General features: G+C 45.4%; 3 protein-coding genes and 1 pseudogene across 3 annotated transcripts; 2 read left to right on the top strand and 2 right to left on the bottom strand.

The window, feature by feature from the left end:
- Positions 1–11,794: 11,794 nt before the first annotated feature.
- LOC127330378 (putative disease resistance RPP13-like protein 1) lies at positions 11,795–13,536 on the top strand (annotated as a pseudogene).
- Positions 13,537–17,664: 4,128 nt separating this feature from the next.
- On the top strand, positions 17,665–24,448 carry LOC127334533 (protein disulfide isomerase-like 5-3). Its single transcript, XM_051361019.1, has 5 exons — positions 17,665–17,975; positions 18,437–18,540; positions 18,634–19,004; positions 22,986–23,293; positions 23,572–24,448. Exons 1-5 carry the CDS (start codon positions 17,727–17,729, stop codon positions 23,806–23,808), a joined length of 1,269 nt encoding a protein of 422 aa, XP_051216979.1. The 5' UTR covers positions 17,665–17,726; the 3' UTR covers positions 23,809–24,448.
- A 3,591-nt stretch (positions 24,449–28,039) lies between these two features.
- On the bottom strand, positions 28,040–29,362 carry LOC127334534 (uncharacterized). The gene has a single exon (XM_051361020.2). The coding sequence runs from the start codon at positions 29,286–29,288 to the stop codon at positions 28,311–28,313; it is 978 nt and encodes a 325-aa protein (XP_051216980.1). The 5' UTR covers positions 29,289–29,362; the 3' UTR covers positions 28,040–28,310.
- Positions 29,363–31,813: 2,451 nt separating this feature from the next.
- LOC127334536 (cytosolic invertase 1) lies at positions 31,814–36,265 on the bottom strand. Its single transcript, XM_051361021.2, has 4 exons — positions 35,721–36,265; positions 35,191–35,622; positions 32,790–33,348; positions 31,814–32,393 (listed from the first exon to the last, which is right to left on the bottom strand). Exons 1-4 carry the CDS (start codon positions 36,120–36,122, stop codon positions 32,098–32,100), a joined length of 1,689 nt encoding a protein of 562 aa, XP_051216981.1. The 5' UTR covers positions 36,123–36,265; the 3' UTR covers positions 31,814–32,097.
- Between the last annotated feature and the right edge of the window lie 35,824 nt (positions 36,266–72,089).

Genomic DNA, 72,089 nt, shown 5'->3' with positions numbered 1-72,089 from the left:
TAGCTAGGTGGAGTCCTGAAATTGGGCTTCACCTCGGCCTTCGTGCATGTATCATCCTCCCCCCTTCAAGAAGCGTCGTCCCCAACTCGTGAGGCTCTTCTCGAAAAGGTGACGTGATATGAACATCACACATCCGTGTCGTCTTCAAGTCTTGCCTGCCTACCACACCATATCCTCCCTCGCGACTTGCTTGGCTTGATACAACACTTGGCGCCTCCTTTCTTCTCCACATGAACTCGGGCTTCAGTGCCAACACCTTCTTCTTTTGAGGTCTTGATGGAACCCTGTGTTGCTGAATATGAACTTTCTTTGTGCAACCCTGCAAACGAGTAATGCCTAGACCACAAAGTTGTCGAGCACGACCATCATTGCCTCTATGCAGCCGCCGTGCTGCTGAAAACTGGGCGGCAGTGCTGCTGCTACGAGGCCGGCAGTGCTGGGGTGCACAGGCCAGCATTGCCGGGGTGCCCCTGGCGGCAGTGCCGTGGTGCTTCTAGCGGCAGTGCCGGGGTGCTTCTGGCGGCAGTGCTGTGGTACACAGGCCAGCAGTGCCGCTAGGGCGGCAGTGCAGCTGGTGTCTGTCTCCTCTGACGCGCTCGCCTCCCGCTCCCCCCTCGCGCATCTCCGCCTTATGCATTGAGACGTGATTAGCACAACCATCATCAGTTTGAATACTGGCATCAACACAAACTGGAAGTGTAGAATATGGTGCACTATCTTCATCAACAATAGGCTTGACTTCAACCGGCTTGTCACCAACAAGTACTGGCTTATCATCTACAGGCATGGCTGAAACATCACCAACATCGATGCTCGGAACATCATGCACCTCATGCTGCACTTTAGGCTTGTGCAACTTCTTCTTACGTACCACTAACTCCACATCGGACTTGATTTGATCATCACCATAGGCTTCAAAGTCCGTTGTTTTCCACCGTACAACAAATAATATATATTTGCTCTCCCAACATGTGTCACATTGCGATCATATTGCCATGGACGACCAAGTAACAATCCACATACCTCCAATGGCAACACATCGCACTCTATCTCATCAACAAAATCACCAACTGTAAATGGCACACACACCTTATGAGTAACCTTCAGCATACCGCATCTATTCAACCACGTCAAATGCTTAGGTTCAGAATGACACCATGTAGATAACCCCAATGCTACCACCATCGCCTTGCTAATGCCATTAGTACAGCTACCTCCATCAATCATCAACTTGCAAGCTTTGCCCTTTATAATGCACTGAGTCTAAAAAAACTCCACCGCAGACCCTTGTCAACTATCTTGCAAGCATCATCTTGTGCTTCTTGAGTTGCAAACTCAACCCACTCAATGGTGCAACCTCCTCCATGGTCACAGCATTGCACACAACAACCTCGTCAACCGCAAGTTTCTTCTCTTCAGAAAATATTGACACTGCCTTGGTTACTGTTTGTACTGGAACAACCTTCGGAACCTCCCTTGTAGGAGACGAAAAAGACACAGCTGTAGCTTCCTTAGAACATAGCTTCAACCTTTTGCCAACATGATCCGGCGGCGACATAACCCGAAGTGGCTGTTTGACTGCCTTCACATGCATACTAGCCTTATTACAAGACACAAACATGCATGTATGAATTTCTGAAAGTCATACCAATTTGCAGAAGTGATGCCCTTGACACCCATCTCCTTGTTCCACAAATTTGCTACTTCCCCATCCACATGTCTAACCGCAAGTGCCAAACGTGTAGAACCATTCATGCATTCATATGTATCACATCGATGGAAACCTTGAAGCATATGATTTTCCCACAGCTCATATTCTGAAACCGATGCAAAATTATGAAGCCTCCACTTGACCGTAGTTTCAGCGAACGCCACACCATTCAATATGTCAAGATAATCATTGAAGACATCACCAGACCTTGCTCCCGAAACACATCTCTTCCCATAGAAGTCACCTTCAAATGATGGCATGAAAGTTGACATGATTGGTACCTTCCACGGAAACAAACAACAGAAAATTGCAGCAGCAGAAAACAGCAAAAACAGCTTCACGGCAGAGAATTCCTGTCACAACAGAGAAACTGGCAGAATTCCTGCCGCGGCAAAGAAAACTATCAAAAATCTGGGAGGGCCGGCAGTGCCGGGGTGTCGAGGCCGGCAGTGCCAGTGTGGCCGGCAGTGCTGGGGTGTCAAGGCCGGTAGTGCCGGTCTCCTGACGGAAACTGCTTCTTCCTCGAGGTCGCACCGCAGGGCAAAACACGAAAATTCCTCTCGCGACAGCCGTAGATGATAGAGAAATTGCGTCCCAACAGCACAAAACCTTCCTCCCGTTCGATCTCTACGAACCCTAAGCAAATCTCCTCCGATGCAAACCGATCAAGATGAGATCGATCAACAAAACCTCATTGTGAGCAACCCAGAGCTCTGATACCACATGATAAGGGAATCCCACGTCATTCTCTCGGGGTTTGCCCGATCTTTCACAGCGAGAACCCGGGATAGAAAACCTTCCAACAACGATCGAAGAACGGGAATCCAACCTGATCTTCTTGGAGTTTGCCCGATCTTTCACAGCGCGAACCTGGGATAGAAAACCTTCCAGCAACGATCGAAGAACTTCACCTGAAGGCGAGGATAAATCCAGCAAGCAACATGATGGAGATCACTACGCCTCAAACCAATCTATGATAATCTTTGATGAACACAAGAAGCTCCGCAACAAATTTATTAGATAAACGGCATCGCCGTCCCCGGAGGGATGCTTCACCAAGCACACACACACGGTAGCGTTTAGACTAAACTCAAACTTCTTCTCCCCTAAACCCTAGCCGCACCATCTCCATATATGAGGGGGTGGTGGCTGGCCAGCCTTAATGGGCTTTCCTAACTTGGTTGGACAGGCCCAAACCAAAACTGACTCAACTTATTAAAAACTCTAATTAGCCCACATATGACCAGAAAAAATATAAAATACATAAAATAAGATAACTAGCTAGGTGGAGTCCTGAAATTGGGCTTCACCTCGGCCTTCATGCCCGTATCACCGTTCACTTTTGTTTGGAGCAAAATATTTATGTATTAGAGAACCGAGTGTTTTTGTAATGTTTTAAGTTTAATTTCCCAAACTTCGAATCAATCAAATCGTAAACATTGATCCAGTACAAAGTGCCAATTAGAGCAACTTACTAAAACTGTAGACATATCAGCAAATAGAATAAAAGAAAATGATATAAAACGTGAAATGTCTAGGTGTTCACCTCCAGAGTCCTAGACTGGTCGTGGTAGAAGTGAATGCAATGCCATGAGGTGGAGTAGGGAGAACCGTCGGAAGAATGCTAGGAGGAAGAGTGTACCATGTCGCGGTGCTATCCATCCATCCGTGAAGGGGGGCTCCTTCTTCCTTACGGTAGATCAAAAGGCATCGACCTATCGGGCGACAAAGTACTCACCCTATAACTTGGATGATAGTTGCAAACTAGACCAACCAATAGGAAGCGACTTCGAGATCGACCACCGCTGGAAGCCAATTCGTGTTGAGAACAACATCACCACCATCCACGAAGCTTATCCGCGATGACTAGATAAAAGGGACAAAATTTTAGTGATACCTCCAGGGAGGGAACGGCACCAGGGTGCTACCATCATTGGGTCCAGAAGACTGTACCAAGGTTTCACCCTACAAGGTAGACATGGAACGACCCTTGGTGCCTCCAAGGAGTAGAGCAACGTCTCTATCAATGCCACCAACGTCGGTCGGGCATGGCCTTAGCCTAGGTGTGTCTATCCCCTACCAACAAGAACCCCACATGCCACAACACCCCACCGTCACCAGAAGCATCCACCACAACCTGCGGATCCATCCATCATTCTACCATGGTTGCTAAGTGTGAGACCGTTAGAGCTAATGGAAGCGTTGGTCCATAGGCCAGAAGGTCCATATAGAGGCATTGTCAAAGAGAATTGAGAAGGCATTACCTAGATATTGGCGGGAGTAGTCGAGCTTTGAAGCACACCTACCTCTCACGCAAGTCGCCTCACGGGCCTCACGAAACATTGGATCCATATTTGACGTGATATGAATTCAATGATGCGAAAAGGGAAAGAAGTGCTTTTGTACCTACTAGGCTACTACGAGACCTTCCGTGCACGATTTTATTCAGTTTAGCAAAGTTATTTTCTGCATTTCTTTAACTGAAATTTACAGGAACTGACTGAAAACTTGATGAAATATTGTGACACAAATCTAAAATCATTAGATCGATGGCTCTGACATGCAAGATATCTCATGTGAACGGGAGAATTGCCACGTCCGAAAAGGGGATGATTTTTGGCCCACATCACCTAGCCAAAACATCTAGCATCTGCTCCTAGAAAATGCAATTTTTTTACGAAATTTCTACCGATCTATTAATAATAGTTAACACTAATACAAATAGTTAAAAGGTAATACAAATTATAAACAGGTACTTGGACCTAGCGACGACTACATACACTAGCACGAGCCGAAGGCGCGCCGTCATTCTCACCTCTCCATCACCGGAGCTGAGCAAAGCTTTTCACAGTAGAGCTTATTGTAGAAAAGTTGGTGTGCTAAGGCCCCAAAGGACTAGGCGACCAGCGCACTAGAGGAAAACCTATCGGTAATGATGACAACCGTAGATGAGAAGAGACTGACATAAAACCACACCAACGAACACGAAAACCTGCCGGATCCCAGGATATCCGCCGGTCACACTGCCCTCGCCAGCACTATACACACCACCAGAGAGAGGATAGGGAGAGAGAACCTTATCGTGACAGGATGTAGCCGCCGCCTCACCATACCGAAAAAGATACTAAAAACAATCTAAAAAGGAAAGGAAACTCCCCGCCCCGAGGGGTTGTAGTCCGCCACACCCCCAAGGCCCCAAGGCCACTGGAGGTGGAGCGAACCGCCTGCATCGCTGGCGAGAAGAACGGAACGAGAAAAATGCATCTTTGTATATGCTCGATTGTTATTCACTTCATGCAATTTGTTTCTGTCAGCTCTCAACCTACACACACACGATTTAGAGAGGGTGCGATAGAGGAAGACGTACGATGAAACACACAGAGATAATTTTGGTGCAGCGTTCAACTGACTGCTTTTCTTCTCTCTTTCCTTTTATTCATGCGGAAGGGAAACTTGCCGTGATTTGCTCCACGTTCCATACAGAATCGTGCCATCCCACGCTCGGAACGAGTCCCACGACGATCCTACAACTACGGGCGTGACCAGAAGGCTGAGTCAAACGTCCTAATCTAAAACCCTGGACTAAGTCATCTCTGACGAAACTGAACCTGAAACTGACACTAGGTTTATTCAACATTCTCCTCCAAAAATTAGTGTGCCTATTTGATGTCGATGATGCCGATCCGTGCACGCAGGGCTTGGAACTGAACATGCCCAAGAGCCTTCGTCAGGATGTCAGCGAGTTGGTCTGTGGTGCCAATGTGCTCGATGATGACCTTCCCATTCTCCACACATTCTCTGATGTAATGGAAACGGGTGTCGATGTGCTTGGTGCGATCATGGAACACTGGGTTCTTGCACAGCTCGATTGCACTCTTGTTGTCGATGAAGAGCTCGACCGCGGCCTCGTTCTGATTCAGCAAGTCGCAGAGCAGACGACGAAGCCAGACCGCTTGACAGGCCGCCTTGGAGGCAGCCATGTACTCCGCTTCACAGGAGGACAGCGCCACAACCTTCTGTTTTGCAGATTGCCGGGAGACTGGGCTGCCCCCGATGAAGAACACGTTCCCTGACGTGCTCCTCCTATCGTCGATGTCCCCTGCCATGTCCGCGTCGCTGTAGCCAGCGAGGTCTAGCTGCTCGCCGCTCTTGGTGAAGACACAACCATAGGTCTTGGTCCCTGAGATGTAGCGAAGCAGCAGCTTCACCTCGCTGAGGTGCTCCGTCGTCGGTTTCTCCATGAAGCGACTGACGTAGCCCACCGCGAACGCGATGTCCGGCCTGCTATGCACCAGATAGCGCAGGCCGCCGACGATGGACCGATACAGCGTCGCGTCCACCCGTGCGTTGCTGCTGTACTTGCTGAGCTTCAGACGCGCCTCCATGGGAACAGCTGCGGTGTTGCAGTCCGCCATCCCAGCCTTATCCAGGAGTTTGCTGGCGTATGCGGACTGACAGAGCGTGATCCTACCGCTGGCCTGCTTCACCTCCATGCCCAAGTAGTATGTGAGTAACCCAAGGTCACTCATTTTGAACTTTTCCTTCATTTCCTGCTTGAACTTGACGATCTCCTGCAGGTTGGTGCCGGTGACGACGAGGTCATCAACGTAGACACCAAGAAGAAGGCGTGAGGCAGCATCGCCGCGGGTGTAGACCGCGTGTTCTGAAGAGCTGCGCATGAAACCAAGTGACAGCAGAGTGTTGTCCAACTTGGCGTTCCACGCTCGGGGAGCTTGATGGAGGCCGTAGAGCGCCTTCCTCAAGCGCAGTACTTGGCCTTCCTTGTCGGCGATGATGAAACCCGGCGGCTGCGAGACGTACACCTTCTCGATCAAGTCACCGTTCAGAAACACACTCTTGACGTCGAGATGGTACACCTCCCAGCCCCTCTGTGCGGCGACAGCGAGCAGCACACGGACGGAGTCCAGGCGAGCCACCGGCACGAAGACCTCGTCGAAGTCCACGCCGGCACGTTGGGCGTAGCCTTTTACCACCAGCCGTGCCTTGTACCGTACAATTTCGCCAGCTAGGTTTTGCTTGAGCTTGTACATCCATTTGAGGCCGATGGCACGCTGAACAGCTGGCAAATTGCACAGCTCCCAGGTGCCGTTCTCCTCTATGGCGTGCATCTCCTCCGCCATAGCTTTGCGCCAATCTTCCTCGTGTTGCGCCTCAGTGAAGGTAGCTGGCTCGGCACCCTCAGCATGGTGCAGCTCCTGGTCCATGATGTCCATGATGTTGTCCACGGTCATGTACCTGCGCACAGGAGATCCACGATCTTCCGCTGTGGGAGTGTTAGCCGTGGCGGGCGAGACAAACTCGACAGCGGCTAGCTTTGACGTCGTGGGCGTCGCAGTGTCCTCGCCGTGCGCGCTCTGTTCGCGCTCTGGCGTGGGCGACTCCACGCCGTGTGCGTCCTAGGTGTGCTCTGTCGCAGCCGATGCCGCCCCATTAGCTTCCAGAGAGGGCGTTGCAGGTTCGGTGGACGGCGGTGTTGTAGCTGCTGTCGATCTCGATGCCGGTGTGTACTCCACGTGGAAGTCACTCCGCATTGTGGCAGTGGCATCCTCCTCCCACTCCCATGAGCCGGCCTCGTCGAAGACCACATCGCGGCTCACATGGCAGCGCTGCGTTATGGGGTCGAAAAGCTTGTAGGCCTTGGACCCCTGCTCATACCCGATCATCACCATGGGCCTGCTTCGATCCTCCAGCTTCTTGAGGTGTGGCCGTGCAGTTTTGACGTGAGCGACGCATCCAAAAACCCGCGGGTAGTGCAGATTCGGTGTCTTCCCATGCCACAGCTTGTAGGGCGTCTTGCCCTCGACAGCGCGAGTGAAGGAGAAGTTCAGCAGGAAGACTGCCGTCGTCACTGCCTCCCTCCAAAACGCATTGGGTGTGCCTCGCGCCTTGAGAATGCTGCGCGCCGTCGCCACCACTGTCTGGTTGCGACGTTCGACCACCCCATTCTGCTGGGGTGAGTACGGATCTGAGAGGTGGCGCCGCACCCCGTTGTCAGCGCAGAACTCCTCGAACGCACGCGAGGTGAACTCGCCTCCTCTGTCAGTGCGCAGGGTGCGCAGCTTGCAGCCGCTTTGCAGTTCAGCGGCAGCCATGACGCGGCGAATAGCAGCTTCTGCTTCGTCCTTGGTGGAGAGGAGCACGAGCCACATGAAACGACTCACGTCGTCCACCATCAGGAGGAAGTAGCGCTTGCCGCCTGGAGTCGCCGGCGTGATTGGCCCACAGAAATCCGCGTGGACGAGCTCAAGCCGCTCCGTCGCACGGAACCTTGCTGCCTGCAGGAATGGAGCACGTCGCTGTTTTCCCGCCAGGCATGCGTGATGACCCACAAGTATAGGGGATCGCAACAGTCTTCGCGGGAAGTAAAACTCAATTTATTGATTCGACACAAGGGGAGACAAAGAATACTTGAAAGCCTTAACAGCGGAGTTGTCAATTCAGCTGCACCTGGAAACAGACTTGCTCGCAAGAGTTTATCAGTAGTAACAGTTTTATAGAAGTAGCAGTGGTGAAATATCAGCAGCAGTGTAACAAAGACAGCAGTAGTGATTATAGTAAACAACAGGTTTAAAATATTGTAGGCACATGGATGGATGACGGGCGTTGCATGGATGGGAGAAACTCATGTAACAATCAAAGCAGGGCATTTGCAGATAGTAATAAAACGGTATCCAAGTACTAAGCAATCCATAGGCATGTGTTCCATATATAGTCGTACGTGCTCGCAATGAGAAACTTGCACAACATCTTTTATCCTACCAGCCGGTGGTAGCCGGGCCTCTAGGGAATCTACTGGAAATTAAGGTACTCCTTTTAATAGAGCACCGGAGCAAAGCATTAACACTCCGTGTACACATGTGATCCTCACATCACTGTCTTCCCCTCCGGTTGTCCCAATTTCTGTCACTTTGGGGCCTCGGGTTCCGGACAGCGACATGTGTATACAACTTGCAGGTAAGATCATAAAACAATGCATATCATCATGAAACAATAACATGTTCAGATCTGAGATCATGGCACTCGGGCCCTAGTGACAAGCATTAAGCATAACAAGTTGCAACAATATCATCAAAGTACCAATTACGGACACTAGGCACTATGCACTAACAATCTTATGTTATTACATGACCAATCTCATCCAATCCCTACCATCCCCTTCGGCCTACAGCGGGGGAATTACTCACACATGAATGGGGGAAACATGGCTGGTCGACGGAGAGGCGTCGGTGGTGATGATGGCGATGATCTCCTCCAATTCCCCGTCCCGGCAGAGTGCCAGAATGGAGTTTCTGGTCCCGAGACGGAGTTTCGCGATGGTGGCGGTGGCAACTTCGACTTCACGTCTCGCATTTTTAGATCGAAACCCTTAAATAGTCCAGAGGGGGGCGTCAGAGGCTGGCCGAGGCGGCCTCACACTAGGGCGGCGCGCCCCCCTCCTAGGCCGCGCCGGCCTAGTGTGTGGGGGCCCTGGGCCTCCCCCATGCCTGCCCTTCTGGCTCCGTGAATCTTCTGGAAAAATAAGCCCTTTGACATAAATTCCGGAGATTTTCCTGAAACTTGAATTTCTGCACAAAAACGAGACACCAGGGCAATTCTGCTGAAAACAGCGTTAGTCTGTGTTAGTTGTATCCAAAATACACAAATTAGAGGCAAAATAATAGCAAAAGTGTTCGGGAAAGTAGATACGTTTTGGACGTATCAATGCGTCACAGAGCTGGTCTGCGTGTCCAATCTCTGGCAGCCCTCGGACCATGACGCTGCGGGACATGGTGCGCAGAGCCCCAAAGTTCGTGCCAGGTCCAGGCGTCGTCGCCGCGGCGCACGGACAGGCACACCGGTTGAGCCACCTGCAATGTTACTTTGTACAAGCGGTTTGGCAGCCGTGGTACCTTGGCGAGGAGGCGATCGTTTGCGATCCCAGAGCGACATGAAGACCCCCCGATGGACAATGGGGAGCCGTTCTCGTCGAGCTGCCCCAAGCTGACGATGCTCGTTTTGAGGCGAGGGATGAAGTAGACATCGGTCAGCGCTCGGTGCTCGTCTCCACGCACGGAGATCACCACCGTCCCGCGTCCATGGATGTCGACGGTGGAGTTGTCGCCGAAGCGTACCGAGCCGGTGATGTTCTCGTCCAGATCGGCGAAAACCGAGCGGTTGCCCGTCATGTGGTTGGACGCGCCAGTGTCCAGGTACCACGCAACGTCAGCCGGCTCTAGTTCGTCGCCAAGGCGAACTCTGGCACGCTCCTCGTTGAGGAACACGCGCCCGCCCACCTGTTCTGGCTCGACGATGGAGGACAGTTGCGCCATCAGCAGCGCGGCTTGTGCGTCGTCCTCGTCATTGCCCTCACGCACGAGGTGGGCTTCCTCCCTCTTCTTCTTCCTGCAATCACGGGCCAGTGGCCCAGTTTGCCGCAGTAGCGACACTCGTCGTCCCTGGACGCGCCGCTGCCAGCACCGTTGCCGGCCTGGCCCTTGTTCCGTGCGCCGTCGCGGCCACGGTTTTTGTTGCGGTGGTTCTTGTTGGAGGAGCCGCTGCTACCAGAGGATCCGTCTCCGTTGCGCTGCTTCATGCGTGAGCGCCACTGCTCCTCAGTGAGCAGCAGCTTGCCGCTGCCGGCGTCACCCGCGGCGTCTCCCTCCTCATCGTCCTCGCACACCTTCAGGCGGCCGGTGAGCTCTTCAATCGACATTGTGTCGATATCCAGAAGACTCTTGATCGACCTGGCCATCTGTTTGTACATCTTGGGGACAGATTTGAGATACTCGCGGATTACCTTTTTGTCATCGACCGGATCTCCCAGTACTTCCATCTGGTGCACGATCTCCTGCAGCCGCATGGCGAAATCGACGACGGACTCGCCAGGCTTGAAGCTGAGAGCCTCGTACCTGTTGCGCAACATCTGCGCCTTGGAGACGCGGACGCGATCGGCCCCGACACGGATCGTCTTGATCGTGTCCCAGGCCTCTTTCGTTGTCAAGACGTCTTCTTGACAACGAGCGTGGGGATCATCTCCGGCGGTACCGCACGGAGAATCCCTTCCATGGCTGAACGGTCGTCGTCGTAATCGCCATCCCTGCTCTCGATCACGTCCCACAGGTGCCTAGCCTGTAGGATGACGCGCACAGGGACGAAGCTAGAAATTTTTGCCACTGGGGTCAGCTTTAATTCCTATCTTTTTCATTGGTGTCGTGCTCTATAATTACTAATATTTAACATCAATTGGTGAAGGGTTTGCTAACATCCATTGGTGTCACCTGACACCATTGCCTACCAGGGAGCTCCGTCCCTGGACGCGCATCAGCAGCGCCCAAGTGGTGTAGTTGGAGCGGGTCAGGATCCGCCACTGCGTGCTCGACACGCCGCTCGCGTCGCGCCCGGAGCGCGGGAGGGCGAGCGCGCGTTGCTGTGCCGATGAGGATGACTTCGCGGCGTCGGCGCCCTTGTCAGTATCCGACGTCTCGCCGGGCTTGCCGCCGTCCTTCGGCATTCCTCCCTTCGGCATGAGCGGCTAGCGTGCCTCTGATACCACTTGTCAGCTCTCAACCTACACACACACACGATCTAGAGAGGGTGCGGTAGAGGAAGACGATGAAACACACAGAGATAATTTTGGTGAAGCGTTCAAGTGACTGCTTTTCTTCTCTCTTTCCTTTTATTCATGCGGAAGGGAAACTTGCCGTGATTTGCTCCACGTTCCCTCCCTACAGAATAGTGCCATCCCACGATCGGAACGAGTCCCACGACGATCCTACAACTACGGACGTGACCAGAAGGCTGAGTCAAACGTCCTAATCTAAAACCCTGGACTAAGTCATCTCTGACGAAACTGAACCTGAAACTGGCACTAGGTTTATTCAACAGTTTCCAGTATCTAAGTATACAACTTGTTCATTATACTACTCTCTTCGTGCATCAGTGTAAGATGTTTTAGCTACTTTTAAAATAGATTAGATAAAAACAAAGTGAGTGAACCTATCCACAAAAATAAACGAGATATAAACTAAAGTGGATGAATCAAACAACATACTTCAACAACTTACATTTGTAAAGGGACTACTATATTAGGACGCTCTTGGCGATCAATCCATTCCAAGCATAGTAGGAGGGAAAAATGGAGGAGGTGTCCACCAAAATTACTGATGCAATCCTTTGTGCTATCATGGGCGAAGTAGCCAATCGAACCATCTCTTTCCTTGTGGGCAAATGGCGAAACAAGCAGATGTCGCCAACCGAGGAGGAGAGGCAGGCCAGCTTGCGACGGCTGCTATCCCGGGTCCGCGCCGTCGTGGAGGAGGCGGAGGGACGGCGCATCACAAGCCTGGTCATGCTGCAGCAACTGAACACGCTGCGAACGGAGATGCACAGAGGGTACTACGCCCTGGACAGGTTCAGCTGCGGAGTCCCGGATGATGAGGGCGGCAAGGTCAACGAGGTGAGCCGCTCTTCCGCTCTGCAGTCTAATTTCAGCTCCGCCAAACGTCTCCGTGTCCATGGCGGCGGCGGCGGCAGTGTGGGTGAAAGCGCGCACGAGCTGCAGAGAGCTCTGGCGAGGATGGAAGCCGCGCTCGAGGACGTGGGGCCGGAGTTTGCTAGGCTCTCCGACGGATACCCGCGTCTGTTTCGGCAGCCGTACAGCGTGTACCTGCTCATGGACAGGTGCATGTTCGGCCGCCAGATGGAGATGGAGCACGTAGTCAACTTTCTGCTGCAAGCGGATGATCAGGCTCGAGCTCGACTAGGCGTTCTGCCGATCGTCGGCCCGGGAAAAGTCGGGAAGAGCACCCTCGTCCACCACGCCTGCGCCGACGAGACAGGGTGCGCAGCCACTTCTCGCAAGTCGTCTTCTTCCGCGCGTCCGGTGATGATCTTACAGCCGTAGAGAGGGAAATCGCTCTCGCCTCGGACGGAGCTGCCGATCAAAGGGTACTGATCATCGTCGAGCTGGATGGGGATGTCGAGGAGGGTCCATGGACAAGGCTGTGCTCAGCTTCAGAAAGCCGCCGCGTCTCATGTGGCAGCAAGATGATAGTCACAAGTCGATCAGATAAGATCGTGAACATAGCGACAACTCTGCCGCTGAAATTGAACTTCTTTACTCCGGAAGCCTACTGGTACTTCTTCAAGGTTCGTACGTTCGGAAGCACGGACGCGACGGAGCACCCGAAGCTCGCATCAATAGCCATGGAGATAGCCAGGGATCTTAACGGGTGCTTCATATCCGCGAATATCTTCCGCGGGATACTGAAATCGAGCATGAACGCTCGATCCTGGAGCTTGGCTCTGGCAACCTTGAGAGAGTTCAGGAAGAATAACCTGTCCCTCTTCACTGCTGCACGCCCGGTGGTTGATTATTGGGACAGTTCAGAAAGACCAGTGAGAGTCCCGATAAACAGCAAATCGACATGTCCTGGCCGGCATGGTTTTGTGATTCTGGATAACTATGAAACGCCCTCCTTTCAGAGTGATGCTGAAGCTCCAGTCGTGACGGTGCAAGATGTCTTGTACGGAGGTGCTAGGCTTCAAGGGAAGTTCGATGTTATTGCATCCAGATCCCACTTACCACCTCACTACTACTACGTGTTCAATTGTGAGGTACACACGCTGCAGCGTGTGGTATCCAAGAAGAAGAAAAACCGCAAGACTGCCCGCAGTTGAACTTGCCATGGTTGCTCTCGACTTGCTCCGTGCATATATATAAAAATGTATCCGAACCTCTGAAAACTATGCATGTAATGTTTATCTGCCTAGTAGCTGTATAATGTACGTTATGTAAAACAATTCCTTACATCCACGGAGTATATATGAAATAAAAGGCTAAAGCCTACTGTTCACTTAAAGCAACGAGTGCAAGTTATATACAAGTTCGTGCTCCGTGGATGCTTTCCACCCGTAGTCTAAAATACCTAAAGCCTAATCACTAGTAGAAAAAGGGGCTTTAGTCCCGGTTTGCAAGGGCCATTAATCCCGGTTGCGCAATCGGGACTAATTATGCGCGACTAAAGGCCCTCCCCTTTAGTCCCGGTTGCTTACGAACCGGGACTAAAGGCCCCGCCATGTGGGCGGTTGGCATGCGCCCGGGCGAAGGACTTTTAGTCCCGGTTTGTAACACGAACCGGGACTAAAGGCTATTTCGAGTTAATTTTTTTAATTCATTTGGATTTCTAATTATTTTTCACTCCCTCTTTTTCTTTCTTTTTTTTCAGAATTTCTACTATTTCAGTTATTTGCATAGTTTAGTCTCTATCTCTAACTACACTTATCTCTAGTCAAATTACATACTTGTGGTCAAACTTCCCGCTCGTTCACCCATCCTCCCAATACTCTAGCACTAGCACGCTAAACTTTTGAGTTCCATCCCGTTCCGCATCCAAGTGCTTCGCGTGCATGTATGTGATACTAGTATCATATCAATCCTATTAACATGTTGATCGATGTCACATTTCTTTATTGTTTGAATTTCAAATAATTCTTTTAATAAACAAAAGTAATGATGTAATAATAATCTTGAATAAATAAATAAACATTAACTTTTTAATTTGTATTATTTTTAATTTTATTAATTAATTAATTTTTTTTGCCAAACCTAAAACCTAAAAATTTGAAAATCTAAAAATTGGGTAAAAATGATAGTAATCTTTATGCAGGATGCAGTTATTAATTTTAGGTTTAAAAAATAAAAAATATATAAAATCCGTAATTTATAGCAAAAACTAAAATCTTCATGCTTTTGTATTTCCATTTGGAATTTTGAGAATCTAAAAATTGGCTAACCGGGTAAACCCGGGTAAATTCGGATGTAACTTTTTCCCACGATCATTTTGATATATTATACGTTTTTTTCCGACGTCGTATGCAAAAGTTATTGCAGTTTTACCATTTTTTAAACTTTTTTTGCAAAAAAAAGTGAAAATTCAAATTTGTTAGTTTTCCCTAATACTAGGTTGCATAACATACAAGAATTTGAAAACATTTTATTTTTTTGAATTTTCTATCCTTTTATTTTCTATTTTACGGTGCTAAAAAAGGCGATCCACGGGGGTGGAGGTGCGTGGGGAGCCAAAAATCAGAAAAATCCTTTAATCCCGGTTGGGGACACCAACCGGCGGTTGGTGTCCCCAACCGGGATTAAAGGTTTTTTTCCTGATCGCAGCCCACCGTAGCCCTTTAGTCCCGGTTGCCCCGAGCATTAGTCTCGGTTGACCAGCAGAACCGGGACTAAAGACCCATTAGTCCCGGGTCAAAGTATTTGGGGACTAATGAGTTGGAATGGAAGGCCTTTTTTCTACTATTGAATGCAGAGGTTTCTCTTTGTTCAGAAAAAGAAAAGGTCCCAAACTATTTATGGAGGTATAGGACTATATGAGTGATCAAGTAGAATTGCGGTTTTTAAAAGCAGATTGATATTTTTTACGATTAAGATGGATTTCTCCCTATTTATTAAAATTACTAGAAATTTGAACGTATTGTGTTTTAAATGCAACCCTAAATTTTATGAGATCTAAATTCACATAAAAATATTAGTGAAAACAAGGGGATTTTGGAGAGTTACCGCGAAGAAGACTCCCCATTGTCCAGATTGCAGAAATGTTGAAGTTTTGAGTGGATTTGAAGAGTGTGGTGGACAATAAAGGGGGAGGGGGAGAAAGCTTAGGGCGGCGCTGGAGGGGAGAAAATAAGAAAGTGAGGTGAGAAGAAAACGAGGCAGGATTTTCACCCCCCTCCCCCCCCCCCGCGCCAAACCTGTAAGACTGAATTCATGTTCGACAATTGTCAACACCGATTGCATTGGCCTCGGACTATGCCATGTCGGATATTGAGGACCCACGCCCAACAGTTCGGCTCCAAAACTTTTTTACGCCGACATGTACACATTCGGCGTCTTCGCCGGTGGCACCAACCAGAGGGATCAAATTTCAAAATAGTTTCTGGGAGCAGTTGTGTCTGGGAGGTCATACGAGGGATTAGTTTCTAAAAAATCATATTTGTCAAATAAAAATACATAACTTATGGTGTAGTTCCACCCACTGAGTATTATTAATGTCACAGAAAACATGATCCAATAGACACACCATATATTTAAAAGTATCTAATGCAAATTCAAACGCAACTCAAAGATACGAAAACAGAAAATCTATATGTGAGTAACTAGCTTACTCACTTTATACCAATTTATTATGGTAACACGTAGTTCAAGAAAAAAAGTTAGCTATTAATTTTGTCAACAAAATATAAATTACTATGTCACAAAAAATATATCATTGCAAATATGTTTTGATTATGAATCCAATGGTATAATTATTGTGACGCATAGTTTATATTTTGTTGACTAAATTTATAAAAAAAATCTTAAACTACGCAACCCTGATAAACCTGTACGTATAGTTTATATTTGGCTCTTTTTCAGGTTTTCACAACATTTGTTTTTTTAACTCAGATGTTGTAAAATAATACAACAGTTGGTGCTCCAATAGTTGTTATATAATCTAGGTGTTGTATATTTCAAATTTGCAAACATATGGTGAAATATGATAAATTTATATATGAAACAAATGCCACATATATGATAAATAATATACAAATTAAAATCAATACCACACATATCATCAAGTTCATCACAAACATATCATCAAGTTCAAGCATTGCATAGTTCAACAAGTGGGACATGGTTAACGATACACACAAACATATGCGACAATCAAGCATAGACAAACAACATAGTTTCGGGTTGCCTAATAGGTATTGCCCGGCTGCTCGGTGCCAACGGCCACATCAAGCGCAACCTTCTTCCAACCCTTGCAAAGCAGCTTATCTTCCTCAACATTGTAGCTGCCGCTTCTTCCTTCTGGAGGCTGGGCCAAGAACCCCTCGTCCTCGACATCTAGCCCCTCATCAGCAGCGGCATCTTCATCCTCCTCCACATCATCGTTGGCATACTCATACTCTTGCGATGGCGTGTCTTGGACAATGTTGTTGGCTGCTCCAACTTCCGTTGTTTGCAAGAATGTATCATCATCAACGCTACAAACAAAAAAAATGCCGTCAAAATAACTATAACATTGCATTGGACACATTGCATTTGATCTTGCAAAATCGAAGAAAGGAAAACAAGAATTTTTTTACCAAGTGGCCAATTCATCGAGTAGGTTGCGACCGTCCCGTAGCGGCTGTGAGAACGCTGGCTCCTCCTAGGCTGACGAAAACAGCGATGGCGGCAGATGGACCACGAAGTTGATGATAGGGTTTTCGGTGTTCTTACCACAGCCGCCGATGGACTTCGTTGGTGCCGATGCAGACGTCGGCGGCGCTGGCCTCTTCGCGTCGGCCGCCTTGGGCTTCGTCGCGGCCTTCGACCCCTTCGTTTTTTATGGCGCGCCTGCGAGTGCGCTCGACGATGTGTGCGGCAGGGCGAATGTCGGCCGATGGAGGGCGCTAGGGTTTGCAACACCTGAGGTTGCGGCGGCGCTCGATTTTGTCGGCAAGTGGGCGACGATGACGGGAGGGCCAGAATGGGTGGGCGGGGGCTAGGAGTGGTCGGAGAAGGGATCGACCGGATTCGGCCGACGGCGGAGTGGAGCTCGCGCTGGTGGAAATGGTAGAGGACAACTAGCGGTTGGAGGATGCACATGACTGTTTTTGCCTTTTACAACACCTCTCCCAGGTGATAAATTTGCAGCACCAGTTTGCAATTGTTGTAAAATTTTGAAATCACTTTGTTACATCTACAACAATTGGTGAAGCTGTTTTTTTTTGTCTTAATTATTGTAGTAATTCCTTCATCTCATCAAAAGTGTCTTAACTTTGTCAAAATTAGACTTAATTTTGTCAAAATTCGATATAATAAAGTTAAGATAATTTTGGTGAGACGGAGGGGAGTATACTAGAGTTATTTTACAACTACATCATGTGATAGAGATGCTGATGTCCGTATACGGGCACGATCCAAACCAGAACATCACTGCCAGCAAAGCTCGAGATCGAATCGAGCTAACTCATGGCGCCGGTGGCGATGGAGAAACCGCAGCAGCTGCGACGGCTGCTTCCTCTCATCGCTCTCGCTCTAGTGCTGCCGGGCTGCTTGGCCAGCGGCGGAGGGGAGCCGGCGATCTTCCAGATCCCCCGGGACGGGAGCGTGGTGGAGCTGGACGAGGGCAACTTTGAGGCGGCGGTGGCCGCCGTTGATTACCTCTTCGTGGACTTCCACGCCCCCTGGTGCGGCCACTGCAAACGCCTCGCCCCGCAGGTACCCTAATCCCCCGCCCTTTTCTTTCCGTTGCGCGCGATCCACCACCACCGATGTTCGCTAGAAACCTCCTAGTCCGAAGAGTCTGCAAGGAGAAATGGGATTGGGTTAAACTAGTATGGTAGTGCGAAGTGCGGACTGGGAAAGAGAGATGCCGACCCACTGGGATCGAAGGAAATTTGGCCGGGATCCCAGCGGAGGTAGATTAACCGAACGGGCCCTCAATGATGCTTAGTGGTGGTGATCGTTTAAAGGCATTGATTGCATTGATTTGATTGAATTGTAGAACGAAAACGAAATTGGCGCTTGCGCGTCTAAGATCCACTCGGTCAACCACTTACTGCTTGTAACATGAATTTTCTGAATTCTCGGAAAAAAACATGAATTTTCTGTTATTCCCGTACCCGCGTGGCCTGCCTTATGTGAACTGATAAGCCACCTCTTGTGTTGCACATTCGCAGTTGGATGAAGCTGCTCCAGTGCTTGCTGCGCTGAGCCCGCCAATCGTAGTCGCAAAAGTAAATGCAGAGAAGTACAAGAAGCTTGGGTCCAAATACGGAGTAGAGTAAGCAACCTCTTCGAATATCTCCACTAATTAGTTACACCAGGCGGGAGTGTGTTTTATGAATGACAAGTTTGTTTGTTTTCCTGGATGCAGTGGCTTCCCTACTCTGATGCTTTTTGACCATGGAGTCCCCACGGAGTACACTGGTTCAAGAAAGGCCGGTCTGCTTATCGAGAGCCTGAAGAAGCTTGTCGCACCTCATGTTTCTGTTCTTGAGTCCGACTCAGCAATCAAAAGTTTTGTTCAGGAAGCCGGTGCAGATTTTCCATTATTTATTGGATTTGGGGTGGATGAGTCATCAATTGCTGAGTATGGAGCGAGATACAAGAAGAAGGCATGGTTTTCTATAGCAAAAGATTTCTCTGAGGATATGATGGCTGTATATGATTTTGACAAGATTCCAGCATTGGTTTCTCTCAACACAAAGTATAACGAGCAAAGTGTTTTCTATGGTCCCTTTGAAGGTATGCTTGGATAATTAATTTCTTTACATTTCTTGGTACATGTGCTATGGAGGGAAATCGTGGATTCGTAATTCTGTTCCTATTGATTGCTGTTCCTCGAATTACTTTTTTTAACTTGCGAACTTTATTCAAAGATTGATATATGAATTACAAATTTACAATCAGCCAGTAAGCTGTGCTCTAAGAAATCTGGAGGCTCGGCATCCCATAACACTGACTCGGCCTGTATACACATAAAATTTTGCGCAACAGTGAGCTGCCATATTAGCCTCGCAACGGACGTGAGCAATACTAAAAGACTGAAAAATAGTACTATGCTCGCTGATCTCTTCTAAGATAAGACCAATCAAAGATCGGTCTATGTTTCTATCCTGCCAATGTCTAACCAACACTGCGCAATCCACTTCAAACACTACCCTCTCAATACCCCTTGAAACCGCATACAGAACCGCATCACCCAATGCCAAAGCTTCAATGGTTTTTCGCACACCTTCATATGTTTTGCACGAAGTTTCTCGGAAAGAACTTCGTCTACGTGCAATTATTCTGGTTCCAGCGATTTCCGAAGAAATCTGAATTGCACCATCCAAATTAATTTTGATCACATCACCTGGCACCTCCTGCCATTTGCAAGCTGGTCTGGGACGCTTCACTTCAGTTCGGTCTCGAGGCAATTCCAGGGAGAGAAGAGTTTCCCTCATGAACTCCATGGTTTTTGATGGATCACAACCATTTTCTTCATTAGTGTCATTATTTTTAGATGTCCGGATTCCGTTTCAAAAAAAAAAAAAAAATAGATGTCCGGATTTGGTACATGGTAGTGATTATTATAGACCTTTCTCTTTCAGTAAAAAATTGCTCACGCAGGATATCCACTGCCCAGGTATCCGGGTGTAATCTTCGCAGTTTCACCAGGAGTGGTGTCTTGGCTGCCTCCCAGAACACACTTGCATGACTGCAACCAATAAGTGCATGCATTAGTGTTTCCGACTTTGTTTTCCAGATCCCATAAGTGTTGTTTACCATGACATGCCGCCGTGACAGGGTCCCGTAATCGGGAAGGATTCCACAAGAACCCACCACCAAAATACATGCACTTTAGGTACCACCCATGCTTCCAAAGTTTCTTCCATAGATCTCCACTCACAGCTGATGATTCAGAAATCTCATCCTGATTTGCCGCTGGCCAGTTAGAATCAGTGCTCTATAGGCCGAACCAACTGAATAAGAACCGGAGTTCTCTTTTAACCATGCTAGCCAGTCCTCTCCTCCTCCTTGCCTTAATGGAATCTTCAATATTGCTTCGGCACCAGGAGCAAAAAACAGACCTCGAATCAAAGGCACATTCCGTTGGTGATCACTAATTCACTAGTGATTAGTTCACTAACTGTCATTAATGTAGTGTCATGCTGTCACCCCATGGGCTTCATAGTAAAGGAATCAGGTATCCAACTATCATCCCAAATAGACAGTCTCACCTGATCCAATTCTTTGCCTTAATGGAATCTTCAATATTGCTTCGGCATCAGGAGCAAAAAACAGACCTCGAATCAAAGGCACATTCCGTTGGTGATCACTAATTCACTAGTGATTAGTTCACTAACTGTCATTAATGTATTGTCATGCTGTCACCCCATGGGCTTCATAGTAAAGGAATCAGGTATCCAACTATCATCCCAAATAGACAGTCTCACCTAATCCAATTCTTTGGATCAAGCCTGAGGTAAGAGCTTCTCTCCCTGCCAAAATTGCACGCCACGTTTTAGACGCAGCTCTCGGCACATGCCTCCAGAAAGCTTCTATCCCGGAAATATCTGTTCTTCAACACTTGGGCACATAAAGAGTTTAGGTACATCATCATTCTCCATGCTTGCTTTCCTAAGGCGCCGTCATCCGTCCAGCTTCCCGGCTCCGCTGCACCCGCTCTCTCCACTCAAGAGCAGCGCCCCCAGCACCTCACCGCGCCGCGCCCTGTTTCGTGGTCCTCTGCTGTTGATGACGATGACTTCGATGATGAGCAAGAGCTGTTGGCCCCCTGCACGCCGCTGGCTGCCACCAAGACCTTCGACGCTTCGTCTGACCCTGTCGTGTTGATAGAGGGCCTCGGGTTCTTGTCGCTACCGCCTGCTGCCTCGGGAGGCCCGATCTCTGCGGGGGTGTGCTCTGTCGAGGACCACGATGGTGAGGAGTTTGCTTCACCGTTGGCCTCTTCCAAAGGCACTGTTTCCGACTCAGAGCAGGTGATTGCGGAGCCATGCCGTGACCTCTATGCTGCTGTCGCCGCTTTTGATGATGAGGAAGGATGGACCCAGGTGGGTCGGGGCTGCCGTTCCAGCCGGGCGCCATTGTCTTCGCTTCGTGAAGGTCTCGACCGTAGCCTCGCCTTCAAGCGCTGGGCTCGAGGGAGGTGTTTTCGGTGCCTTGAGCGTGGACACCAGGTCAGCTCATGTCGTGGGTCATTCAGATGCATCCGATGTCGTCGTCCTGGTCACCGGGTGCGGTTCTGCCGTGCGCGCTCTCCTGCTGCTCGTTCTCGCTCTCCGGAGGCTCGGGCTCGTTCTCTGGTCGCTCGTGCTCCTTGCCAGCGGAGTCGCTCTCCGTCCGCTTAGCCTCGTCGCCCCTCGTCGCCTCTGAGTTGGGCTGGGGTTTTGGGCCACTCGTCGTTGCATCCTGTGGTGCAGTCGTGTTGCAAGGATTCAGTCTCTTCTGTGGAGTCCCAGTTTGCCCTGCTACGCATAGAGGTCCTTCAGAAGTTTGAGTTGCTTCGCTCTGAGGTTCAGGATGCTCTTGCCAAGCTTCAGGTTGCGTCGGTTGTGCCTCTACCACCTGAGATACAGACTGATTCTGTTGATGAGGGGTTCGAGTGCTGCTTTGGAGAATTTTCTCCCCGTGCTCTACATACGTCGTCGTCTGTCCTTACGACGGTTGTCGCCACCGAGGTTGTGGCTCCAGTTGTGGAGATCTTGCCTGAGTTGCAGGATCATTGTGGGAAATCATCTGTGGTGCTTCCAGTTGAGCTAGGCCATTTGGAGCCTTTGGCGGTGGACATCGCGCCATCCCCATCTCCGTCTGAGTCCTGCGAGTTGCCCTCCTCTGTGGATAGTGGAGGTCCGTCCATCCGGTTGCCCCTCTTCGACCGTGAAGCTATGTTGGCAAGTATTGATCAGGCGGTCTTCGTGAAAAAGCTTAGTGGCTTGCTCGCTTGCTTGGAGGCAGCTAGCCCTGGATGCAGCGAGCGATTGCTTGCCTCATAGCTGAGGAGGCTTCTACCGGCAAAATCAAAAAGGTGAAAAAGGCTCTTAGGCGCATAGGCAAGAAGGGTGGCGCCATTGGTAAGGCGCCTGCGACTGCTTAACGCAGCTGCGTGGTCCTAGGGTAGTCGTCAGTCTGCGGTTGCTTAGCTAGAGTGGGGTTGTCGCTTCGTGAGTTGCTGGTCTTAGGTGTTGCCCTTTGTGGTTGTGTTGCCTCATGTTGTTGGTGTTTGTTGTATGGTTTTCGCCCGGTTTCTTCCATTAATAAACCGGGCACTTCCTTCTTAATAAATGGTTGGGGCAAAGCTTTTGCCCCACAGTTCAAAAAAAAAAATATTAAAGGCTTCCAAATTCCTAAAACCCATGCCACCTTGGGATTTAGGAACCGAAAGTTTTTCCCAAGCCAACCAATGCATCGATCGCTTGTCCAAATAACCACTCCGCCAGAACTTTGCCCAAATTGAAGTAATTGTCTTGCAAGTTCCTTTAGAGAGCTGAAAACAACTCATGCTATATGTTGCTTGTGCTTGTAGAACAGATTTTCTGAGTGTTTCTTTAGCAGCATAAGACATATTCCTCTCGGCATATCCACCAACTTTGCTTCTTGACTTTGTAGCGATGGAACTATGTATGTAATTCACCTAGTTTATCAAAACATGAACGATCTGCTTTGTAATACATGTCTTTCCCAGATTGATGGTCCATTACAATATTACTGCTGTGGATGCAGGAACCTTCTTGGACGATTTTATACGACAATCTCTACTGCCTATAACTGTGCCCATCAATGCAGAGACTCTTAAGATGTTAAAAGATGATGATAGGAAAGTTGTTCTTACACTTCTTGAGGATGAATTTGATGAAACTTCCATGCAGTTGATAAAAGTTTTGAGGTCCGCAGCCAATGCAAACCATGATCTAGTGTTTGGATATGTGGGAGTCAAGCAATGGGAGGAATTCACCCAGCCTTTCCATGATTCCAAGACCTCACAGCTGCCAAAAATGATAGTCTGGGACAAAGATGAGGAGTATGAAGTGGTAAGTACGGCATTTTTGTTGCCCCTGTTAGTTGGTTTCGGATAATATATGGTGCCTTTTTTGGCAAAAAAAATCAAAGGGGTGATTTCTTTCACAGCTAAAAGTTCGTACGTGTTCTTAACTTCTTATACTGATAATTACGCATGTTTGGTGTTGTCATCAGATTTTGGCTAAAACTGATCCATTCATATCTGTTTGCTTAGTATCTTACACCACAACCTCAAATACTGACTGTTTAGTTATGCTATCTAATTGATTGAAATGATTACTGCTTGCAGGTTGAGGGTTCAGAGAATCTGCAAGAAGGTGACCATGGATCCCAAATCAGTCGTTTCCTCGAGGGATATAGAGCTGGAAGAACAGCAAAGAAATCAGTGGGCGGACGTACCCCGACACTGCTCGTCGTGAATGCGTTGTACATCCTCCTTTTCTTGGTTGTTGTTCTTATTGCCCTGATGTTCTTCGCTGGGCAAGGCGAGGAAGATCGACAACCAACACGAGCCCATCAAGAATGAATGTGTAGTAGTTTTGTGCACCAGAATTAAACTTACAAGGAATTCCTGAAGCAGGAGAATAGAAGCATGTTCTAGAGAGGGTAACTTAAAGATGGTGGATAAGTTTCTGATTTTTCGTTTGACATGCCTTAGGGCATGTACAATGATATACAGTCAGCTGTCTATAATATGTGCCATGTAGGATTTTGGCTAACATGGAAGAGAGAGAAGATTGAAAAAGAAAGAGCCTGTCTGTAGAAATACAGACGGTCTGCTTCCACGTTAATCGCTGCTTACAGACAGCCTTCTTGCCATTGTAGAGGGAGTTGTCGCTATTTCACGGTTTCAAGCCCACGTTTCTCCGGAGTGTGTGGACCTGCTCTTCAGTTACTTGACAGAATTTCCTGATTCCACGGTGCTTACAGATAGCCAAATAGACAGCTTGTTGTAGATGGTGTCTTTAGTACTATCTGCAAGATACTTGGAGGTATGGTACAGACGGTAGGAGTCTAAACCAATGTACATGCCCTTAGGAAGGCTGGTTTTGATCTCCCCTTGTCCGACCTGGCAGTTACTAACTTCATTGACTAGCTATTTTCATTTTCATGTAAACTTATTGATTTAATAACTTGAGCAGCTATCTGCTTTGATGATTTTCGAATTATAGGAAAAGGCTAGAGATTATAATCAACATATACATACAAATGCATGGTCTGCTTAACTGATTACGATGATGGCTATGACATACATCGTGGATAGTACAACATAGGGGTTTATTGGAGGGTTCCATCAACAGTTGTTACTGCCTCTAGCAATCTGGAGCTGATACTTATATTTATATGGAGACGGTTCTAAAACCGGCTCAGGCTTACACCGGAGCTGCACACCTCAGTCGGCCCTGCAGAACTGAGTCTTTTTTTTCGAGAGTATGCCAAGTCCAAGACATAACTTGGTTTTATAGAAGTCAGCAAGTTGTTTTTACAAGAAGATTGAACATATCACAGGCGATAGGTACCCCACTGGAAAGGCTAACTATTGTCTAGACTATTGCACCCCAACGCTCCAGCCATCTGCCATTCATGGATGTCCTAGAAGATTGTCCAGACTATTGCGGCTAACTACTGTCTAGACCACCCCACCGCTCCAGCCATCTGTCATTCATGGATGTCCTGGAAGATCAAGTTGACAAGGTACAGTGTGCTGCTGGGTTACGTTGCCGAAGACACAGAGCGTTTATTTGTTTCCAGAGGCTCTAGCAGATGAGCATAAGTCAGAGTGGTTATTTGTTTCCAGTGGCTCCAGCAGATGAGCATAAGTCAAAGCCTCTGCGGTCCTGGTCCAGGCACCGTGCCGCGAGCAAGCAGCCACCAAGGTCACCCTGAGTGGAAGGACCAGGGGCACCTGGGAAGAGATTTTGGAAGCAACGAAACCAAGTCTCCCTGGCATAGACGCATTGAAGTAGTAGGTGGTCAACATTGTCTTCCTCCCGCAGGCATAGATAGGGTCAAGGGTTCTCCTGTAAGCCATGCCTAGCCCGCCGATCAGAAGTCGAAACGCGATATTTCAGTGCTAGCCAGATGAAGAACTGAGTCTACCAAGACAAAAAAAATGTTCTGTAGCCATATCCCCTGCAAGTAAACTGGAGTTTTATAGATTGCTTGTTTATGTTGTATCACATTCACATTCATCTGATTCACATCACATTTACATTACATGTTTATTATCACAAACCATCGACATACATTCATCCATGAAAACGAATTTCAACAGATTCATCTATATATGATATATGTGGAACTGTGGAAGCTAGAGAAACGCAAAACAGATAGGAAGGGCTGTGTGTACAAAGCTAAGGAAGTCAGACCTGATGCACTGTAAAAATGAATGCACGCGTTCAACTGAAGTCCCTTCCCCTTGCTGAAGGAGAAATACTAGCACCTACACAAAGCAAGGGGATACTTGAGCAGCATCCACATCGCAATCCACAACGTCCCTCCTTAGTCATCTTCATGATTCCAGGAACAGAACATGGTAAGCATTACGCCACACGCCGGCCAGTATCCGCCATCTCATCTTTACCCTCCACAATCGTCATCTCATCTTTACCCTCCACAATCGTCATCCTTTAACAACATTAAGCAGGTCTGCACAGATGAAGTAGCTGCAACCAAAGGAAACATGCACTGGGGATGTACTTTGATCTGGAATGTGTTTGGATGTTATTAGCTAGAGGGGGGAGACCGTAAAAGCAAGAGGTATTCTACTCTTCTGTTCACTTACATGGATGATGTAGAATCTTCCCTTTAAGGTGCCAACAAATATCTGGACGAAGCTGCAAGCAGGATCTCCTATCCTAGGGCACTCATTTGGGCAAAGAACGAAGAGGTATCTACAGATAATGTGCAAGGGTCTTAACACAAACATAGTCAGCTGGTGTCATCACCTTCACAGCGTCATGTCTTGGAACAAGTGTAGTTTGACACTACCAATACTCCGAATGACAGTCACATAACTGAGAGCTCCACTATGCCGCTGACACATTCTCATACCGATCTCCATGACTCCATGAAGTGTGGAACTTGTTGCATCGCTTTTGGCATATACCATCTCCTTTGTTATCCATGAAGTGTGGAACTTAGTGCATCGCTTTTGGCACCGGGGAATAAAAGAAGTAACCAACTATTAAACAGAACAAAGGACTGGAGGTGCTCACCACCTTTGTGAAAGGATGCTAGTGCAACCACGCAATGTAACTTATTGCTTCAAGTACCTTGCTCTAACAATATTATGTACTACCTCCATTCGGGATTATAAGGCCGGCGCGTGTTTCTGGATTGTCAATTTAACCAACATAACATGAATTATACAACATACAAATGATATCATCAGAAAGTAGAACATCTGAACTTTCTCATGATACATGTTCTGCAATATATACCGTGTATTACATTGGTCAAATTTACGACTTAGGAATACATGCCGGCCTTATAATCCTGAACGGAGGTAGTATTGTCTTTATGTACTTCTTTTCTTATGGCAACTCAAGCAATTACTAAAGGAGGCTGCAATGGTAATCTGAAGTTTAATTGATAACAAATCTGCACAATTCAACGTACTAAGAGATCGTTTTCTAATAAGTATGCCCAGATAAGTAAAATATACGCTAGTATGCATCACCGTCTTAATACTAAATACTACTAATTAAAACTCCACAATATATCCCCTGTTTGTATTCCACCATTGCACTGTGGACATAGCAGGGCAAAATTGTTAGCCAGCCCATTATATTGATTTCTACTGGCGATATATCACATACTCCCTAGATTTAGGTTTGTAAGTCCACCTCAAACTTTGAACCAACTTTGACCATGATTTGATTGACAAAATATGAGTTATATGTCATGAACATTGTGTTGAAGTGTATATGTGAATTGCCTAGCCCTTTCCATCAGTTCAGAATTCTTGTTCCGTTGGCTAGTTCATGAAGCTTGACACATTGTACCTTTTTTTTAGCATAGAACATTAGTTAAAAATATTATTTCGAATACAAATCAAATGGTATGCTTTTTAGGTCATATACCTTATATTTTTCTTAGTCCAATCTCGGTTCAAAATTAGATTCAAAATTGAGGACTTACGAACCCAAACTGAAGGAGGCTTTAATTATGGCATTCTTTAATCTTTGCATTAATCACAAAAAAAATATTGGCGCAGAAAAATTATTAAAGGAGGCATCGAATGTAAATCTAAGGTTTTATTGATAACAATACCTACACAATTCAAAGTAATAAGAGATTATTCTTAATGGGCAAAAAAACTGATAGAAGTGTCGTTATAATGTGTGTTACCATGCTGGATCAAACTGCAAACTGGAAAGTACGTCCAGATATTAAGTAACATTATCCATGACACCCTTAATACTAGTTATTAGCTAAAATAAGCCTCTTCATATTCTGCTTCATTGCATTGTGAGGACGGCAGTGTGAAATTGTTACCCCCATTAGGGGAAAATGTATATTTAACCAGCCCAGAACATTCTATTGGCAACAACATTCATATGTTTTTATTAAGACATTCTTTAATTTTTGCATGAATCGCAAAAAAATACCATGCTGCAGAGGTAAAAACTTTAATAAGTACAGTGTCGAATTGCTTCCAATATGGATGACGAGCACAACAAATTTATCGTCAAATACCAAACATGTATGATCATTGCATGTCAAACTTCAATCTACCAGCACATGCTAAATCCTTATAAAATAGTATGTATTATCATTGCATTTCAAACAGCACAGTACAATTCTAGAAATTCCCCATACTTGTAAACCACATTGTACATTCAAGTTGAGCAAGTTACTCAACTGCATAAATTTCACTGGATCAAAGAAAAATACTAAAAATAAAATCATGGAAACATGAACAGTCAAATCCAGTGTGTGGACCAACTATAGCAACACAATGTCTCCGACAGAAGACATCCTAGGAGCAGGGTGAAATAATTCAATGCTGAATTCCAGTACCTCCTACATGCGTGTGCAGGACTTGTCGAAGTCATCTGGTGCCACCCTGGTGATCCAATCAGTGAGGGTTCGCTTGACGTCGCCGTGGTTGACGTAGGCAAGCTCATACATGCTGCACAAGTTGACCACCACCGTCTCGTTGAGCGCCGCGGTGGGCATCCTCTCTAGCGCACCCTCTAGCACCTTGATGGCATCGCCGAGGTCCCGCGAGTACATGAGGCACAGCGCCTTATTGTTGACGGCGATGGCGTCGGCAGGGTCAGCCTCGATGCAGCGCTCGTACTCCCGCACCGCAGCGGCGTAGTCCTTAGCCACGATGCACTCGAGCGCGCGGTTGCGAGCCAGGAGGTTGGCGTGAGAGGAGTCGTCGGCCACGACTGATTCCACGTGTCTGAAGACGGCGGAGGCAGCGGCGAGGTTGCCGATCTGGAGGTGGGCATAGGCGAGGCGGGAGAGCAGGACCGGGTTGTCTGGCTCGCGGGCGGCGAGTTCGGCGACGAGGGCGAGAGCGACGTCGAACTCGCGGTGGGCGAGGTGATCGGAGGCGAGGATGGACGCGACGAGGGCGTCGCGGCGGCGCCACTCGGGATGCTGGGCGTCGGGGCGGGCGCGGACGGATGAGAGGAGGGTGTAGAGGCGGTCGAGCGCGAGGGGACGGTCGGGGAAGAAGAGCGGGAGGAGAGCGTGGAGGAGGAGGAGGAGGAAGGGCGGCGGCGGGCAGGCGGGGTCGGGGTGGAGTGAGGCGAGGAGGGCGGCGGCGTCGGGGAAGCGGCGGAGCTTGGCGAGGGAGAGCGCGGAGAGCGCGGAGAGGAGGAGGCGGTGGTGCGGGTGGAGAGCGTGGGCGGGGTGGGCGAGGTGGGCCAGCAGTGCTTGCCACTGCCCGCGGGTGGCTAGTTCATAGGGGATGGAGAGGTCGGGCGCAGCGGCGGCGGAGGCGGTCGCCGGAGACTGAAGAGAGCCCGGGGCGGAAGTCGCGGACATGGTGGGATCGAGATCTCGGGGACGGAGGTGGAAGACACGCTTCTTTCCTTTTTTTTCTAAAGAAGATCGATCGAGTGGGCTGAAATTCTATTGTTCGGAGAAGGCTCCGGGCTATGTAAGTGTAACTTTGTGGTCGTCGGCCTGCTACTTTTTAGCTTTACGGGTCGTGCGTTGAAGATTTTTTGTTTTGCTTTTTAAGAGTTCAAGATTCGTTTTCTGTATGGTTTATTTAATCGGATTTGCTATGTCTCGGTCTGATTGAGAATCTATTAAGTCTCAATCGACCAAAAATATGCTTTAGAAGTGCAATTATAATTTTTTTACCACAAAAGTGCAACTAAATTGAGTTGTATTTTATCGTGTGGTACATGTCATAAGCTACTCCCAATCAAACAAAAATTGAGTTGTATTTTTTTTTTGAACAGTTGCATTTTTTAAAGAAATCTCAATCCATTTAGACATAGACAAACTCTATTTTTTTACGAATACCACTCGCTAGCAAATAAAAACATAACTTTTTTTTCAAGGAGGCCAAGAAGCCGGTCTATATATACATAATATGAGAGGTACAGCGGGGGTAGGGAGAGAGACACCGCATCAAACAGCTGTAGCAATAATGTAGGACCGAAGAGCATCCACATCCGCTCTGGTAGCAATCAGGAGGCGCCATCGCCAGAGAGCAAGGTCATCACACACACGCCTAAGTGTGAAGCTAGAGGTAGAGGTCTTGCCGTTGAACACAAGATCGTTGCGGGATTTCCAGATGGACCAAAAAGAATCGCCGCAACCCCTACGCGCCAGGCGGCGGTAGCAACGGAGGGAGGGGCCTAAAGATCACAAACGAAGAACCGTCCAGCAGGGATTGGGACATCCAACCTGGATCACGCCTCCCTAGCCAGGAGGCAGCCGAAGAACATGTGTCGGCCAGTTTCCATGGCGGAGCAAGCAGCGCAAACATCAGAGGGGTGCAGTTCTTGTAGAAGAGGTTGGCTCTCGTACTCGGGCGGTTGATGTTGGCGAGGTACGCAAAGATCTTCAGCTTTCGGGGGAGCCACAGAGACCAAGCCACGCATGCCGAAGCATCCCGCGGATGTGGCGGCGAAATCATGCGGTGGGCCTCGTGTGAGAAGAAACGGGGCGTCGAGGGAGATTCGATGGAGCGCCTATCATGGTTTGGTCCAAGAGAGGTGTTGTTGACGAACCGGCGGACCAAGAGGAGCTCTGCCTCAGAGGTGAGGCGAGCCTGCAAGTCAAGGCCCAGAGCGACCACGGAGGCGACTGTGGCGTGTCGGTGGGTGTAGTGGTAGAAAAGGGCGGGGTAGCGCTCAGCGAGTGGTGCGTCAGGCAGCCACTTGTTCAGCCAGAAGGACGTGGAGCAGTCGTCCACGACCTCCACACTAATGATGACGCGATAGAGGGGGAGGCATTCTTCAACGATCTTCTCCAAAAAAGATGGGTACGTCGAGTATTCCCCCAAGTCATGACCTGAATGCGGAAAGAACCATTTCTTCCCAGGCAGAGGGTTACTTTGGTGGAGTTTATGGACAAAATTTAAAAGCAAGCACATGTTCTGCCGATGGAGATCCTTGATGCCGAAACTGTCCTCCTGCTTAGACAACACAACATTATCCCAAGCAATTAGACAACGAGCACCGGAACATGAGTCTTTTCTAGTCCAGAAAAAAGCACGATGCCTCTTATCAATATTGTCAATAACCCCACGAGGAAGCAAGTACGAGCACATATAATACGTAGCGAGATTATTCAAAATAGGATTACACAAAACGATCCCGCCCCAGTGGACAGAAGGTTTGCGCACGAGCTAGAGAGACGACAGTCGAAAGAGAGAACAAGGGTGGCGAAAACCAAGGCGGGAAGCTTCGTGGGGGAGAGGGGAAGGCCAAGATACAGCTGAGGGAGGGAGCTTCGTGGGGGGAGAGGGGAAGGCAAGATACAGCTGAGGAAAGGACGAAATGGGACAGCCCAACAAGGAAGCCATAGCAGAGGCATCCTCCGCGGAAACATGCATGATGATGAAACATAATTTGTGGAAGTTTATAGCGAGGCCTGTAGCGGACGCGAAATCCACACAAGACCTTGGTAATGGTAGCATGATTATTACTAGCAATCTGAAACAGCCAAAAATAATTGTTTGGGGCACCCCGCACCCAACCTCAGTTATTACAGATCATCGTTTTGAAGTCAAATACAAGACATTGGTAACCACATGCATTGCGAGGAAAGTCTTAAAAATCCCACAAAGGATTTATGAGAAAGCGGTTAACATATTTTTACCTTTGAAGAAAACACAATTCTAATTTACAAGAAAGTAGAGCATACGACGCACACTTAGTATGACTTGCCTTCAATGTGTATTTACAAGAAAGTAAATCATAGGCAGCACAATGAACCAATTGATATGCACTGCAGAAAATGGAACCTTTATTCGTTAGAGTAGCACATCTTTTCATCACAGGGAGCTGGAATCAGCCTACTCATCTCTATAGTCAACTCGTACAACAAAGTTTGAGTCCAACCAAAAGGATCCCATAACTTCAGGATGACCCAATCAAGAATCGGAAGTATCTTCTTACAACACGGGATTGAAAGGGAAAAACAAAACAAAATGCCCATTTCCACAATTGCTTCTTTTCCAACTCAAGAAATGAGCTGAGATATTGTACAATCCAGAGGAAAACAAACCTTTCCGTTAGGAAAGTCAAAGAAAGGATGAGCAGAGAGAAGTGCTGCCCAAAGAATTCGTGTTTTCAATCCAGACTTTGCTCCCCTAAGAGTTTTCGTCGATATCTTAGTTTGTCCATGAGGCGGACCTTCTCAAAACTGGCTTCATAGCCTTGTCTTCCTCCAGGGCTATCATTCCAAGATGTGAAGGGTCCTCAAGCAGCATCTTAGCGACCAAATACCCGGCAATAGACCAAGTTTGAAATTTCCTTGCCTGCTTGCCAACATATTTTCCGAGCTTCCCATCATAATACTCAGGCCAGCCATCTTTCAAAAGCCTCCTCTCAGCTAGGTCGATTGCTCTTCTTGCAATTTGCGGCCGTCCAGTTTTGATGCTTGCTGCCGTCAGCAGCCAGAGAAGTACTGCAGTAAGAAATGTTTGATGCATGAAAACAAAGCGCATGCGATAGTTGATAAAGGTTGAACAAATATGTCATGCTTCAGGTTTCTACTAGAAAGACCAGATAATTAGAACACCAAACACAAAGAGGACAAAAGGAGTTAATACAGATCTTGTTTTTGCCAACAGAGTGGGACTCGTGAAAAACGTATGAGGTGGAAATCATTTTGCTGACATACCAAGCATTATTCTACCCTCCTCTATGCTATTACCTCTAAATTTCCAAACGGAGGTAGTAAAAAATAGCTTTTCATGGTTATTATTTAATTCACAATCTAAATAATACAGGAAACATAAGAAAATCGGGGTAACTTTCATGTATATTACAGAGAGATCCAAGTAACACAAAGTGCGCAAACCTGGCCAAGATCCTCCATTGTGGTAACTCCATCTCGTATTTTTTGGGTCACACCCCGTCACTATTCGCCACTCATGGTTCTCAATGGCAGGATAGCATATCTTCAGAGGCATTTCACCAATTAGCTCTTCCCACCGCTCCTCAATGAGATCCATTATAGCCGTAGATTGCTCAGGTGTGGCAAGAGATGATACTATGGCAATCATGTTTCCAAGTGCAAACCAACGGAAGTCCATCCTTGCAGGACTGACATTGCCAACAAAAAAACCACCTTCACAAGGCATAAAATCAAACAGCCAGTCTGGAATAGAATCTGGAATGACATTGAACTTGTTGACAGCCGTGTGAGAATATTCTTCGGTCTTGTAACGATAAATATCATTTAGCTGCTGGAAATCCAGCCAAAAGTAACTCCGCATGTGATAACTTAAAGCATGAAGACGAGTTGCAATCCGCTCCACAAAATCTTTCCCTTCATTATCATGCTTAAGCATTAGAAGAGCACACCTCAGTGCCATGAAGAACAGGGATTGAATTTCAATGGGGTAGCCATACACACCCTGCAAATAAAGATTGATAATGAGGACATGAAAAACAAGCTCAAATACAAACCAATTTAGTAAATCTAATTAAGATAAAAGTAATTAATATCTAGGGTGACCCATAGTTAGCAACAAGGAGGGCAAAAAGATAGAATAAGTATCACACAAAATGATTACAAATCCATTACATAAGTCGGTAACAAATAAATGAATCTATTTAAATTATTCATCATCATAACCCACAGTTGTATAGAATGAAAGTGATCTTCTGGATTTACATATCACAGATGGAGACATGTTGCAGAATTCAAGTATGATGCCGGGTATGTCGTTGTATGAGCCTAATGTTGAAAGAAAAACAACTTAATTGCATATCCAGCAGTACAAGCCAATGGACAGTACTGATGTAACAATAGGATTCAGGTGTATCAACTGGTGCGGGTGATGGACTTAGGTAGTTTGATACCTATGGGACATATTGAGCGTCCGCATACATGGTATAGTGCGATTTGGCTATTCGACTGGACCACGTCAAATAAGCCATAAGGGCATTTAGATTGGATTTTGGGGCATTTAGATTGGATTTTGGACCGTTCAGTGGAACCTAGCTCAACTACAAGTGGTGTCAGATTAATGCATCCAAAATATATTGTACCCTGGAATCTCAGCAATGCAAATCTGAAAGCAGAGGCATGGTATGAAAATTAGCACATCACCAAACGAAGACAATCAGAAATTTGATGATGTAAGATGTCCACTGTGCGCTCTCCTGAACAACAGGCACTGAAATTTGCAAGTCCAGTAAGAATGAAATAACTGGTACTTACTAGCCATATTGTTGGCCATACGTTATGGACTCGAGACAGTGTACAACAAAAGTAAACAAATCATTAAAACATCAAAATCTAAGATGCTTTAAGCAATAATGTTAGAGCACTACATTTAAAGTTCCCTAATTAAGAAAATACATTGATCATGAAGTGTCAGACACCAAGGTTCGGGAAAGCGGAAAAAATCATCGCTTATGCGCGCTGAAGTGCAATGCGGAGGCCTTCCGCATCGATTGTATAAGCGCTTAAGCAGAAAAAAGCGGAAAAAAAGAGGGGAAAAAGCGCCGCTTATGCACGCTGAAGCGCTAACAGGAAGGCCACCGCACCGATTACGCTTAACGCTTTCTTGAACCTTGTCAGACACTTATGATCAATGTATTTTCTTAAGTGTCAGAAGTGTCAGACAAAATGACTTTGATCATGACATTTGCTCCCTAATTAAGAAATATATTGTAAAGCTGTCATTTATAGGAATACATTTCACAGGGCTTCCATTATTTTCCCCTAGTAGTCAAGGAAACAAAACTTTGATTACCGACTTGGCAATTGCACGGAGCTATCATTACCTTGGGCTAACATATCAGATAGCTACCACTTGTTCGATAGTTGGTCCAGTTCAATAGTGAGAAAAAGACATGCAACTTGTTTGAACTTGTGTGAGGCTAGACGAGAAGACATGAAATTGTGTGTGTAGCACTGTATGGAATGGTACTTGTTGAGGGGCTATCTCACTTTCAGTTATTAAATGATTGAGTATCTCAACCTTGCTTGAGCACAGTTGGAGTTAAATGTTGCATACAGTAATTTTGATTGGGACACAAAAGTTTTTATAAAAGTTATTAATCATGTCAACTTCAGTCGAAAAGCCCTAGAGTAATGGTGTGCATGTGGAATGAGCCGTAGAAGTGGCAGTTCATTGAGTACTAGTATTAGGATGAAAAAATAGTACGGTGGTACTTAGTGAAATCAATCGGAGTAGTCTAAAAATAGACATGAAAGCAGAGTATTGGAAGTGTGATGAGTAACTCACCATCCTTCGATCTATCATGCAGCATCCATCAGCACAGAGCAATGTGGGGAAGGTGTCGAAGCCCTCGGAGAGGCAGAGGCTGAGTATGAGCCTCATGGCCTTCTGGCACTCGGGCTTCTCCGCCAGCGTCAGGTCACCCGTGGACTTGGTGTAGGCCCGCAGCAGTATGATCCACCAGAACCCGGAGTCCACTGGCGCGACCCGGCCAATGGCGCTCTCCCCGAAGTCGGCGTGCAGCGTGTCGACGCCCTTCTTGTCGTCGTGCAGCACCTTGAAGCTGGCCGGCATGGCCCCCTCGCCGAGCTTGAAGCGGTCGACCTTCTTCTCCCAGCCCTGCAGCAGCACCGTCTTGAGCAGGAAGTTCTTGACGATCTCCGGCTCTCCGTTCATCAGGAAGGCCATGGCGCTGGGCACGAAATCCCGCACGAACACCTGATGAAGCATCGTCGCAATTCAGAAAAATCGGTTGGGTTTTTTAATTAGTACTGTAGTAGATAAAATCCGGGAGTCGCTACAGCGTGTGTGTGTACCTGGTCGTAGTTGAGCACCTCCTCTGAGGCGTGGTCGTAGGCGGCGATGGTTCCGAGCGGCTGTCCGCGGAAGAAGACGAGCGAGCGTCGCAGCGCCTCCCAGGCGTCCCCGACGATGGGGTGCGGCTCGAAGGAGTGGAGCGCGGAGGAGGCCGGCGTGCCGACGAGCGAGCGCAGCCCGCCGCCCGGCGAGTACATGCCGTCGAACCCCCCGCCGCCGGCGCCCCCCCTGGCGTGGCCGGAGTAGGAGACGTCGCTGAGGGAGCGGTCGTCGAAGGAGCGCTGGCGCTCGACGTTGATCCGCGGCTTGTTGAGCAGGTGCGTGAGGTCGAAGTCGTCGGAGCCGGAGAGCGAGTTGTGCGACGCCGACCGCCGCATCCCGCCCGGCGCGCCGAAGTCCATGGAATCGTCGGCCGGCCTCCGCCTGGTCGCCCCGGCCAGATCTGTGCGTGCCCGAGGGGACGGAGGAGTGCGAGCAGAGCAGAGAGAGATCTAGCTTGGGACGCTAGGCAAGGCAAGGCAAGGCGCGGACCCAGAGGCAGAGGGCAGAGCCAGCCAGACACGGCCGCGCGAATCTCGAGGCGAGACGGGCGATTTCGCGGAGGCGGGCGTGGAAAAAACGAGCAGGAGGCGGAGGGGCGCCTACTTATAGCGGCAGCAGCAGGCCTCGCCGGCCGACGGCGACGCGCGCGATAAACCCGTGACATTGTCGATGTCGAGTGGGGCCAGCTCGCTCGCGGGCCCCGCCCCCGGCGGTACGCGACGGTGGGTGGAGGCGGCACGCTGCACGTGGGCGTGGGGAAGGAAGGGTTGGTGAGGGAGGCCGGGGAATTGGGATTGGGATGAGGCGGAGGACGAGGCGGTGACGTGGAACAGCGACCGCGGTGGAGTGCTGTGCTGGGAATGGTTGTTGAGGGGCTGCCAAGGAAAGGTGAGCCAAGGTGGTGGCCGACCGGAGAGGAGATCGGCTGCCCGGCGATTTCCGGTGCTGCCGCGGCCTCCTGGGTACACGGTGCCTTGCTGCCTCGCGCAGCCTCCTGCAGCTGCCACTGCCTTCGTCCACCGTCCAACATGGAGCACTTGACTTCGTTAGGCCATCTCCACGGGTGCGACGCATTTTGGACATTCAAATTGTCCGCGGGCGTCCGTTTGCGTCGCCTGGTGGACGCGGAAATGGTCGTGTGTCCGTTTGCGTCTGGGGTTGGCTCCAGCGGGACGACGCATTTTGGGCGCATGCCACAATTCAAAAAAGATGAAATAGCGTCGACTTTGCACAAAATTACAGCCGCAAATTGAGGCCTGAAACAAGTTCATCACACTTTGCAGCTCGTACGGCGCAAAGTGGAACAAAAGGGGCACAACAAGGCCTGAACAGCAATAAAAAAAAGTCCAAAATGAGGCCAAGGTGCTGTGCGCATGGCACCGGCGATCAGGCATCTCGCGCGCGGATTTCGGCGCGCCTCTTCATGAACCATGCCCTGGTGTCATCGTCGACGCCGCTCAAGTCGGCAAGCATGATCCTTGTGTCTTTTGCACGCAATTTGGTCTCGCCGTCTGCCTTTTTGGCCTCGATGTCCAGCCTTTGGACATCGAGGACCTCTTTGGCGAGGTTCAGGTAGATGGCAGTTGCGGCCTCTTTTTCTAGACGCCTCTTGTCGTCCCTAGCAGCCATGGCGACACGGTTGTCGGCCATTATCTTCTCCATGCTCTGCGTGAACGCAATGGCCTACGCCTCCCGGACACGATCGGCCTTGGTAGCCTTATGGCCTCGCGGACGAGGTGGAAGGGCTGGACGGCCTTGATCGTCGTCTTCGCCGTCGAGGGTGACCGCTGTCCCATTCTTCACAGCTTCTTGGTAGGCCGCAAAGCTTGTCATCCACTTGTTGTTGTCTTTGAGCACCTACCAACAATGGACCATATGGAAGCCCATCTTGTGTATCGCCCTGAACTTCTGCAAGGCGCGGGATACCTGCAATCATAGCCGCCAATGATGTACAATGACGCAAATTGACACAATGACGCAAATTGTGTAGAATGATGATGGTTGTATCGTGTTTGCCACTGTCATGACGCCAGCGCCCGCTTACGGGGTTGTTAATAGCATGTTCGACCGCCGAGCAGAACTTGCTTGTCTCTTGTTTGATGTAGTTACATCTTTTCCGGAGGGACTCTTTCGTCCGAGGGCCTGTGATATGGTAGGGCGGGTGCATCCTGGTCTCGTTGTACTGCTGCAAGACCTTGGCCTAATAGACCTTGCCCTTTTGTTGGGCGCCATTGATACAATCATGGGTCGTTGCCAACCACGCTTCACACAAACAATTGTCCTCGGCGTCGACGAAGCCTTGTGTCCTGCGGCTCTCCCCCTTCTTCTTGGTGGCAATGTCCGTGGGGATAGGCTGTGTTGGCGCGTCGTCGAAGTCGTCCACGCACACGGGTGTTGGCTGCGTCTGCTGGGTGGTGAACAGGCGTGCGGTCTCGATGTCCTCCGCATCTTGCGTTGGTGGCCAGTCATCATGCGCGCCTGTCCCGGCCCGATCATCGTGAACGAAGCCGCCGCCGTAGATAATTTCCTGGATGTCTGAATCATGGCGGTCCTTCCAATAGTCCTACGAACGACCGGACATCAGACGCATGATAAACGGCAGTCGCACACATTGACAGAGCTCACGTACCGGGTCGTCCATCGTCGGGGCAGGCGGCACCATTTCGTCGAACAAGATGCGGGGCTGCGGCATGCTCTCCTCCGGCACCTGGCGCGTCTTCTGTGTCGCGCCCGGGCAGGAGTCACCGCTTCTAGGCGTCCGGTTGAGGTCGGGAACTGCCGCCCCGGTCAACTTCACCGGCTGCAGGCCGGAGGCGAACCGCGACGCCGCGTGGCCCTGCAAGGGAGCGGGAGTCCAGGGCGCAGCTGGGAACTTACCGAGCTAACCGAAGAGGCCGGAGGAGCGACGCCGGCGATCCCCTCTCTCTTGACGATCATGTAGCCCTCCGCTAAGGTCGGATGGAGGGCTACTTGCGCGACGCCGGCTTTGATCTGCATCTGCCAGGCCTACTGGTTGGCGGCCGCGGCAGTCTTGATCTTCTGGTTCTTGCGCCGCCCGCGACGCTTTGCGGCCTCCAGGACTTTCTCCTCCGCGGAGAGCACCTTCTTTGCCGCCTTCGACTCTGCCTCCCGGCCGCCGCAGCCCGCTTTGCTTCCGCCGGAGCTGCAGTCTCCATTCTGGCTATGGCCGTGGCTACGGGGGAGTGTGGGGCGGCGGCGGGTGCGAGGGTTTGCTCCGCATCCATGGCGGTAGCTGCGGCGGCGAGGACGTCCATCGCTTCTGGACTGCTCGCGCCGGTCTAGTTTCCAATTTCGCGCGGGGGAATGGCCAGTGGCGGGAATAATATCGCCCTCCAGCCACTGACGTGCGGGTCCTACGTCTTTTTGCGCGGACACTCGGTGCGACCGCCGAGCCCGGTCACTTTGCGTCGCCCCGCTGGAGCAGGCCCCAGACGCATTTCCGGTCACGGCGGACGAAAACGGTCGTTCAGCGACCGTTTTCATCGCGCCGCTGGAGATGCCCTTACTCATACTGCCAGGTGACCTTGTGCATAATCGACTGCAAAACTTTCAATGGTTTTGCTACTACTCCAAGAAATAGATTCCATTGATTCGTTTTGACACGGGGTGAGTTCCCGAATGCCGGGGCGGCAGCCCCGAAAGGTAGACTCCACATGCGGCGGGCAACATGGCACTGGTGATTTACAGTTTTTCTTGTTTATCTCTGATCTGCTTGTAAAAAGAATTTCTCATCACTTCGTAGTTCGGCCATTAGGTTTTATTTATATAGCGGAGTGAAAACCTATTTCAATGAGGAAATTCGATTTAGTCTTCGCAAATTCACTTTGATCTTGGGTTGATATGTTCTTGCAACCAAAAAGCGCATGTCAAGTGTCATGGCAATGACTCCCCGGTGGTCCCAAGTCAACAAGTCGACAGAAGCGAGTCAACCGTTAATAGTTCAAGCAAACCACAACAGGTTATACCATGTGTCGGTGGCTTCGCGCCGTCAAACACAATATAAAAATGTGAATTCACCGACGGCATTCGGGGACCACATTTGAGAGAAAAAACACATTATTTCACCATAGTTAGATCCAATCTACACTAAGGCCATGTCACCATTCCCATAGACTTCATCGCCTCATCGTGATCATCGTCTCCATCCTCTCTCCCGCACTTGTAATCTTGATTCATTCGCAATTGGAGACTGATAGCTTTAAATTTAGCACTATTTTACTGAGGTTTTTAAGTATACTATTACTCATATTGTCACTCATTTCATGCTCCAGCTAGGTACACCTGTGCCTATTTTGCATAGTTACGAGTTCTTATTCATTTCCATATGAGCTTCGCATATTTAGTAGTTTTAGTAGGATTTACTATGTTTCCCTTGTCTTTGATGTGTATTTAGGTGTTATTGGAAATCATGGAAAAAGGGAACAAAAGGAACAAACAGGGTAGATGGGAGAATTACAAGCACCAGACTTAGCCATATGAGGTAGGAAAAGTGATATTTATCCAACATCTTATATTTAAGATCTAAGTCCGTGGTGTTATAGCCCTCGTCCATACGAGTTCAACGAGCCAAAGAACACCCAAATCGGAGTTCATATGAAGAAATGGCCTCCAGAATACGAAAGCATCCAATAACTTTAGCGACCATCGGTACAGGAAGACCCGCCCGTATCATACGGTCGTACCGGGCTCCGCTGGGTCCGTTTCGTCAAACAGAACAACATTTGTGAAGGTCCGACAGAATTATATTCGGCCCCAGGCTCCATCAGTTCGCGAAACCGACCTCCAGGGTGCTATTTAAGGAGGGGAGGAGCCAAGGTGGAGGACACCAATCATCCACGCCCTAAGGGGTGGAGCCCTGCTGCTCTGCCGCCATCGCCATCTCCACATCCGTCGCCTCCATCACCATCTCCATCGACACAGAAGAGGAGGGGGAGACTAGGATCTTGAAGGGCAACGCTTTGATGTCCATCATCATCAACAACGTCTACATCTTCAATCTCTTTTGTCTACTTGGTTGTGATCTGAACCCTATTAGGATTTACACTTGTATGCAATTGTACCTTCATATTCATATTGCCATGATGTTGATTCCCTTCATGCATGAGTAGTTCCTTTGTTCTTGGGAAGATATGGAGAAACTCTAGTAATATTATGATGTGAAATAAAGATGTCTTATACATTTGATCTATGAATGTGTGTTAGTTCTCCTCTTGATGTTATGTGAAGTGCACCACATAATATTTGCCTTATGGATAAGGAGGGAACTACCCTTTGAAGTGTGGTAGAGTGAACGGCGGAAAGTGACATTATCGTATCGGTGCTTTAACACATGGATGAGGGGGGAGGGGTAAGGAGGGATTCACTGAGCTCATATCGATAACCATGGGGTAAAACCCTTAATAGCAATACTCAATATGTGGCTTGCAGAAAACTAGCTGTTGTGGTTCTTTAGAGATGCGATGGCCGGTAGCTTTATGGACGCATCTTATTACGGAGCTCTCCCCACACATAGCATAGCAAACTTTCTATGGATTCAATAATCCTTGGTCTCTAGGAAAAAAATCTTCAATACTACAGTCCATAATCCGGATCGAAGGTATCCAACCTTTTTTAGCGTCGTTGCCGAGGAAGCAATTTCTACCCCTAGTAATTTTTATTTTTATTTTTATTGTAGAATCAATTTATCAACTCAACAAGTAGTAGAAGCAAACCCGGGCAAGGGATAGTAAGCAGTTTCGTTTATCACTTCTCTAGCTAGTGAAGCTTTTCCTGCAATAAAAGAAGGAAGAATTCACTTCAAGGGAGTGGGGAAAAAAGATTGCGGGAGAGATCGGTGAAGAAGTGGAACTAAAGGATACTATAACCAAAGCTGAAAATGGGGGGATGAGGCTGATGTTGAGCCGGGTGATGAAGCAACTTCACCGCAGCAAGAAGCCTAGTGAGCGGTTGACATGGCGGAAGGTCGTTCTACCTTTTTTATTTTAACTTATTGCTTGTTATTAATTTTTTGTGTGTTTTAATTAAAAACCCAAAAATATTAGTTTACCTGTTAACTTATATCTAAAAACCCATAAAAATTGGTAGTATGGCAGCAAAGAAGCTTGGGGAGTTTGCATCTCACCGTTGTAGAGAAGAATTATGAAATTAAAACTCATTTTGTAACCTTGGCTCAACAAAACCAATTTGGAGGTTATGCTTATGAGGATGTCGGTATGCACCTAAACACTTTCCCTAAGATATGTGACATGATAAGTATTAAACATGTTAATGATAGCTTGAAATTTTACACTTTCTATTGAGGTTTTTAAGCATACAATTACTCATAGTGTCACTCATTTCATGCTCCATCTAGCTACAACCATGCTTATTTTGTGTATTTATGAGTTCTTGTTCATTTTTATATGAGCTTTGCACATTTAATAGTTTTAGTAGGATTTTATTATTTTCCTCTTGTCTTTGACATGTGTGTAGGTGTTATGGACAATCATGAATAAAGGAAGGCAAAGGGACCAAGAGGATACAATATGGGAGAGTTACAAGCACCAGACTTAGCCATATGAGGTGTGGGAAAAGTTATATTTTTCCAACATTTTATATTTAATATCTAAGGCTATGGTGTTGTAGTTCTCGTCCATACGAGTTCAACGAGCCAAAGAACACCTAAATCGGAGTCCGTATGAACAAATGACAAACAAAATACGAAAGCATCAGAGGGAATAGCGACCATCGGTATGGGAAGACCCCGCCTGTACCGTACGGACGTACGGGCCTCCTTTGGATCTGTTTCGTCAAACGGAACACCAGCTGTGAAGGCCCGATTGGTATATTCTTCCCCTAACTCCGTCGGTTCGCGAAACCGACTTCCATAGTGCCTATTTAAAGAGGGGGGGCAAGGAGGAGGCCATCCATCCATGCCCTAGGGGCGGAGCCCTGGCGCTCCGCCGTCGCCTCTCCACAGCCTTCGCTCCGTCACCATCTCCACCAACACAGAAGAGAAGAAGGAGACTCGGATCTTGAAGGCCAATGCATCGATCTCCATCATCGTCAACGTCTTCACCGCCGATCCCCTTTGTATATTGTGTTGTGATCCAAACTCTATTAGGATTTGCACTTGTACAATTGTACCTTCATATTCAATCCATAATATTATCATGATGTTGATCCCCTTCATGTATTAGTAGTTCATTTGTTCTTGGGGAGATATGGAGAAACCCTACTAATATTATGATGTGAAATAAAGATGAATTATAACTTTGATTTATTGATTGTGTGTAAGTTTTCTCTGTGATATTATATGAAGTCGACCATGTAATATCTGCCTTTGGACATGAGTGGAAACTACCTTTGGAAGTATGGTAGTGCATACGACGGGAAGTGACATACCGTGATTGTTGCACTATTGCATGAAAGAAGGGGATAATAAGGACTCATTACGCTTTCACAACTAACCACGGGAAATCCCCTAATCCTGAGGGATCAATAGATGGTTTGCAGAAAGTCATTGAGTGGTTATTTAGAGATGTGTCATTAAACCACATCTCATTATCGAGCCTTTTCCACACACAACATGGACAAGATATGGGTTCATCCTAATCATAAGTAGTACCTGTTGGAATTTTGGCCCAAAATAGCCTAGTCCAATTTTTCCATTCCAATAATTCCTGAAAATCCTAGAGGCCCATGTAGCCCATTCATGCATGGCAAGAGGTGGGACAAATGTTTAGTCCCACATTGCTAGTTGAGAGAGAGCTGGAGTGGTTTATAAGGAGAGCTGTTCTAGCACTTGTATGTGAGTGAGAACAAGAGGGAATCCTCGCGCACTCCTCCTCCTCCTCGCTCGTTCGTTCGTCACGACACGACACGCCACGGGTTGCGGGAATGCCTCGAGCCGAGAGCTTCTCTATCTTTTTGCCGCGTGTGAATGGGAAATAATCTGAACGGTTGCACAAAGCTGAAACGAATTTTTGCTAGTGGGTTTTTATTAGGGCCGTTCGGCTCCGGCTGCTGTCTCCTCGGTTCGCCTCCCACTGACTGTCTGTTTCATCTCCCATCGCCGTCTGTTCGCCTGCCTGCCCGTGCCTATAAAAGGGAGGTCGCTCCTCACCTCACGTACAGGTTCTTGCAAACGCTTTCCATATCACTGCGCTGCTACAGGTTCTTCTCCATCCCGTCTTGCGGTGTGCACCGCGATCCGGGACAGTAGGCCTCCGAAACCCCGCTTCTTCGAGTCCTGTACGGGAGAAGGGCGATAAGGTTTTTGGGGAGCACTATCAGCGCGACTACTGACTTCATCACGGACTTCGACGACCACTTCCCCGACGAGGACTTCTTCCCCGACATCAGCAGTCTCTACCTCGATGACATGGCTGAAAACGACAACGTCAATGCCAACGCGGGTGCACAGCTGTATGGTGTTTTCTTTCATCTTGTTCAGATCACCACCATGCTCTCTATTTGTGTCGCACCCATAATATATGGATCAATCTCTCCGAATGTGTTTCCATTATCTTTCTTCTCCTACATACATTGTTTATTTTCCATTAATCTAGTCATGTTTTTCTTGCGGTCTATTTTGTCTAAATTACTTGGTAAATTGCTAATTTTCTCAACAGTACCAATACTAGTGGTGGAACCCAGTGGTGGTGCCAACACATAGCTATTGGGAACCCAATGAAATTGTGCTAACCCCTTTATAATTGCTAAGAACTTGCTGCAACTTACTAAGTTTGAACTCATCTATAATGTTATACAATGTGGTGAACCAAATGCTTAGATATTCTAGCTTCACCACTGGTGGAACCTACGCTCCTCGAGAACCCCTCAACCATATCACAAACACACTCTCTTACTTTAGTTTATTTTGTTATTTACTTGGTCTTTGTTACTTCAAACTCTCGAACCATTTCCATCTTAGTAACTTATAGAATAGGCAATTTTCAAAATACGGTTTGTGTGCGAACGTGGCTGTGTTTGTGACAACGTAGCTGCAGGATGATGTGATTGCCATTTGCAAAGCTTTCAAAGGATGGACATATAAAAATAATATTTGTTGCTACAAGTATTACAACAACCCTGTTGTTGATCGCAAGAACCCAGACATCATTAATCCAAATGTTGTTAAGTTGCCTCTTTTTCATTTCTCACTTAGAGGGAAGGCAAAGGAATGGTTTTTATCACTTCCTTCGGGAAACATTACTTCTTGGGGATTTTTTTGTAATATGTTAATGACTAAAAAAATTCCACCTGTGAAGACCATACATGATGAGATCTGAGATCTAGGGTTTGGCCCGATCTCGCGATTTGACCCAAAAATCCAAGGGGAAAAGGCGGGGAAGGTGAAGAGCACGAAGAACGCGATAAGATCTCGAGAAGGACACACGCACACCAACCCGATACACCCGATACTTACCCCCGTGGCTCGATGGACCACGCCAATAGAATCACCCGGAAGAGATGCGAAGGTTGAATTCCCGGTGAGAGATTGGTGTTGGAGACGGAGATCGGTGAGGGAGAGAGAGTGGGTTGCACTAGAATCTCACTCACAAATATCCAAATCCACAACAAGGGTGCCTTGATTACAAAGGGATGCTAACCCTAGGGAGACAAAGCTCAAAGTAGTGTTTAAGCTCAAATTAAGTCTAAGGGGTAAGGGAGGTGTCTAGGGTGCTTATATAGGCCTACATAGCCCGCATGGCGAAAAGGTACATGAGTGGATAACTTAGGCAGTTTGGTGGAGCAATCTCGTCGGATCCGGTCCAGGGGCCGGTCCTAATCGGGCGGGGGACCGGGTGCCAACCGGGCGCCAACCGAGGAGAATCCGGTGTGCCGCCCGGTTGACCGGGCCTGGGACCGGACGGTCCGGTCGTGGGGCTGGTCGACCGGGTCCTGGGCCGGCCAGCTCCTTCTCTTCCTTCGCGCGCTTCGAGTGACGTCGGGTTGATACGTCTCAAACGTATCTATAATTTCTTATGTTCCATGCTACTTTTATGATGATACTCACATGTTTTATACACACTTTATATCATATTTATGCATTTTCCGGCACTAACCTATTGACAAGATGCCGAAGAGCCAGTTGTTGTTTTCTGCTGTTTTTGGTTTCAGAAATCCTATAAAGGAAATATTCTCGGAATTGGACGAAATCAACGCCCAGGGGCTTATTTTTCCACGAAGCTTCCAGAAGACCGAAGGAGATACGAAGTGGGGCCACGAGGTGGCGCCACACTAAGGCGGCGCGGCCAAGGAGGGGCCCGCGCCGCCCTGTTGTGTGGGCCCCTCGTGTCGCCCCTAAACCTACCCTTCCGCCTACTTAAAGCCTTCGTCGAGAAAACCCCAGTACCGAGAGCCACGATACGGAAAACCTTCCAGAGACGCCACCGCCGCCAATCCCATCTCGGGGGATTCATGAGATCGCCTCCGGCACCCTGCCGGAGAGGGGAATCATCTCCCGGAGGACTCTTCATCGCCATGATCGCCTCCGGAGTGATGTGTGAGTAGTTCACCCCTGGACTATGGGTCCATAGCAGTAGCTAGATGGTCGTCTTCTCCTCATTGTGCTATCATGTTAGATCTTGTGAGCTGCCTATCATGATCAAGATCATCTATTTGTAATGCTACATGTTGCGTTTGTTGGGATCCGATGAATATGGAATACTATGTTATGTTGATTATCAATCTATCATCTATGTGTTGTTTATGATCTTGCATGCTCTCCGTTGCTAGTAGAGGCTCTGGCCAAGTTGATACTTGTAACTCCAAGAGGGAGTATTTATGCTCGATAGTGGGTTCATGCCTCCATTTAATGCAGGACGATGACGAGAAAGTTCTAAGGTTGTGGATGTGCTGTTGCCACTAGGGATAAAACATCAATGCTTTGTCTAAGGATATTTGTGTTGATTACATTACGCACCATACTTAATGCAATTGTCTGTTGTTTGCAACTTAATACTGGAAGGGGTGCGGATGCTAACCCGAAAGTGGACTTTTTAGGCATAGATGCATGCTGGATAGCGGTCTATGTACTTTGTCGTAATGCCCAATTGAATTTCACACTACTCATCATGATATGTATGTGCATTTTCATGCCCTCTTTATTTGTCAATTGCCCAACTGTGATTTGTTCACCCAACATGCTATTTCTTATTGGAGAGGCACCACTAGTGAACTGTGGACCCCGGTCCATTCTTTTACATCAAATACAATCTACTGCAATACTTGTTCTTACTGTTCTTCGCAAACGTCATCTTCCACACTATACATTTAATCCTTTGTTACAACAAGCCGGTGAGATTGACAACCTCACTGTTACGTTGGGGCAAAGTACTTTGATTGTGTTGTGCAGGTTCCCCGTTGGCGCCGGAATCCCTAGTGTTGCGCCGCACTACACTCCGCCACCATCAACCTTCACGTGCTTCTTGACTCCTACTGGTTCGATAACCTTGGTTTCTTACTGAGGGAAAACTTGCTGTTGTACGCATCACGCCTTCCTCTTGGGGTTCCCAACGGACGTGTGCCTCACGCGTATCAAGCACATTTTCTGGCGCCGTTGCCGGGGAGATCAAGACACGCTGCAATGGGAGTCTTCCACTTCCAATCTCTTTACTTTGTTTTTGTCTTACTTTACTTTATTTTATTTACTGCTTTGTTTGTTCTTTATATCAAAATACAAAAAATTAGTTACTAGCATTACTTTGTTTACTATCTTGTTTGCGTTCTCAATATTAAAAACACAAAAAATTAGTTACTTGCATTTACTTTATCTAGTTTGCTTTATTTACTATTGCTAAAATGGGTACTCCTGAAAATACTAAGTTGTGTGACTTCACAAACACAAATAATAATGATTTGTTATGCATACCTATTGCTCCACCTGCTACTGATACGTCTCCAACGTATCTATAATTTCTGATGTTCCATGCTTGTTTTATGACAATACCTACATGTTTTGCTCACACTTTATAATGTTTTTATGCGTTTTCCGGAACAAACCTATTAACAAGATGCCGAAGTGCCAGTTCCTGTTTTCTGCTGTTTTTTGTTCCAGAAAGGCTGTTTGGGCAATATTCTCAGAATTCGACGAAACGAAGACCAAACATCATAATTCACCGAGACAGACCAGGACACCGAAGGGGAGACGGAGAGGAGGCCCAGGGCCCCCACACCATAGGGCCGCGCGGGCAGGCCCCTGGCCGCGCTGGCCTATGGGGGAGGGCGCCCTGGTGCCCCTCCTGCGCCGCCTCTTCGCCCATATAAGCCCTTTCGACCTAAAAACGCGATACGAATTGACGAAACTCCAGAAAGATTCCAGGGGCGCCGCCGCCATCGCAAAACTCCAATTCGGGGGACAGAATTCTCTGTTCTGGCACCCTGCCGGGACGGGGAAGTGCCCCCGGAAGCCATCTCCATCAACGCCATCGCCTCCATCATGCTCCGTGAGTAGTTCCCCCATGTACTACGGGTTCTAGCAGTAGCTAGTTGGTACTCTCTCTCCCATGTACTTCAATACAATGATCTCATGAGCTGCCTTACATGATTGAGATCCATCTGATGTAATTGGTGTTGTGTTTGTTGGGATCCGATGGATGATACATTATGATTAGTCTATCTATAAAGTTTGTGAAGTTATTGTTGCTGCAATCTTGTTGTGTTTAATGCTTGTCACTAGGGCCCGAGTGGCATGATCTTAGATTTAAGCTCTATACTTATTTCTTAGATTGTATCTACAAGTTGTATGCACATGTCTATGTCCGGAACCAAAGGCCCCAAAGTGACAGAAATTGGGACAACTGGAGGGGAAGGCGTAAGTATGAGGATCACATGTTTTCACCAAGTGTTAATGCTTTGCTCCGGTGCTCTATTAAAAGGAGTACCTTAATAGCCAGTAGATTCCCTTGAGGCCCGGCTGCCACCGGCTGGTAGGACAAAAGATGTTGTACAAGTTTCTCATTGCGAGCACGTATGACTATATATGGAAAACATGCCTACATGATTAATAATCTTGATGTTCTGTCTTAATGCTATTTCAATCCTATCGATTGCCCAACTGTAATTTGTTCACCCAACACTTGTCACTTGTTATTGGAGAGTTACCACTAGTGTAGATCGCTGGGAACCCCGGTCCATCTCTCATCATCATATACTCGTTCTATATGTCATTGGAAGTAGTATCAACTATTTTCTGGTGCCATTGCTCTGTATTCTATTTCTTTGTATTCTTTGTTACTATTGCTCTCATATTACTGTTGATTTCACATCACCCCTGTTACTAGTGCTTTTCCAGGTGCAGCTGAATTGACAACTCAGTTGTTAAGGCTTATAAGTATTCTTTACCTCCCCTTGTGTCGAATCAATAAATTTGGGTTTTACTTCCCTCGAAGACTGTTGCGATCCCCTATACTTGTGGGTCATCAAGACTATTTTTAAAGCGCGCGTTGCCGGGAGGCATAGCTCTACTCATAAGTTCACCTGGGGAGTACACTCTACCTCTCTCTCTATTTTTATTTTCTTTTATTTTGTTTTGCTTAGTTTACTTTTGTCTAGTTTACTTGTGCTTAGTTTATTTCTGTCTAGTATTATTTTGCTTAGTTTACTTTTGCTTAGTTTTTTTTGTTTTGTTTTATTTTTCTCATATACCCAAAAATCCATAAAAATTTGAAAAATCGAAAAATTAAAAACTGTTGTTATGGAAGAACGCATAACCATGTTGGAGCTTATTGAATTATATAATAACTATAGAGAATCAAGAACGGGTAAAGTCATGAGTGCTGTGATAGAAAAATTGAATACAATCGCTAAAATATTGCTTAAACGCCATGATATAAATTGTTGCTCTAAAGAGGATACTAAACATCTGAAATTTCAATGTGGCTTTAGTGAAGAAGTTTTAATTAAGAACTATAATTGGAATAACTATATTCATCTTGGGTTCAAAGAGGTAGAACAATTTGTTTTGTTTATGGGAGCCTCTGAGATAGAATCATTCATAGCTAAAATTATGAAACTTGTGTTGTTTGTAAGGACCTTAAAGATTATGACTCTTCTATCCTTAATTTTTGCATAGAAAGCTACAGTGATAATCCTTATATCATTGATTATAAAGAGAGACTCATTAATGCACAAGAATGCACTCACAATTTGCAGGGACCTGTGGAAGAAGAAATTGATGAACCTGAAAGCTCATTGGATGAAAAAGAGGAGGAAATTGATGAACCTGAAAGCTCATTGGATGAAAAAGAAGAGGAGAGTAATGAACAAAAGGAGGAAGAATGGATTAGCTACCCATGCCAACCTTCTAATGAGAGTAACTCTTTATCTCTTACATTATTTGATTGTCCCCCATGCTTACCGAAAGAGGATGAATGTTATGTTCCTGTGGATTCTCTTGAAATATTCCCTATGAGTAAAACTTGTGAGAATAATTATGCTACTGTTATTTATGATAATCCATGCTAGTTTGATAAATCTTATGATAATGCTTTGTTTGTGCCTGATGTCGAAATGCATGGTACTAAGGAGTTTTCCGTAGCAAATATTTATGATAAATCTCTAGATGATGGTCCTATGTTACTTGATAATATTAATTGTACTACTACTGAAAATGGGATTGGAGAAGTCTTGACTTTATCTAGGAGTCCCATATCTCTTGAGATTGATCAATCATCATGTTATATTATTGATAAAAGTGGGTTTGAAAGTTTTAATCCCACTATTTTTGAGCTTGATAAAAACTATGTGTTTATGAATCATGAAAAGTATGCTGCATGTGATAGTTATACTGTTGAGTTTATTCATGAAGCTACTGAAAATTATTATGAGAGAGGAAAATATGGTTGTAGAAATTTGCATGGTACTAAAATACCTCTCTACATGCTGAAAATTTTGAAGTTACTCTTGTTTCATCTTCTTATGCTTGTCACTTTGTTCTTCATGAATTTATTTGTGTACAAGATTCCTATGCATAGGAAGTGGGTTAGACTTAAATGTGTTTTGAGTTTGCCTTTTGATGCTCTCTTTTGCTTCAACTCTTATTTCTTGCGAGTGCATCATTAAAATTGTTGAGCCCATCTTAATGGCTATAAAGAAAGCACTTCTTGGGAGATAACCCATGTCTTTATTTTGCTACTGTTTTTGTTGTGTCTTTGAAGTTGTTACTACTGTAGCAACATCTCCTTATATTTATTTTATTGCAATGTTGTGCCAAGTGAAGTCTCTAATAGAAGGTTGATACTAGATTTGGATTTCTGCGCAGAAACAGATTTTTATCTGTCACGAATTTGGGATGGGTTCTCTGTAGGTAACTCAGAAAAATCTGCCAATTTACGTGTGTGTTCCTCAGATATGTACGCAACTTTCATTAGTTTTGAGTTTTCTGATTTGAGCAACGGAAGTACCTCTTAAAAATTCGTCTTTACTGGCTGTTCTGTTTTGGCAGATTCTGTCTCTGTTTTTTGCATTGTCTCTTGTGGACTTTAAGCAAGGCTTTCTACACGTGGAGAGCTGTAGCTAATGTTTTATTGAGTTCTTGCAATGTGTCACTACAGGACTAAGGTGAATTAAAGTTTTTTCGAGTACTAACCCCTCTAATGAAGTTTATGAGAAGTTTGGTGTGAAGGAAGTTTTCAAGGGTCAAGAGAGGAGGATGATATATGATCAAGAAGAGTGAAAAGTCAAAGCTTGGGGATGCCCCCGTGGTTCATCCCTGCATATTTCAAGAAGACTCAAGTGTCTAAGCTTGGGGATGCCTTGGGCATCCCCTTCTTCATCAACAACTTATCAGGTTTCTTCTATTGAAACTATATTTTTATTCGGTCACATCTTATGTGCTTTACTTGGAGCGTCTGTGTGCTTTTATTTTTGTTTTTGTTTGAATAAGATCGGATCCTAGCAATCCTTGTTTGGGAGAGAGACACGCTCCGCTTTTTCATATGAACACTTGTGTTCTTCGTTCAATGGTAAAAGTTGGAAGCTGTTGCATTTATTGTTATTTGGTTGGAAACAGAAAATGCCTCATATTGTCTTGGATAATTTGATACTTGGCAATTGTTTTGAGCTCTCAAGTAGATCATGATGAAGCTCTTGCATCATGTAGTTTGAACCTATTAGTGGAGAACTACCGTAGAGCTTGTTGAAATTGGTTTGCATGATTGGTCTCTCTAAGGTCTAGATATTTTCTAGTAAAAGTGTTTGAGCAACAAGGAAGACAGTGTAGAGTTTTATAATGCTTGCAATATGTTCTTATGTAAGTTTTGATGTACCGGTTCATACTGGTGTTTGCTTCAAATAACCTTGCTAGCCAAAGCCTTGTACTGAGAGGGAATACTTCTCGTGCATCCAAAACCTTGAGCCAAAACCTATGCCATGTGTGTCCACCATACCTACCTACTATGTGGTATTTCCTGCCATTCCAAGTAAGTACTTCATGTGCTACCTTTAAACAATTCAAAATGCTTCTCAATTTGTGTCAATGTTTTATAGCTCATGAGGAAGTATGTGGTGTTTTATCTTTCAATCTTGTTGGGCAGCTTTCACCAATGGACTAGTGGCTTCATCCGCTTATCCAATAATTTTGCAAAAAGAGCTGGCAACGGGGTTCCCAGCCCCAATTAATCAACTTTCATTAATAATTCTCTTCACATGTTTTGCTCTGATTCATTAGTAAGCAACTTAATTTTGCAAATAGACACTCCTCCATGGTATGTGAAATGTTGGAAGGCACCCGAGGATTCGGTTAGCCATGGCTTGAGAAAGCAAAGGTGGGGAGGAGTGTCATCTAAATAAAACTAAAGTAAAAAGGCACTCCTTCATGGTATGAGATTGTTGGCAGGCACCCGAGGATTCGGTTAGCCATGGTTTGTGAAAGCAAGGTTGGAAGGAGTGTCACCCAAAAATAAAAATAAATTAAACTAAAGTACATGTGAGAGATAATGTTCATGGGAGCCGCTCTTCGAAAGTCTGTTTGGCGAGGGGGTTAGAGTGCCCACTACCATTCGTTGACAACAACAAACACCTCTCAAAACTTTACTTTTATGCTCTCTATATGATTTCAAAACTTGAAAAGCTCTAGCACATGATTTATTCCTGCTTCCCTCTGCGAAGGGCATTTATTTTACTTTATGTTGAGTCAGTTTACCTACTTCCTTCCATCTTAGAAGCAAACACTTGTGTCAACTGTGCATTGATTCTTACATACTTGCTTATTTGCATTCATCATATTACTTTATGTTGACAATTATCCATGAGATATGACTGTTGAAAGTTGAAAGCAACTGCTGAAACTTATATCTTCCTCTGTGTTAATTCGATGCCTTTACTTTGAATCTATTGCTTTATGAGTTAACACTTATGCAAGACTTTTGATGCTTGTCTTGAAAGTACTATTCATGAAAAGTTTTGCTATATGTTATCTATTTGATTAGCAAACTATAGATCATTGCCTTGAGTCACTTCATTCATCTCATATGCTTTACAATAGTATGATCAAGGATATGAAAGTAGCATGTCACTACAGAAATTATTCTTTTTATCGTTTACCTACTCGAGGGCGAGTAGGAACTAAGCTTGGGGATGCTGATACGTCTCCAACGTATCTATAATTTCTGATGTTCCATGCTTGTTTTATGACAATACCTACATGTTTTGCTCACACTTTATAATGTTTTTATGCGTTTTCCGGAACTAACCTATTAACAAGATGCCGAAGTGCCAGTTCCTGTTTTCTGCTGTTTTTGGTTCCAGAAAGGTTGTTCGGGCAATATTCTCGGAATTCGACGAAACGAAGACCAAACATCATAATTCACCGAGACGGACCAGGACACCGAAGGGGAGACGGAGAGGAGGCCCAGGGCCCCCACACCATAGGGCCGCGCGGGCAGGCCCCTGGCCGCCCCGGCCTATGGGGAGGGCGCCCTGGTGCCCCTCCTACGCCGCCTCTTCGCACATATAAGCCCTTTCGACCTAAAAATGCGATACGAATTGACGAAACTCCAGAAAGACTCCAGGGGCGCCGCCGCCATCGCGAAACTCCAATTCGGGGGACAGAAGTCTCTGTTCCGGCACCCTGCCGAGACGGGGAAGTGCCCCCGGAAGCCATCTCCATCAACGTCATCGCCTCCATCATGCTCCGTGAGTAGTTCCCCCATGGACTACGGGTTCTAGCAGTAGCTAGTTGGTACTCTCTCTCCCATGTACTTCAATACAATGATCTCATGAGCTGCCTTATGATACGTCTCCAACGTATCGATAATTTCTTATGTTCCATGCTTGTTTTATGACAATACCTACATGTTTTGTTCACACTTTATATCGTTTTTATGCGTTTTCCGGAACTAACCTATTGACGAGATGCCGAAGTGCCAGTTCCTGTTTTCTGCTGTTTTTGGTTTCAGAACTCCTAGTAAGGAAATATTCTCGGAATTGGACGAAATCAACGCCCAGAGTCTTAGAATTGGACGAAGCTTCCAGAACACCCGAGGGCCACCAGAGGAGGGCCCTATGGGCCCCAGATGATAGGCCGGCGTGGCCAGGGGGTGGGCCGCGCCCCCCAATTGTGTCATCGCCTCGTCAGCCCTCCGACTCCGCCTCTTCGCCTATTTAAAGGTCCCTGACCTAAATCTTCGATACGGAAAAACCACGGTACGAGAAACCTTCCAGAGCCGCCGCCATCACGAAGCCAAGATCTGGGGGACAGAAGTCTCTGTTCCGGCACGCCGCCGGGACGGGGAAGTGCCCCCGGAAGGCTTCTCCATCGACACCACCGCCATCTTCATCAACGCTGTTGTCTCCCATGGGGAGGGAGTAGTTCTCCATCGAGGCTAAGGGCTGTACCGGTAGCTATGTGGTTAATCTCTCTCCCTATGTACTTCAATACAATAATCTCATGAGCTGCCTTACATGATTGAGATTCATATGATGATGCTTGTAATCTAGATGTCATTATGCTAGTCAAGTGGATTTTACTTATGTGATCTCCGGAGACTCCTTGTCCCACGTGTGTAAAGGTGACAGTGTGTGCACCGTGTGGGTCTCTTAGGCTATATTTCACAGAATACTTATTCACTGTTATGAATAGCATAGTGAAGCGAAAAACCAGATCTGAACCCCAGCTCATATGCTCCTGATTGAATAAAAAAATTAAAAAAATAGCAAAAAAAAGTCAAAAAAATCTGTAACTTTTGTACAATGAACAAGAACAAGTGTTCTAACTGCACGCCAAAAATCTCCGAGAAAATACATGCGTAGTGGTCTGTGCAAAAAAGACAAAATGCGGTGTTGTTTCGAACATCTAGATTTGTTGCTGACAGCACTCCGATTTGTCTTTTTTGCACAGACCACTACGTATATCTTTTCACAGAGATTTTTGATGTGCTGTTAGAACATTTGTTCATGTTCGTTGTGCAAAAAATTCAGATTTTTTTGAATTTGTTTTCTATTTTTTTGATTTTTTTTACTCAATCAGGAGCATATGAGCTCGGGTTCAGAAACACCTCTCCCATAGTGAAGTGCTTATTTATATCCCTTTATGATTACAATGTGTTTTGTATCACTATTAATCTATGTGCTACTCTAGTGATGTTATTAAAGTACTCTATTCCTCCTGCACGATGTAATGGTGACAGTGTGTGCATCGTGTAGTACTTGGCGTAGGTTATGATTGTAATCTCCTCTAGATTATGAAGTTAATTATTGCTATGATAGTATTGATGTGATCTATGCCTCCTTCATAGTGTGATGGTGACAGTGTGCATGCTATGTTAGTACTTGGTGTAATTACAATGATCTATCATGCTCTCTAAGGTTATTTAAATATGAATATCGAATATTGTGGAGCTTGTTAACTCCGGCATTGAGGGTTCGTGTAATCCTACACAATTAGTGGTGTTCATCATCCAACAAGAGAGTGTAGAGTATAGCATTTATCTATTTATTCTGTTATGTGATCAATGTTGAGAGTGTCCACTAGTGAAAGTATAATCCCTAGGCCTTGCTTCCAAGCATCGAATCTTCGTTTGTTTACTGTTTTGTTGCATGTTTACTCGCTGCCATATTTTATTCAGATTGCTATTACCACTCATATACATCCATATTACTTGCATCTCACTATCTCTTCACCGAACTAGTGCACCTATACATCTGACAAGTGTATTAGGTGTGTTGGGGACACAAGAGACTTCTTGCTTTGTGGCTGCAGGGTTGCATGAGAGGGATATCTTTGACCTCTTCCTCCCTGAGTTCGATAAACCTTGGGTGATCCACTTAAGGGAAACTTGCTGCTGTTCTACAAACCTCTGCTCTTGGAGGCCCAACACTGTCTACAAGAATAGAAGCACCCGTAGACATCAAGCACTTTTCTTGCGCCGTTGCCGGGGAGGAAAGGTAAAAGGTACTCACACTCTGGATCTCGGCTACTAAGCTATTTTCCGGCGCCGTTGTAAGTACTCGAAGCTATTTCCTTTAGATCCTGCAATTGCATCTTTTTGTTTCTTGTTTTACACTAGTTTGGCATAATGGAAAGCAACATGGAGCTTTTTATTCTATTTCCTGAGTTAAGACATGGATGGTTTGATTCGAAAATTAAAAAACAAATGGAACATATTAGTATGAACACTTTGAACACCATTGTTGCTAATGATATGGAAAATTCTAAGCTTGGGGAAGCTGGCTTTGATGAGCATGATATTTTTAGTCCCCCAAGCATTGAGGAGAAAATTTACTTTGATGATACTTTACCTCCTATTTATGATGATTATAATGATAGTGGTCTTTTGGTGCCACCTGTTATGGAGGATAAATTTTATTATGATTACAATATGCCTCCTATATTTGATGATGAGAATAATAATGATAGCTACTTTGTTGAATTTTCTCCCATTACAACTAATAAAATTGACTATGCTTATGTGGGTAGTAATAATTTTATGCATGAGACTCGTGATAAGAATGTTTCATTTGATAGTTATATTGTTGAGTTTGCTCATGATGCTACTGGATATTATTATGAGAGAGGAAAATATGGTTGTAGAAATTTTCATGTTACTAAAACACCTCTCTATGTGCTGAAATTTTTGAAGCTACACTTGTTCTATCTTCCTATGCTTGTTACTTTGCTCTTCATGAACTTGTTTATTTACAAGATTCCTATGCATAGGAAGCATGTTAGACTTAAATGTGTTTTGAATTTGCTTCTTGATGCTCTCTTTTGCTTCAACTCTCATCTTTATGAGTGCATCATTTAATTTGCTGAGCCCATCTTAATGGCTATAAAGAAAGAACTTCTTGGGAGATAACCCATGTGTTTATTTTACTACAGTAATTTTCTTTTATATTTCTGTCTTGGAAGTTGTTAATACTGTAGCAACCTCTCCTTATCTTTGTTTAATTGCATTTTTGTGCCAAATAAAGTCTTTGATAGCAAGGTTGATACTAGATTTGGATTACTGCGCAGAAACAGATTTCTTGCTATCACGAATCTGGGTTTAATTCTCTGTAGGTAACTCAGAAAATTCTGCCAATTTACGTGAGTGATCCTCAGATATGTATGCAACTTTCATTCAATTTGAGAATTTTCATTTGAGAAAGTCTGGTGCCTCTATAAAATTCGTCTTTACGGACTGTTCTGTTTTGACAGATTCTGCCTTTTATTTCGCATTGCCTCTTTTGCTATGTTGGATGGATTTATTTGTTACATTAACTTTCAGAAGCTTTGGGCAATGTCCAGAAGTGTTAAGAATGATTGTGTCACCTCTGAACATGTGAATTTTTGATTATGCACTAACCCTCTAATGAGTTGTTTTGAGTTTGGTGTGGAGGAAGTTTTCAAGGGTCAAGAGAGGAGGATGATACAATATGATCAAGAAGAGTGAAAGCTCTAAGCTTGGTGATGCCCCGGTGGTTCACCCCTGCATATTTCAAGAAGACTCAAGCATCTAAGCTTGGGGATGCCCAAGGCATCCCCTTCTTCATCAACAATTTATCAGGTTTCTTCTCTTGAAACTATATTTTTATTCGGTCACATCTTATGTACTTTACTTGGAGCGTCTGTTTGTTTTTATTTTTGTTTTTGTTTGAATAAATGCATGCTTGTGTGGGAGAGAGACATGCTCCGCTGGTTCATATGAACACATGTGTTCTTAGCTTTTAATGTTCATGGCGAAGGTTGAAACTGCTTCGTTAATTGTTATATGGTTGGAAACGGGAAATGCTACATGTGGTAATTGGTATAATGTCTTGAACAATGTGATACTTGGCAATTGTTGTGCTCATGATTAAGCTCTTGCATCATATACTTTGCACTTATTAGTGAAGAAATACATAGAGCTTGCTTAAATTTGGTTTGCATGATTGGTCTCTCTAAGGTCTAGATATTTTCTAGTAAGGGTCGAACAACAAGGAAGACGGTGTAGAGTCTTATAATGCTTGCAATATGTCTTTTATGTGAGTTTTGCTGTACCGGTTCATACTTGTGTTTGTTTCAAATAGCCTTGCTAGCCTAAGCCTTGTATCGACAGGGAATACTTCTCATGCATCCAAAATCCTTGAGCCAAACACTATGCCATTTGCGTCCACCATACCTACCTACTACATGGTATTTCTCCGCCATTCCAAAGTAAATTGCTTGAGTGGTATCTTTAAACAATTCAAAAGTTATTACCTCTGATTTGTGTCAATGTTTTATAGCTCATGAGGAAGTATGTGGTGTTTATTTTTCAATCTTGTTGGGCAACTTTCACCAATGGACTAGTGGCTTTATCCGCTTATCCAATAATTTTGCAAAAAGAGCTGGCAATGGGATTCCCAGTCCCAAATTAATTAACCTTCATAATGTTACAAAAATAGACACTCCTCCATGGTATGTGATTGTTGGATGGCACCCGAGGATTCGGTTAGCCATGGCTTGAGAAAGCAAAGGTGGGGAGGAGTGTCATCTAAATAAAACTAAAATAAAAAGCACTCCTTCATGGTATGAGATTGTTGGCAGGCACCCGAGGATTCGGTTAGCCATGGTTTGTGAAAGCAAGGTTGGAAGGAGTGCCACCCAAAAAAAAAATGGGAGCCGCTCTTTGAAGGTTTGTCTGGCAAGGGGGTTAGAGTGCCCACTACCATTCGTTGACAACAACAAACACCTCTCAAAACTTTACTTTTATACTCTCTTTATGTTTTCAAAATCAAAGCTCTAGCACAAATATAGCAATCGATGCTTCCCTCTGCGAAGGGCCATTCTTTTACTTTTATGTTGAGTCAGTTCACCTATTTCTCTCCATCTCAAGAAGCAAACACTTGCGTGAACTGTGCATTGATTCCTACATACTTGCATATTGCACTTGTTATATTACTTTACATCGACAATATCCATGAGATATACATGTTACAAGTTGAAAGCAACCGCTGAAACTTAATCTTCCTTTGTGTTGCTTCAATTTCTTTACTTTGAATTTATTGCTTTATGAGTTAACTCTTATACAAGACTTATTGATGCTTGTCTCGAAAGTACTATTCATGAAAAGTCTTTGCTATATGATTCAGTTGTTTAATCATTATCTTTACCATTGCTTTGAATCGCTGCATTCATCTCATATGCTTTACAATAGTATGATCAAGATTATGATGGCATGTCACTTCAGAAATTATCTTTGTTATCGTTTACCTACTCGAGGACGAGTAGGAACTAAGCTTGGGGATGCTGATACGTCTCCAACGTATCGATAATTTCTTATGTTCCATGCTTGTTTTATGACAATACCTACATGTTTTGTTCACACTTTATATCATTTTTATGCGTTTTCCGGAACTAACCTATTGACGAGATGCCGAAGTGCCAGTTCCTGTTTTCTGCTGTTTTTGGTTTCAGAAATCCTAGTAAGGAAATATTCTCGGAATTGGATGAAATCAACGCCCAGAGTCTTAGAATTGGACGAAGCTTCCAGAACACCCGAGAGCCACCAGAGGAGGGCCCTGTGGGCCCCAGATGATAGGCCGGCGCGGCCAGGGGGTGGGCCGTGCCCCCCTATTGTGTCGTCGCCTCGTCAGCCCTCCGATTCCGCCTCTTCGCCTATTTAAAGGTCCCTGACCTAAATCTTCGATACGGAAAAACCACGGTACGAGAAACCTTCCAAAGCCGCCGCCATCGCGAAGCCAAGATCTGGGGGACAGAAGTCTCTGTTCCGGCACGCCGCCGGGACGGGGAAGTGCCCCCGGAAGGCTTCTCCATCGACACCACCGCCATCTTCATCAACGCTGCTGTCTCCCATGAGGAGGGAGTAGTTCTCCATCGAGGCTAAGGGCTGTACCGGTAGCTATGTGGTTAATCTCTCTCCCTATGTACTTCAATACAATAATCTCATGAGCTGCCTTACATGATTGAGATTCATATGATGATGCTTGTAATCTAGATGTCATTATGCTAGTCAAGTGGATTTTACTTATGTGATCTCCGGAGACTCCTTGTCCCACGTGTGTAAAGGTGACAGTGTGTGCACCGTGTGGGTCTCTTAGGCTATATTTCACAGAATACTTATTCACTGTTATGAATAGCATAGTGAAGTGCTTATTTATATCCCTTTATGATTACAATGTGTTTTGTATCACTATTAATCTATGTGCTACTCTAGTGATGTTATTAAAGTACTCTATTCCTCCTGCACGGTGTAATGGTGACAGTGTGTGCATCGTGTAGTACTTGGCGTAGGTTATGATTGTAATCTCCTCTAGATTATGAAGTTAATTATTGCTATGATAGTATTGATGTGATCTATGCCTCCTTCATAGTGTGATGGTGACAGTGTGCACGCTATGTTAGTACTTGGTGTAATTGCAATGATCTATCATGCACTCTAAGGTTATTTAAATATGAATATCGAATATTGTGGAGCTTGTTAACTCCGGCATTGAGGGTTCGTGTAATCCTACACAATTAGTGGTGTTCATCATCCAACAAGAGAGTGTAGAGTATAGCATTTATCTATTTATTCTGTTATGTGATCAATGTTGAGAGTGTCCACTAGTGAAAGTATAATCCCTAGGCCTTGCTTCCAAGCATCGAATCTTCGTTTGTTTATTGTTTTGTTGCATGTTTACTCGCTGCCATATTTTATTCAGATTGCTATTACCACTCATATACATCCATATTACTTGCATCTCACTATCTCTTCGCCAAACTAGTGCACCTATACATCTGACAAGTGTATTAGGTGTGTTGGGGACACAAGAGACTTCTTGCTTTGTGGTTGTAGGGTTGCATGAGAGGGATATCTTTGACCTCTTCCTCCCTGAGTTCGATAAACCTTGGGTGATCCACTTAAGGGAAAACTTGCTGCTGTTCTACAAACCTCTGCTCTTGGAGGCCCAACACTGTCTACAAGAATAGAAGCACCCGTAGACATCACCTTACATGATTGAGATCCATCTGATGTAATCGGTGTTGTGTTTGTTGGGATCCGATGGATGATACATTATGATTAGTCTATCTATAAAGTTTGTGAAGTTATTGTTGCTGCAATCTTGTTGTGTTTAATGCTTGTCACTAGGGCCCGAGTGGCATGATCTTAGATTTAAGCTCTATACTTATTGCTTAGATTGTATCTACAAGTTGTATGCACATGTCTATGTCCGGAACCAAAGGCCCCAAAGTGACAGAAATTGGGACAACTGGAGGGGAAGGCGTAGGTATGAGGATCACATGTTTTCACCAAGTGTTAGTGCTTTGCTCCGGTGCTCTATTAAAAGGAGTACCTTAATAGCCAGTAGATTCCCTTGAGGCCCGGCTGCCACCGGCTGGTAGGACAAAAGATGTTGTACAAGTTTCTCATTGCGAGCACGTATGACTATATATGGAAAACATGCCTACATGATTAATAATCTTGATGTTCTGTCTTAATGCTATTTCAATCCTATCAATTGCCCAACTATAATTTGTTCACCCAACACTTGTCACTTGTTATTGGAGAGTTACCACTAGTGTAGATCGCTGGGAACCCCGGTCCATCTCTCATCATCATATACTCGTTCTATATGTCATTGGAAGTAGTAACAACTATTTTCTGGTGCCATTGCTCCTGTGTTACTGCTGCTGTGTTACTGTTACTATTGCTCTCATATTACTGTTGCTTTCACATCACCCCTGTTACTAGTGCTTTTCCAGGTGCAGCTGAATTGACAACTCAGTTGTTAAGGCTTATAAGTATTCTTTACCTCCCCTTGTGTCGAATCAATAAATTTGGGTTTTACTTCCCTCGAAGACTGTTGCGATCCCCTATACTTGTGGGTTATCAGCTACTACAGCAGAATTCTTTGAAATTAAACCTGCTTTACTGAATCTTGTTATGAGAGAGCAATTTTCTGGTGTTAGTTCTGATGATGTTGTTGCCCATCTTAATAATTTTGTTGAACTATGTGAAATGCAAAAGTATAAGGATGTAGATGGTGACATTATAAAATTAAAATTGTTTCCTTTCTCTTTAAGAGGAAGAGCTAAAGATTGGTTGCTATCTTTGCCTAAGAATAGTATTGATTCATGGACTAAATGTAAGGATGCTTTCATTGGTAGATATTATCCTCCTGCTAAAATTATATCTTTTATAAGTAGCATAACGAATTTTAAGCAATTGGATAATGAGCATGTTGCCCAAGCATGGGAAAGAATGAAATCTTTGGTTAAAAATTGCCCTACCCATGGACTGACTACTTGGATGATCATCCAAACCTTTTATGCAGGACTGAATTTTTCTTCGCGGAACTTATTGGATTCAGCTGCTGGAGGTACTTTTATGTCCATCACTCTAGGTGCCGCAACAAAGCTTCTTGATAATATGATGATTAATTACTCTGAATGGCACACGGAAAGAGCTCCACAAGGTAAGAAGGTAAATTCTGTTGAAGAAACCTCCTCCTTGAGTGATAAGATTGATGCTATTATGTCTATGCTTGTGAATGGTAGATCTAATGTTGATCCTAATAATGTTCCGTTAGCTTCATTGGTTGCTCAAGAAGAGCATGTTGATGTGAACTTCATTAAAAATAATAATTTCAACAACAATGCTTATAGGAATAATTCTGGTAACAACTATAGGCCATATCCTTCTAATGATTGTAATGGTTATGGTAATTCTTACAAAAATAATAGAAGTGTACCCTCTGGTCTTGAAGCCATGCTTAAAGAATTTATTAGTACACAAACCGCTTTTAACAAATCTGTTGAAGAAAAGCTTGGTAAAATTGATATACTTGCTTCTAAGGTTGATAGTCTTGCTGCTGATGTTGATCTTTTAAAATCGAAAGTTATGCCTAATGAAAATAAAGATATTAAGTCATTTGCTACAGCAAACGCCATCCAAGTTCGAATTAATGAGAATATTAGATTGATGGCCGAATTGCGTGCTAGGTGGGAAAAAGAAGAAAATGCTAAAGAGAATAATGTAGCTAAAGTTTGGACTATTACCACCACTAGTAATGATAATGCTCCACATGTTGCTACACCTCCTACTATCAATGGTAAAATAATTGGTGTTGGCAATGTTTCTACTCCTAATGCAAAGTGTGCAAAACTGCCTGAAACTGCTAAAACTGCTGAAACTGCTTGTGATAAAACTGCTGAAATTTTCAATATATTGGGGACAATGATCCCATTGCTTTAGAATGATTGTCACATCTCTGAAGTCATAAATTTCTTACAAAAACTTGCTAGAAGTCCCAATGCTAGTGCTATAAATTTGGCATTTACAAAACATATTACAAATGCTCTCATTAAAGCTAGAGAAGAGAAACTAAAACTTGAAACTTCTATTCCTAGGAAGTTAGAAGATGGTTGGGAGCCCATCATTAAAATGAAGGTCAATGATTTTGATTGTAATGCCTTATGTGATCTTAGTGCAAGTATCTCCGTTATGCCTAAGAAAATCTATAATATGCTTGACTTGCCACCATTGAAAAATTGTTATTTGGATGTTAATCTTGCTGATAATTTTACAAAGAAACCTTTGGGGAGGATTGATAATGTTCACATTACGATTAACAATAACCTTGTCCCCGTTGATTTTGTTGTCTTGGATATTGAATGCAATGCATCTTGTCCCATTATTTTGGGAAGACCTTTTCTTCGAACTGTTGGTGCTATTATTGATATGAAGGAAGGTAATATTAAGTATAAATTTCCTCTCAAGAAAGGTATGGAACACTTTCCTATAAAGAGAATGAAGTTACCTTTTGATTCTATCATTAGAACAAATTATGATGTTGATGCTTCATCTCTTGATGTTACTTGATTCACACTTTCTGCGCCTAGCTGAAAGGCGTTAAAGAAAAGCGCTTATGGGAGACAACCCATTATTTTACTACAGCACTTTTGTTTTATATTTGAGTCTTGGAAGTTGTTACTACTGTAGCAACCTCTCATTATCTTTATTTTATTGTATTGTTGTGCCAAGTAAAGTCTTTGATAGTAAGGTTCATACTAGATTTGGATTACTGCGCAGAAACAGATTTCTTGCTGTCACGAATTTGAGTAGTATTCTCCGTAGGTAACTCAGAAAAATCTGCCAATTTACGTGAGTGATCCTAATATATGTACGCAACTTTCATTCAATTTGAGCATTTTCATCTGAGCAAGTTTAGTGCCCCAGAAAAATTCATCTTTACGGACTGTTCTGTTTTGACAGATTCTGCCTTTTATTTCGCATTGCCTGTTTTGCTATGTTTGATGGATTTCTATGTTCCATTAACTTTCAGTAGCTTTGTGCAATGTCCAGAAGTGTTAAGAATGATTATGTCACCTCTGAATATGTGAATTTTTGATTATGCACTAACCCTCTAATGAGTTTGTTTTGAGTTTGGTGTGGAGGAAGTTTTCAAGGATCAAGAGAGGAGGATGATACAATATGATCAAGGAGAGTAAAAGCTCTAAGCTTGGGGATGCCCCCGTGGTTCATCCCTGCATATTTCAAGAAGACTCAAGCATCTAAGCTTGGGGATGCCCAAGGCATCCCCTTCTTCATTGACAAATTATCAGGTCACCTCTAGTGAAACTATATTTTTATTCCGTCACATCTTATGTGCTTTACTTGGAGCGTCTGTATGTTTTTATTTTTGTTTTTTGAATAAAATTGGATCCTAGCATTCTTTGTGTGGGAGAGAGACACGCTCCGCTGTTGCATATGAACACATATGTTCTTAGCTCTATTCTTAATGTTCATGGCGAAGGTTGAAACTGCCTCGTTCATTGTTATATGGTTGGAAACAGAAAATGCTACATGTGGTAATTGGTATAATGTCTTGAATAATTTGATACTTGGCAATTGTTGTGCTCAAATAGATCATGTTTAAGCTCTTGCATCATGTACTTTGCACCTATTAGTAAAAGAAATACCGTAGAGCTTGTTGACATTTGGTTTGCATGATTGGTCTCTCTAAAGTCTAGATATTTTCTGGTGAGGGTTTGAACAACAAGGAAGACAGTGTAGAGTCTTATAATGCTTGCAATATGTTCTTATGTAAGTTTTGTTGTACCAGTTCATACTTGTGTTTGCTTCAAACAACCTTGCTAGCTTAAGCCTTGTATTGAGAGGGAATACTTCTCGTGCATCCAAATCCTTGAGCCAAAAACTATGCCATTTGTGTCCACCATACCTACCTACTACATGGTATTTTCTGCCATTCCAAGTAAATACTTCGTGTGCTACCTTTAAACAATTCAAAAGTTATTACCTCTTATTTGTGTCAATATTTTATAGCTCATGAGGAAGTATGTGGTGTTTTATCTTTCAATCTTGTTGGGCAACTTTCACCAATGGACTACTGGCTTCATCCGCTTATCCAATAATTTTGCAAAAAGAGCTGGCAATGGGGTTCCCAGCCCCAATTAATTAACCTTCATAATTTTACAAATAGGCACTCCTCCATGGTATGTGAAAGGTTGGAAGGCACCCGAGGATTCGGTTAGCCATGGCTTGAGAAAGCAAAGGTGGGGAGGAGTGTCATCTAAATAAAACTAAAATAAAAAGACACCCCTTCATGGTATGTGATTGTTGGAAGGCACCCGAGGATTCGGTTAGCCATGGTTTGTGAAAGCAAAGGTTGGAAGGAGTGTCACCCAAAAATAAAAATTTCATGGGAGCCGCTCTTTGAAAGTCTGTCTGGCAAGGGGGTTAGAGTGCCCACTACCATTCGTTGACAACAACAAACACCTCTCAAAATTTTACTTTTATGCTCTCTTTATGATTTCAAAACTTGAAAAGCTCTAGCACATGATTTCATCCCTACTTCCCTCTGTGAAGGGCCATTCTTTTTCATCTTAGAAGCAAACACTTCATGGTTAACTTGAAAAGCTCTAGCACATGATTTCATCCCTTCTCTTGCTGCTGATGTTGATCTTAGAAGCAAACACCATGATTTCCTTCATGGTTAACTGTGCATTGATTCTTACATACTTGCTTATTTGCATTCATCATATTACTTTGTGTTGACTATTATCCATGAGATAAACATGTTGAAGTTGAAAGCAACCGCTGAAACTTATATCTTCCAAAGGAAATATTCTCGGAATTGGACGAAATATTCTCGGAATTGGACGAAATCAACGCCCAGGGGCTTATTTTTCCACGAAGCTTCCAGAAGACCGAAGGAGATACGAAGTGGGGCCACGAGGCGCCGACACCATAGGGCGGCGCGGCCAAGGAGGGGCCCACGCCAGCCTACGGGGTGGGGCCCTCGTGCCTCCCCCGACTCTGCCCTTCCGCCTACTTATACTCTCCGTCGCGAAAACCCTATGACCGAGAGCCACGATACGAGAAAACATACTGAGACGCCGCCGCCGCCAATCCCATCTCGGGGGGTTCAAGAGATCGCCTCCGGCACCCTGCCGGAGAGGGGAATCATCACCCGGAGGACTCTACATCACCATGATCGCCTCCGGACTGATGTGTGAGTAGTTCATCCTTGGACTATGGGTCCATAGCAGTAGCTAGATGGTTGTCTTCTCCTCATGTGCTATCATGTTTAGATCTTGTGAGCTGCCTATCATGATCAAGATCATCTATTTGTAATGCTACATGTTGTGTTTGTTGGGATCCGATGAATATGGAATACTATGTCAAGTCGATTATCAATCTATCATATATGTGTTGTTTATGATCTTGCATGCTCTCCGTTGCTAGTAGAGGCTCTGGCCAGGTTGATACTTGTAACTCCAAGAGGGAGTATTTATGCTCGATAGTGGGTTCATGCCTCCATTTAATGCAGGACGGTGTGAGAAAGTTCTAAGGTTGTGGATGTGCTGTTGCCACTAGGGATAAAACATCAATGCTTTGTCTAAGGATATTTGTGTTGATTACATTACGCACCATACTTAATGCAATTGTCTGTTGTTTGCAACTTAATACTGGAAGGGGTGCGGATGCTAACCCGAAGGTGGACTTTTTAGGCATAGATGCATGCTGGATAGCGGTCTATGTACTTTGTCGTAATGCCCAATTGAATTTCACACTACTCATCATGATATGTATGTGCATTGTCATGCCCTCTTTATTTGTCAATTGCCCAACTGTAATTTGTTCACCCAACATGCTATTTCTTATTGGAGAGACAACACTAGTGAACTGTGGACCCCGGTCCATTCTTTTACATCAAATACAATCTACTACAATACTTGTTCTTACCATTCTTCGCAAACATCATCTTCCACACTATACATTTAATCCTTTGTTACAGCAAGCCGGTGAGATTGACAACCTCACTGTTACGTTGGGGCAAAGTACTTTGATTGTGTTGTGCAGGTTCCACGTTGGCGCCGGAATCCCTAGTGTTGCGCCGCACTACACTTCGCAACCATCAACCTTCACGTGCTTCTTGACTCCTACTGGTTTGATAACCTTGGTTTCTTACTGAGGGAAAACTTGCTGCTGTACGCATCACACCTTCCTCTTGGGGTTCCCAACGGACGTGTGCCTCACGCGTATCACGGGTCCAGCTTCATGCCCATCTTCAAGTCCCGCTGCTCCTCTCCATCCCTCGACCATGGTGTGTCCTCCTCTCCGGGGTCTTGACACACCTTGTACCTAATGACACAAAGCATATCGTCATGAGGTAGCATTCCATCCAAAGGTGTACCGAGGTCAAGGGTGGTGAGGAGCGAGATCACCTTATCATGTAGCGATTTAACTCGAGCCCGCGTCATTGGTCCACTTGGGGGACTTGTTGGTCTTGGTGTGGAGGTGTCCGAAGGCCACCCTGCATCATCTCCCCCCTCCCTTGGGAAAGAGTCGTCCTCGACTCGTGTTCCTCCTCATCTTCATGATATGGCGATAAGTCCGAAACGTTGAACGTGTTGCTCACCAAGTACTTGGAGGTCGGGATGTCGATGACGTAGGCATTGTTGTTGATGCGTTTGAGGACCTTGAAGGGGCCATCTCCTCTTGGCTTGAGCTTTGAGTTGCGTTCATGAGGGAATCTTTCCTTCCGGAGGTGGATCCAAACGAGGTCGCCTTCTTCAAATATGTGTTCCTTCTTCTTGGCGTTGAGGCGGGTAGCTTGACGAAGCACATGTTCTTGAATGGTTTCTCTTGTTTCTTCATGTAGTTTCTACATGGCGGCGGTGCGCTTGTCGAAGTCCATGTTTGTCCTCTCATGAAGGGGAAGTGGTAGTATGTCGAGTGCCATGGGAGGGTCGAAGCCATAAACTACCATGAAGGGACTCCTTGATGTTGTAGAGTGCTTGGCGCGGTTGTAGGTGAACTCCGCGTGTGGAAGGCACTCTTCCCATGACTTCAAGTTTTTCTTCACTAGTATGCGGAGAAGAGTGGAGAGGCTTCGATTGACCACTTCCGTTTGCGGGTGCGAGGATGATGGGAACAAGAGCTTCACTCCAAACTTTTCCATGAGCGACTTCCATAGATAGCTCATGAACTTGACGTCTCGATCCGATACAATGCTTGCTGATATTCCGTGTAGGCGAACAATTTCCCTGAAAAACAATGAAGCAATGTGTGAAGCATCATCGGTCTTATGGCAAGGTATGAAATGAGCCATCTGACACGCGTACAGCACGCGACCGTTGGGAACCCCAAGTGGAAGGTGTGATGCATACAGCAGTAAGTTTCCCTCAGTTAGAAACCAAGGTTTATCGAACCAGTAGGAGTCAAGAAGCACGTTGAAGGTTGATGGCGGCGAGATGTAGTGCGGCGCAACACCAGGGATTCCGGCGCCAACGTGGAACCTGCACAACACAACCAAAGTACTTTGCCCCAACGAAACAGTGAGGTTGTCAATCTCACCGGCTTGCTGTAACAAAGGATTAGATGTGTAGTGTGGATGATGATTGTTTGCAGAAAACAGTAGAACAAGTATTGCAGTAGATTGTATTCGATGTAAAAGAATGGACCGGGGTCCACAGTTCACTAGAGGTGTCTCTCCCATAAGATAAATAGCATGTTGGGCGAACAAATTACAGTTGGGAAATTGACAAATAGAGAGGGCATGACAATGCACATACATGATATGATGAGTATAGTGAGATTTAATTGGGCATTACGACAAAGTACATAGACCGCTATCCAGCATGCATCTATGCCTAAAAAGTCCACCTTCAGGTTATCATCCGAACCCCTTCCAGTATTAAGTTGCAAACAACAGACAATTGCATTAAGTATGGTGCGTAATGTAATCAATAACTACATCCTCGGACATAGCATCAATGTTTTATCCCTAGTGGCAACAGCACATCCACAACCTTAGGGGTTGATGTCACTCCCCCAGATTTAATGGAGACATGAACCCACTATCGAGCATAAATACTCCCTCTTGGAGTTACAAGTATTAACTTGGCCAGAGCCTCTACTAGCAACGGAGAGCATGCAAGATCATAAACAACACATAGATAATAGATTGATAATCAACATAACATAGTATTCTCTATCCATCGGATCCCAACAAATACAACATATAGCATTACAAATAGATGATCTTGATCATGTTAGGCAGCTCACAAGATCCGACAATGAAGCATAATTAGGAGAAGACGACCATCTAGCTACTGCTATGGACCCATAGTCCAGGGGTGAACTACTCACTCATCACTCCGGAGGCGACCATGGCGGTGAAGAGTCCTCCGGGAGATGATTCCCCTCTCCGGTAGGGTGCCGGAGGCGATCTCCTGAATCCCCCGAGATGGGATTGGTGGCGGCGGCGTCTCTGGAAGGTTTTCCGTATCGTGGCTCTCGGTACTAGGGGTTTCGCGATGAAGGCTATAAGTAGGCGGAAGAGATAGGTCAGGGGGCCACACGAGGGCCCCACACAGTAGGTCGGCGTGGCCAAGGGCTGGGCCGCACCGCCCTAGCGTGTCGCCAGCTCGTGGCACCACTTCGTATCATCTTCGGTCTTCTGGAAGCTTCGTGTGAAAATAGGCCCCTGGGCGTTGATTTCGTCCAATTCCGAGAATATTTCCTTACTAGGATTTCTGAAACCAAAAACAGCAGAAAACAACAACTGGCTCTTCGGCATCTCGTTAATAGGTTAGTGCCGGAAAATGCATAAATATGACATAAAGTATGCATAAAACATGTAGATATCCTCAATAATGTGGCATGGAACATAAGAAATTATCGATACGTCGGAGACGTATCAGCATCCCCAAGCTTAGTTTCTGCTCGTACCGAGCAGGTAAACGATAACAAAGATAATTTTTGGAGTGACATGCCATCATAAGCTTGATCATACTATTGTAAGCATATGTAATGAATGCAGCGATCCAAACAATGTAAGTGACATGAGTAAACAAATGAATCATATAACAAGGAATTTTCATGAATAGTACTTTCAAGACAAGCATGAATAAGTCTTGCATAAGAGTTAACTCATAAAGCAATAATTCAAAGTAAAGGCATTGAAGCAACACAAAGGAAGATTAAGTTTCAGCGGTTGCTTTCAACTTGTAACATGTATATCTCATGGATATTGTCAACATAAAGTAATATAACAAGTGCAATATGCAAGTATGTAGGAATCAATGCACAGTTCACACAAGTGTTTGCTTCTTGAGATGGAGAGAAATAGGTGAACTGACTCAACATAAAAGTAGAAGAAGGACCCTTCGCGGAGGGAAGCATTGATTGCTATATTTGTGCTAGAGCTTTGATTTTGAAAACAAGAAACAATTTTGTCAATGGTAGTAATAAAGCATATGTGTTATGTAAATTATATCCTACAAGTTGCAAGCCTCATGCATAGTATACTAATAGTGCCCGCACCTTGTCCTAATTAGCTCGGATTACCTGGATTATCATTGCAATACATATGTTTTAACCAAGTGTCACAAAGGGGTACCACTATGCCGCCTGTACAAAGTGAAGGAGATATGCCCAAGAGGCAATAATAAAAGTGGTTATTATATATCTTTATGGTTATGATAAATGTTTATATACCATGCTATAATTGTATTAACCGAAACATTGATACATGTGATATGTAAACAACAAAGAGTCCCTAGTATGCCTCTTAACTAGCTTGTTGATTAATGGATGATTAGTTTCATAATCATGAACATTGGATGTTATTAATAACAAGGTTATATCATTGTATGAATGATGTAATGGACACACCCAAATTAAGCGTAGCATAAGATCACATCATTAAGTTATTTGCTATAAGCTTTCAATACATAGTTACCTAGTCCTTATGACCATGAGATCATGTAAATCACTTATACTGGAAAGGTACTTTGATTACATCAAACGCCACTTCGTAAATGGGTGGTTATAATGGTGGGATTAAGTATCCGGAAAGTATGAGTTAAGGCATATGGATCAACAGTGGGATTTGTCCATCCCGATGACGGATAGATATACTCTGGGCCCTCTCGGTGGAATGTCGTCTAATGTCTTGCAAGCATATGAATAAGTTCATAAGAGACCACATACCACGGTACGAGTAAAGAGTACTTGTCAGGAGACGAGGTTGAACAAGGTATAGAGTGATACCGATGATCAAACCTCGGACAAGTAAAATATCGCGTGACAAAGGGAATTGGTATCGTATGTGAATGGTTCATTCGATCACTAAAGTCATCGTTGAATATGTGGGAGCCATTATGGATCTCCATATCCCGCTATTGGTTATTGGTCGGAGTGAGTACTCAACCATGTCCGCATAGTTCGCGAACCGTAGGGTGACACACTTAAGGTTGGATGTTGAAATGGTAGAACTTGAATATGGAATGGAGTTCGAATATTTGTTCGGAGTCCCGGATGAGATCCCGGACATCACGGGGAGTTCCGGAATGGTCCGGAGAATAAGATTCATATATAGGAAGTCATTTTATAAGATTTAAAATG

Source organism: Lolium perenne, chromosome 6 (genome assembly GCF_019359855.2).
Source record: "Lolium perenne isolate Kyuss_39 chromosome 6, Kyuss_2.0, whole genome shotgun sequence".
NCBI lineage: Eukaryota > Viridiplantae > Streptophyta > Magnoliopsida > Poales > Poaceae > Lolium > Lolium perenne.
Note: the sequence above shows the minus strand (reverse complement) of the source record. Positions and strands in the feature narration are given on the sequence as shown.

Coding starts and splice junctions, on each gene's coding strand:
- LOC127334533 (XM_051361019.1), top strand. CDS start 17,727: ATGGCGCCGGTGGCGATGGAGAAACCGCAGCAGCTGCGACGGCTGCTT. Junction 17,976..18,436: donor GCAAACGCCTCGCCCCGCAG/GTACCCTAATCC, acceptor GCACATTCGCAG/TTGGATGAAGCTGCTCCAGT. Junction 19,005..22,985: donor TTTCTATGGTCCCTTTGAAG/GTATGCTTGGAT, acceptor CTGTGGATGCAG/GAACCTTCTTGGACGATTTT.
- LOC127334534 (XM_051361020.2), bottom strand. CDS start 29,288: ATGTCCGCGACTTCCGCCCCGGGCTCTCTTCAGTCTCCGGCGACCGCC.
- LOC127334536 (XM_051361021.2), bottom strand. CDS start 36,122: ATGGACTTCGGCGCGCCGGGCGGGATGCGGCGGTCGGCGTCGCACAAC. Junction 33,349..35,190: donor GCATGATAGATCGAAGGATG/GTGAGTTACTCA, acceptor CTTTATTTGCAG/GGTGTGTATGGCTACCCCAT. Junction 32,394..32,789: donor CAATGGAGGATCTTGGCCAG/GTTTGCGCACTT, acceptor TTCTTACTGCAG/TACTTCTCTGGCTGCTGACG.